The sequence below is a fragment of the Sminthopsis crassicaudata genome, chromosome 3 (assembly GCF_048593235.1).
Source record: "Sminthopsis crassicaudata isolate SCR6 chromosome 3, ASM4859323v1, whole genome shotgun sequence".
In the NCBI taxonomy this organism is placed as follows: Eukaryota; Metazoa; Chordata; class Mammalia; order Dasyuromorphia; family Dasyuridae; genus Sminthopsis; species Sminthopsis crassicaudata.
The window spans coordinates 147,304,789-147,376,877 of record NC_133619.1 but is presented as its reverse complement, the minus strand read 5'-3'; the positions used below and the strand labels follow the sequence as shown (position 1 = coordinate 147,376,877).

At 35.3% G+C, this 72,089-nt stretch overlaps 1 protein-coding gene across 2 annotated transcripts; it reads left to right on the top strand.

Annotated features, from left to right (window-relative positions):
- The first annotated feature begins 28,064 nt into the window (after positions 1–28,064).
- Positions 28,065–68,818, top strand: DCT (dopachrome tautomerase). 2 transcript variants are annotated; one of them, XM_074299356.1, is made up of 8 exons: positions 28,065–28,180; positions 44,888–45,187; positions 50,193–50,293; positions 50,454–50,620; positions 53,420–53,599; positions 57,490–57,625; positions 64,554–64,755; positions 67,417–68,818. In XM_074299356.1, exons 2-8 carry the CDS (start codon positions 45,088–45,090, stop codon positions 67,596–67,598), a joined length of 1,068 nt encoding a protein of 355 aa, XP_074155457.1. In that variant the 5' UTR covers positions 28,065–28,180; positions 44,888–45,087; the 3' UTR covers positions 67,599–68,818. The 2 variants fall into 2 exon arrangements, with proteins under 2 accessions (XP_074155457.1, XP_074155456.1); XM_074299355.1 differs by lacking the exon at positions 28,065–28,180 and adding an exon at positions 32,972–33,569 and having other exon boundaries at positions 67,417–68,816.
- Positions 68,819–72,089: the final 3,271 nt, after the last annotated feature.

Here is a 72,089-nt window from a genome sequence, read left to right as displayed (position 1 = left end):
CAGTTCTATTGTAGTCCTTGCCATGAGAATGGATTAACTTTGTCATTACCCTTTCTCAATTTCAGTCTTTGACCAGAAAAAAGAGGTTAATTGTGTGCCATTTCTCAGGAGAATGAGGTATCAGCATTTTAATTCCTGATATTCTATGAATTGTGGGTAGCTAATTAAAACTTAAAGATTAGAGAAGCTATTTTGGCCAAGAGGCCATTTGTAGGATTGTGAAATGAAGAGAACAAAGGTCTGTCTTTTCTTTTTATTCTTATAGTTTAAATGAAACTTCATGCTAAAAAAAAAGCTTGAAATTGTTTTACATATTGAGTACTCATTGTATTGATTCTAATTTTAATTTTACAGGGAGCATTTATGGTATCAGAAAGAGATAGCTACCTGGGGTTTAACTGTGAAGATTATTAGGAATGTTAAGTAGGAAGATTTAGATTTTTGAAACTTCATTTGCCTTCTGTTGACCTCGAAAAGACCTCATAAAGTCATAAAGGAACCTTTATAGATTCTAATAGATGCTCCTAATTTCTACTTCAGAACTTAACATATAGATAATTCTTTTCCTCTTTCTTAGCTAACTCAGTTTCTCAATGGTTAGATTAATGAATTGGCTGCTTTCCTCATTTCTTTACTAATTGGATGATGGTCTTTCAAGTTGGGCCATTTTTTGGTATAGTAACAGACACATGGAGACTAGGCTTCTCTGTACATTGAAATCATCTATCAATGCTATATTACAATAATACATCAATCTGCATTCACTCAGATTAGAATAATTCTTTCTCTCATATGAATTTTGAATTTATCCTATTTCCTTAAAGGGCACTTGTAGATCTAGTCAGTTAGCAACAAACATTTATTAAGAACCTACTATGTGCCAGGCACTATGATAAGTACTGAGGACCCAGAATGGCCAATCCTGTGCTCACTTTCTCTATTTTTTAAGCTTTTTATTTTATTTAAGCTTTTTATTAAATGCTTATTATGTGCATGTCAAGTACTATAATAAGTGCCGATGATGCAAAGAAAAGTGAAAAGATAGTCAGCTATTTGTGCTGAATCACTGTGGATAACTCCATTTCAAAACCTAGCTTAAAAATTTAAGTGCGTGGCAGTTAGCCTGCATAAAATGGTGGAGTGTACATGTTCCATAATCCTATTTCCTTGGGATTACATGCTCCAATCATTGAAATGGGTCCACCCAATGCTTACTGTCTTGGCATGCTGAATAAACTCCTTTTTGCCTTTCTCTTTCTGAGTTTGCTTATTAATCAGAGCATATCATTTAAAAAAAAAAACAAAAAGGCTTTTTGTTTGTTTATTTCTAACCCGCAAGGAACTCACATCTTAATGACTGAGAAGACATGCAAAAAAAAAAAAAAAATTAAGCATGAAATAAATAGTTTAAATGGAGGGCAATCTCATAGTTAAAACTTGAACCACTGGCACATCTCAAATAATTTTTATTATCTCATGGAATCCATTCTGTCAAATGAATGTCCATATGCTGTTGAGAATCCTTGCTATATGACCTTGCCAGTTTTTTTTTTTTTTTTATATGACAAAAGCCTCCTTTGACTTTCTAAAGAGTTCTGAATTCGTCATGAGGTCCCACAAAGAGGTTCTGGACATGATATTTGTATATTGGATGAGTGAAAGTTTCTGCACATTACACTTTATGAGTGGTCTGAGTACACAGGATACTTTTCCTGGCAATTTTGCATAACTTGGTTTTTAAACAAAATTCTTTTTTTAAATTCTCATTTTAGATAATCTCTCTCTCTCTCTCTCTCTCTCTCTCTCTCTCTCTCTCTCTCTCTCTCTCTCTTTCTCTCTCTCTCTGTCTTTTTTTTTTTTTTGCACAGGGGGGAATGGAATGAAGATGTCCAAGATGATATAAAGATGATGTAATCATTCACAAGAAGATGTGTATTCAAATCCCATGTTTCTACTTATCATATGCAGCCTTTGGCAAATTTTACCTCCCAGAGCATCAATTTTCTTAATTTTAAAAATGAGAGGAAAAGGCCCAGACTAAATGAAGGTCCCCCTTGTAGCTTTAAATCAAATAAAAAAAATCAAATATGTGAGAAATTTTCTGTATCCATCTTCTCTGGAATGGTGGCTCTGTGGACTGAGGCCTTTTATAAAAAAGATGATTGAGTTGAATAGATTGATCAATAAATTCATCAACCAGAAAGTATTTAGTAGGTACCCTACTCATCATATGCTAAACGCAGTGGTAAGTGCTGTAAAAGAGGTTAAAAAAAAACCAGACAGGACAGGATCCTCTCCAAAAGTGTTTGAGGTTTTTTAGTTGGGAAGAACAGATCAATATAGAAAAACACTTTAAAAAATAATTGTGCTAATGGCTTGGTACTAATTGGGAAGGTTTGCTTCTTGTAGGAGACTGGACTTAAGCAGATCCTTGAAACATGAGTATGACTTGAATTGAAGGAGAATAAGGGTTGTATTCCAGGCAAAGGGAATCATTAGAAAAGATTCGGTCTTTTTAGTTTTCTCTCTTTGAATGCAGATGGCATTTTCTAACCCAAGTCTATTGGAATTGTCGTGGATCACTGAGAAGATCTAAGTCTATCATAGTTGATCATCATATAATTTTGCTGTTATTTGGTACAATGTTTTCCTGGTTCTATTCACTTCATTCATAGTCCTTTACATTAAGTTCATGTATGTCCAGGCTTTTCTGAAACCAACCTGTTCATCATTTCTTATAGAACAATAATACTCCATTATTTTCAAATATCACAGCTTATTCAACCATTCCCCAATCAATGATCATCCAGTCATTTTCCTTTTCCTTGCCACTATAAAAAGAGCTGCTACAAACATTTTTGCACATATGAGTTTTTCCCCATTTTTATCATCTCTTTGGGATATAGATTGTAGTGGTACTGCTAGATCAAAGGTATGCACAGTTTTCTAGCCCTTTGGGCATGGTACAACTAACCTTTTATCTCCTCTACACAAAAGATTGCTTGACATTTAGTAGGCACTTAATAAATGCTTATTTACTGGCTTGCACATAGTAGATACTTCATAAATGTTTGCTGAATATTGAAGGAGTGGAGATGAGAATCTATTAATAAACACTGAGGATCCTGAACTAAGAACATTTGTTGCTTCCCTTCTTCTGAAATTCATTTTCTGCTCTTGTATTACTCATGGAGGATAAAAGCAGATGTCTTTGGGAAGAAGTTCTAGCTGCTCCCTGTGATTCAGTTGTAAGGAGATGAAAACAGTGATTTTCAATTGTTTGTCTTCTCTATGAAGCTAATACAGTGTTGCCTGAGGCTGTGTCTGATGCATCTTCCCATGATCTCCATGACTTTTTTATAGTTTACCAAGCAGAACAAGAGTCTAGCCATTGTGGCATCTATCTTAATAAGAAAGAAAAAAAAAGAAGCGAAAACATGGAGGGAGAGAAAGGAAGAGAGTAGGAAGGAAAAAAGGAAGGAAAGAATGAGAAACGATTTTTATCAGTTATGTTCTATATGGCAAGTCCTATGCTAATTGCTGGGGATAGAGATAGAAAACAGTTCTTGCTTTCAAGGAATTCACACTCAAATTGGGAGAGACAATATGTTAAAGAATTTAATTGCAGGGCCAATGGAAAAGCTCAGAAGTTCTAAAAGTACATTAATAGGCAAGATGACAATCCCAAGGGAGATCTGCAGGAGGTAGAGGCAGAGCTGATAATAAGGTTCATTGAAACTTAGGATGAAATGACAGGACATGGTGATTTGTTTTGTGTTCTTCTACATGAATGGAAGGATTGCTTTCTTAGAAGTAACAACTGGCTCCAGGAAGAGTTGGGAGAAACAGACAGGGTGAATAGCCCAATAGAATGAGAGGAAAACTCCTTGTTCCTGTTTCTTTCTATGGTGTGTTGGAGCTAGCTAGAACCAGCATGAGAGAACAGATTATTAAATTTTTGGCATGAGTAATTTACACTTTGGAAACAGGCAAATAGTCCAAATTGGGATTTGATTTCTTATCATGTTGATTTTCCAGATTTAAGAAAGTGAAAGAATAAATGTTAATAATATAGATTTAGTTTTAAAAATTATTTTCATATAATTTTTGCAGAGTTTTTGAATTTTTTTATTTTAAAAACATATGCAAGGATAATTTTTCAACATTGAACCTTGAAAAACCTTGTGTTCCAATTTTCCCCCTTCCTTCTTCCCCCTCCCCTATTAAACATGGTAAAAATATATATTAAATAAAATATAGGCTTACATATTTATACAATTATCTTGCTGCACGAGAAAAATCAAATCAAAAAAAATTTTTAAATGAGAAAGAAAATAAATTTCAAGAAAATCACAACAAAAAGAATGAAAATGCTATGTTGTGATCCACCCTCAGTTCCCACAGTCCTCTCTCTGAGTGTAGATGGCTCTCCTCATCACAAGATCATTGGAACTGAATCATCTCATTGTTGGAAAGAGCCTCATCCATCAGAATTGATCATTGTATAATCTTGTTGTTGCCATGTTCCCTGATCTCCTGGTTCTACTCATTTCACTTAGTAATAGATTTAGTTTAAAAGTGTGTTATGTGAACACTTTTTTTCCTTCTTGGAGAGAGGAAAAACACTTACCAGCAGCCCCTTGGTTATGGTCTTTTTTCCCTACTGACAGTCTTGATGGGATCTAGATAATCTGAAGGGTTGAGTAAAAAGGAAGGATGAGATCTTGTTTCACAATCTTTGCCAGTGATACTGTTTTATTTTGCCTTTAGAAAGATTAGATTGGTAAGCAATGAGGTTCCTAAAGTAGGGGCACTGGATTAAAAAAAAATACTTATTTGTTTCTTTTTTTAAATTACAGTTTAGTTTTTTTCTATTTTGAGCATTTTCTATCTCCTAACTCTCTTCTCTCCCCCCCAAAAAAACTTTTAACATATGCACAATCATGAAAAAAGTAAACATCCATATAGACCATGTCCCAAAAATATGTGTCATATTAATCCATCACCTGTTTATTATGAAGTACGTGATAGTCTTCAATATAGGTCCCAATATCATGAATCATAATTGATCACTGAGTTGATCAGAATTCTTAAATCTTTTAAAATTATTAGTTTTAAAAATGTTGATTAAATAGTTCTCTTGATTTCTAGTGGTTTTTTTTCCCCAAATCTGAAAAATCCTAAAGATCCACTCCACTAATTGATCAGCTTCTCCTCCACCAATTGATTAGCTTCTCCTTCCAATACATCTATCTCATTTGATACTCTACATTGAACATTTAAATTATTTAAATCTGCTAGCTATCTGGATATTCTGTATTTTGGCCACTTACTGCTCTCTAATCACATAAAATCTGTCTTCTCAATGAATGACAAAGTGAACTTGAAACTATAACATTTTGTTGAAAGTTTCATTTTGCAACAACTCTTCTATTTTTTCTTCTACAAATTCGAGGCATATTGGTTTATTTAAGCATGATTTACTTAATCATGAAAATACATAGTGATGAATTTCTCAAAGTAGATATTACAGAGCCAGTAATTCCAAGTATTGCCAGTATTGCCATTATTTCCAAGGAGTTTTCCTTTCATTTTATTAGGCTATTCATCCTGTCTACCTATCTCAGCTCTTCCTGGAGCCAGCTGTTACTGCTAAGAAAGCAAACAGACATTAGTACGTCTGGGCTTTGGAAGATTAGAGCAATAAGATATGCCTCCTACAGCAGGGATTCTTAATGTGAGAATTTTGAATGTTATCTTACTCATTTTGATAATAGATTTTCAATATAATCATTTTCCTTTGTAATCCTGCATATTTGATTTTATGAATTTAAAAACATTGCTTTGAGAAGAGGTTCATAGACTTCACCAGACTGACAAAGGTATCCATGACAAAAAAAAAAAAAAAATCCTACTATAGATAACAGTGCATCTACTATGCCATTGGTAGGGAACCATTTTGTATTCAAATAATTATAAAAAGAACTGAAGTATCATCTGGATACCCTAGACATATGTTTAATCAACTGAAGTTAGACTATGTTAGTCATGTAAAAAACGTGCAAAAACAGGTCTACAGATGGGTCCTTGATCTGTATATATTTTCCATTACTAATGGTTCTGATGAGCAAACTCTTCTCTCATTAATAATGTGAGGACCAGAAGGGAAAACCTGTAGGCTCTTGACTCTATAAACTTAGAGAAGATTAATTAAAACTAAGCTAATGTGTCCTGAGTTTGAAGAGAGAATGGTCACCAAGAGAGAATGGGGAACTTTACCTGTTGTTCAAAAGCAGGGAGTCCTTTGAAATGTTTTGATAAGGATCTACCCAAGAAGCTCTTTTGTAGCCTGGATCAAAGGCCCTTCATCCTTTAGGGTGTGGTGTAAGGCTGAATGAACCATCTGGATCCCAATTTTAGTAAACCAGTGGTGGTTTTAATCAACAAAACAAGCACGTGGGAGAAGAAAGTGTGTGGCATTTATAGCTTGAGGTGCTATACCACAGTCAGTTTGGGGCTTTGAGAGAAGGGTAGGAGGTACAATGTAATAGTCAGCATTAGTTTTTAAGAGAGTTCTTAGTGTCTATTTCAAAGTCCGATTCTTTTTGTACAGCAAAATAACTGTTTGGACATGTATACATATATTGTATTTAATTTATATTTTAACATATTTAACATGTATTGGTCAACCTGCCATCTAGGGAAGGGGGTGGGAGGAAGAGGGGAAAAATTGGAACAAAAGGTTTTACAATTGTCAATGCTGAAAAATTACTCTTGCATATATCTTGTAAATAAAAAGCTATAATTAAAAAAAATAAAAATAAAAAAAATTAAAAAGAGAGTTCTTAGTGTCCTCTTTAGTTTTATAGATGCATAGTAATAATTTCTCTTAAAATCTGGATAGGCAGAATATCTCTGGTTGTTCCTCAAAAGCTCTCTGCATTTTTCTCTTCCTTCCCTATTTATGGTTTATAGTAACTAACTTTGAAATGAATATGAATTAATTAAGTTCTTTAAATTTCACTAGAGGTTTATGCTATTTTGTAGTAAATTTTTGTCATGAATTCTACTTAATTTACCTTTGGATCTTTGTGCTACCTATGATGTTTGTTTAGTTTTCTTCTGTTCTGTTACCAATGTCACCTTATAATGTGCTCTCCACAAACAATTAACAAAGCAACCATACTTTCTGAGAAGCTGAGAAGGCACATGTAACTATTATAGGGATGACATAATTTTTTCTTGTTCTTTTCTTTTTTCTTTTTCTTTTTCTTTTCTTTTCTTTTTTTTTTTTTTAATAATTTTTCCCCTTTTTTTGAAAAAAAAAAACTAAAACAAATACATGCTAAGCAAATTTGGATTATAAAGTTGTAATGACTAGCTTCAGGGGGTAGCAGGATTACGTATTCATTTACCTGATGGCCAAAAAATGGAGAGCATGGAGGTTGTTATGTTGATATTCCTTGAACATGATTCCTCACTCTAGGTATTTTCCTGTCTCTCTGCCTGGAATTCTCTCCCTCCTTATCTTTGCCTCTTACATTCTGTGGCTTACTTTAAGCCTCAGCTAAAATCCTGTCATTTATATGAAGCCTTTTCCAATCCCCTTAAATCTTAACTGACATCTCTCTGAGATTAATCTCAATTTTTCATGTGACAAAGTTGTTTTCATGTTATCTCCCACATTAGACTGTGAACCCCTTTTTTGCTTTTCTTTGTATTTCCTTTCTTTGGCACATAGTAGACACTTAATGGCAATTGACTGACTGACTGTGGTTTGAATCAGTATTTTGTGTGGGATTGATATGTACTCCTAGGGGAAATATATTTGCCAAAGCTTATGTGCAGTTATCATTTCTTCCTTCTCTACCACACACAACATGCTAAGATAGTACTATCTGCAAAAGGTCTGGATTCCCCATTAATGTAATGAGTGGAAAAGGACTGAATTCCCCACTTATTGGAAATGGGGAAAATAATTGTAACTATGTCTTAGGGTTGTGAGATTAAAAGATATTTGTAAATTTATGGTAAATTTTAAGGTAAGGGAATGAGCATTTATTAGGCACTTAATATGTTCCAGACACTGTGCTAAATGCTTTGCAAATATTATCTCATTTGATCCTCATTTGATCCTCACAATAGTACTGAAAGGTAGATGCTCTTCCATTTTACAATTAAGGAAACTGAGGCAGACAGAGGTTAAGTAAATTTGCCCAAGATCACACAAGTAGTGAATGTCTGAGGCTGAATTTGGATCCAGCATTCTATCCACTGTACCACCTAATTGTCTTTATAAAGATGCTAGTTGTTGTTATTATAATTATTGTAATCATGAGTCTGTGATTAATTAATGTCTGATCATAGGAAATAAATTTAGAGGGAATGGAGCTTATAGCACTTATTTCAACGGACATAATTAAAATCTGTTTTTGATAACTGAAACTTGCTACTAAAGGATAGCAAGCTGAGATTCTTCTTGGAAAATAGCTATTCTGGTTCTCCACATTTAAACCTATTCTAAATATTTTAAAGCAAAGAAAATAGTATTCAGATTTGGACAAAGAGATTTGGGTTGTAGATATATAATGTAAAGCAAGCACGATTGTGATAGCCTATAAGTTTCTGTGGATAGAACTAATTTATTAAAAAAAAACTTAGTCATTTTGAGTTTGTTAATTGGGCTTTTCACTATTAGAGTTGTGTTGAAGGCTCCTTTTGCCCCTTTTGTAAAGAAACAAGTTTTCTAAGTAAAGAAGAATGAAAGAGAATCTTTTATACATTCAAAAAATAACTTCCTTTTCATTTTAAGTTTTATTGATGCCGTTAATTCTTAAGTCATTTATGATCTCTCCCTTAGAATGCAAAATCTATCCAACACAGTAGCATATCTGACAGCATATGCAATATAGTATTTCTATAGCTTCCCACTTTTTTACTGAGAGATTGTCATTTGATTCATTGTCAGTTTTTGGAAGTCAATTTTTAATATCATGTTAGTAACTTTTCCAATATTGTTTACATTTACATAATCATAATCAGGTACAAACACACACACATATATATATACACACATATTCACATACACAGATATATGCACATACTTATATACATAAAACATATATACATATGTTCTGGCTCTGCTTACTTCACTCGATAACAGTATATACTTTTTTATGCAAGTATCATAATGCTTCTCTGAATTCCTCATTATTGTCATTTCTTAGAGTGCAATGATATCTGTGGTGCTAGAATTAGAACAAATCTGAGTTCAAATCTAATTTCAGAGAGTATCCGTGTGACCTCTGTTTGCCTCAGTTTCTTTATCTATAAAATGGGGATCATGATTGTACTTATTTCCCAGAGATTTTTGTGAAGATGAAGTGAGATAATAATTGTAAAAGGTTAGCATATAGTGTCTGGTACATAATAAGTACAGTGTTAGCTATTTTTATTATTACATTCATGTACTACAATTTATTTGGTCATTCCCCAATCAATGATATGCACTTTCCAGTTTTCTACATATGAAAACATGAGACCTTTCTTTCTATCTTTGACTTCATTAATTCTTAATTCTTAAGTAATTGGAGAAAGTGGAGGATCAGTTTAGTGGTTTACCTCACAGAATTCTAAATCAACCTACACACATCACTGCTTTTTAATGAACTTTTTTATTTTTGAAAGCTGGACTGAAAAGGTGTCTCCTTGGCAATATTTTGTAAACAGTGGCTCCAATTTACTGTATGTGCTATATATTTAGTTTTCAAATATGTTCTGTAAAAAATATTCTATGAACATATAGTTCAATGTACTATATATTTCAGACTTTCCACTAACTCATATAAGCTGTCTCCTTGTTTAGCTTTAATTACCTTAGAACTCAGAGCTGGAAGGAACTTTAAAGATCTTCTAGTCTAGTTCTCTCATCTTACAAATGAGGACCTTCAGATTCAGAGAAGTCACATAGGTGATAAATAGCAAAACTATTTAGTTTTTATGAACTGCTAGCTAGAAGAGCTGGAGATCTAGCAGAAACTATTGGGATCTGATACATCAGGAGTGAATATCACAGAGATTGAAATCCATCTTTCCTTTTCCTCTGGACTTCTTACTTGTGATATAGGAAGCATATGAAAGCATCATTAGTAGAAGGAAGGTGAAAGCAAGATGACAAGGAAGATGATGAACTGAGTCACAAGAACTGCTCAGTTGGAAAACAACATAATCATGCGCTTCCTCTCCTCCTTTTAATTATGCTATAGTAACAAAGGCCTCTTCTCTCCATTTCCACAGCTGAGCCAATTTCCATTTTGCCCTCATGACCATCACTACTGCCCTGACCTTTTGGGTGAAATGTTCTGGGTTTTCTAATACTCCATCTCCCAACTATCTTTTCTTCTTTTTGTTTCCCCAATAAGGGGGTGGTTGTAACAACTCTTCATGATGCTATTTGGGATTTACTTAACAAAGATACTGTTGTTTGCTATTTCCTTCTCCAATTCATTTTACAGAATAGAAATTGAGGCAAACAGGGTTAAGTGATTTATCTAGAGTCACACAATTAGTAAGTGTCTGAGGCCAGATTTGAACTCAGGAAGTCATAAGAGTCTTCCTGGCTTCCAGCCCAGTGCTTTATCAGCTGTGTCACCTAGCTGCCCTAGCCCTCAAGTCCCTGACTTTTAAACATAAGCCACAGACATTGTTACTGTGGCTGGAGTCCCTTGGATTGAGTCTCTAGGGATGCACCTAGCTTTTTCATTTGCCTGTGTGCCATCGGTTACTTCTCTTTCTTTCTCTTACATCAGACAGTCCCAATGTGATCTTGGGTCAATCACTTAATCTCTTTGGGCCAAAGTTTCTTCAGTTATAAAACAAGAGGTTGGAATTCATAAAGTCTCTGAGATTACCACAACTCTTATCTTTATGATTCCATGACCTCTACTGCTCTAGCTTCTTTATTTTAGGGATTTATAGTATATTTCTGCCTACTTCTACCCCTAGTGAGATTGACTATAGGCATAGTATTCAGGATACATAGGACAAGGGCACATTGGGAAAGAGAAATATATTCATTCAGTTCAATGCTTACTATAGCTCTTGTGGTGAGAGGAGCTAACACCTCCAATTTCTGCATAATTGTAAGCAGATTTCTTAACCTAAGGAAATTTATCCATCTGTAAAATGAGGATCAGAGGTAGTTCCATGTGGTTTAATTTAACCAAAACACCTTATGCAGCAAAATTTTGCTTCCCACTTGCCCAAGAGAATGCTATTATTCTCTGCTATATTGCCATCAACAGCCGATACCTTATGGTTCAGGGATGATTTCCTCCTGTAGTTTTTGTAGCTTATAGAACAAGAGGAGAACTATGCTAAAAGTTTTCATTTCTTTGTGCTAAGCAGGGTTGCTATGAGGAAAGATTTTGGAAATCTTAAAGTGCTATGAGGATATAAGCTATTATTTAGGATACTCATAATACAATGAGGTGCAGAGCATGGAAAACCCTCTGGGGAAAATTTTTTTCTTTTCCCTGGAGTCATTTTCTTAATTAATGTCAACTCTTCAAAGGACAGGTCAGTTCAACAATCTATTTCTCCATTTGTGCTGTTCACAACTCATCTGGATTTTCTCATTCTGTCCAAATTTGTTTGTGTCCTTCCAAAACTACTCTAAGGAGGATTTATTCAATGTGTTGGATATCTGCTGCTATCTTAAAACATCCTTTACCCTCACTGGGGAAGCACTTCAGTAGCCTCTCTGTTATTCCTTGCCTCTAGCTACACCTTTATTTGTGGTCATATATTTCTTTTTTTATTTATATATATTTTTTCAAAACATGCATGGATGATACTGAACCTTTCATAGCCTTGTGTTTCAGATATTCTCCTCACCCCCACTCATGGCAAGTAATTCAATATATGTTAAACATGTTAAAATATATGTTAAATCTAGTATGTATAAACATATTTATACAATTCTTTTGCTGCACAAGAGAAATCAGATCAAAAAAAGAAAGTAGATGAGTAAGAAAACAAAATGCAAGCGAACAACAACAAAAAGAGTAAGAATTTTATTCTGTGATACACATTCAGTTCCTACAATCCTCTCTCTGGGTGTAAATGGCTCTCTTTATCACAAGGTCATTGGAACTGGTATCAATCATCTCATTGTTGGAAAGAGTCACATTCATCAGAATTGATTATTGTATAATATTGATGTTGCTGTGCACAATGAACTCTTGGTTCTGCTCATTTCATTTAACATCAGTTCATGTAAGTCTCTCTAGGCCTTTCTAAAATCATTCTCCTGATCATTTCTTATAAAACAATAATATTTCATAACATTCATATGCCATCATTTATTCAGCCATTCTCCAACTGATGGGCATCCACTCAGTTTCCAGTTTCTTGCCACTGCAAAAAGGTCTGCAACAAACATTTTTGCATATGTGGGTCCCTTTCCTTTCTTTAAAATCTCTTTGAGATACTGGGTCAAAGGGTATGTGCAATCTGTTAACTTTTTGAATATAGTTCCAAATTGCTCTCAATAATGGCTGGGATCCATTCACAGTTCCACCAACAATGTATCAGTGTCCCAGTTTTCCCATATCCCCTCCAACATTCATCCTTATTTTTTCCTGTCCTCTTAGCCAATCTGACAGGTGTGTAGTGGTATCTCAGAGTTGTCTTAATTTGCATCTCTCTGATCAATAGTGATTTAGAGCACCTTCTCATATGATTAGAAATAATTTTAATTTTTTCATCTGGAAATTATCTGTTCATATCCTTTTGTGGTCATACATTTTTTGGATGATCTCTTTTGAGTCTTTTTTCTTTTCTTTCAAATATGTGCCTACAATCTGGGGCAGCTAGATGGTGCAGTGATAGTGCCAGGCTTGGGTTTAGAACGACTCATCTTCCTGAGTTCAAATGTGACTTCAGACAATAGCTGTATGATTCTAGGCAAGTCAGTTAATACCATTTGCCTCAGTTTTCTCATCTGTAAGATGAACTGGAAAAGGAAATGGCTAACCACACCAGTATCTTTCCCAAGAAAACACCAAGTTGGAAATGACTGAAAAATGACTAACAAAATTACAGTTTGAGCAAACTGAAGGAGTTGATATTTATAAGTGAATGGTATGCCTGCAATGAAGAACACACTTAGCTTTTGAAATGTAGGTATAAACTATATATAGCTGGGGTAGGAGCACACACATTCGTTACTCAACCAGTTTGGCATAGGTTTAAAGTCTCTAAAAATCTCTCCAGGTACTTCTTGTTTTCACTATCCTTTCTTGTTAATTCACCCTGCAGCACGTTCAGGCTCAGGCTAAACTCTCAGGTCCCTTGTAAGGTTGGCTCCTTTTCTGTCTCTGTCTCAAACCCACCCCTTTGGCTTCCAGCCCAAACTTGGCTCCTCACCTTAACTATTGACTTAGCTGGTATTCCCTGGGCTTTGCTTACAAATATCTGATTATGTATTTCTTTAGTTCTGAGACTTCTGCTTTTTTTTCTGCTTCAGTGAGTTGAGCCCCCAACCTTCATTTGCACAGCCTTGTGCCCCCTCCCACCATCCCTATCCATTTTTCTCTTTTCCTCAACTCTTTCTAGTCCTTATAGTCGATGCTTCTCTAATGGATGAATTATCCCTAACTCCTCCACTTGCAATCTACTTCTTCCTGGGTTTGGCCAGCTGTCCAAATTTCTCCTTTCACAGAATATTTAAAAGCAGTCTCACCAACCCACCCACCAGGTTCCTTTATTACTCTATTCCATTCTGTGGCCTGAAGTATCTTTTCCCTAATTGGTGATCATCAAGATCCCTTTTAGTCTTGAAAGGTACCTAACACCCTGTCATCCAGGTACTTAATTAACATCTTAAAAAAAATCTTTATTAAACCATTAATCTTGCCCTGGGCTATCTTAGCATAGTGTTTTCCCTTACAGCATTCTAATAGAACAATAGCACATCTGTATTTAATTATAGTTCAACAGAGAAAACCTTGTGATTATTGATATCAAGGGAGGTATATAAAATTATAAACAGAGATATGTATATTTGCCAAAAGTATTTAGAACCATGTGGAGAATGGCCAACATGAAGTCCAACTGAGAGATTCCCTATGGATGGTGAATCCTGCTTGCAGATGTCTTTGTATTAATTGCACGAAGTCTCAGAATACTGCAAATCCTTCTGATGAGGTTTGACACAGGGCAGGGAGTTCTGAGAACCCCCTTCTGGTTAGCACAGGTCCTTTGTAAATGAATTTATTAACCCTAAAAGTTAAACTGACAAAAGAAGTTTATTATTAGAACTAAAAAAGTCAGCTTTTACAGGCTGACTTTCTTAGTGGCAGGTCCTGTCAGAGAAGTAAAGATTTAGCAGAGAAATCTCAACAGAGAGGTAAATAGGGTCCTGTTAGGGAAATTGGTGAGAGAGATAAAGAGGGGCTAATGATGAAAAAGAATTATTTTCAGCGGGCAGAGGGTTGCAGCTATGCCAAGGGGGGAGAGAGGTTCCTTGGCATAGCATGTTAGGTCTTCTGTAAGGGATTGAGCTGAAGGAAGCTTGTTTTATGGACAGCTCTTGGTGGGGGCTGGGAGCAGTTTGAGCTGGAATCAGAATAGAGAATCTTGGAATTGAATGAGTGTCCCTGGACTAATCTTCCACTCAATAGAGTTGCATAGAAATCTTGATCTCCAGTTAGGGCAAAGTAGGAATGGTCCTAGACTCAACTAGTCCCACCAAGATAACAGAATGAAACCACTTTATCTTGATTCCCTGGGGCGGGTCTCTCTGGGGAGAGCTTCTATGAGGGAGTTTACCAAGTTTTTCCCCAAAGTCTGACAGAAAGAGAGAGAGAGAGAGAGAGAGAGAGAGAGAGAGAGAGAGAGAGAGAGAGAGAGAGAGAGAGAGAGAGAGAGAGAGAGAGAGAGAGAGAGAGAGAGAGAGAGAGAGAGAGAGAGAGTGAGAGAGAGAGAGAGAGAGAGAGAGAGAGAGAGAGAGATAGTTTCAAGGCTCCCCTTGTCACTTCTACATGAGATATACAACACATATGCTTGGTGCTGTGAAAAATACTTGGAATACAAAGAAAGGAGGTGGGAAATATTCCCTGCCCTCAAGGAGTTTATGTCTAATAGTGGAAAGAAAACAGGCAAACAACTATGTACAGACAAGACATATGCAGGATAAATTGAAAAAAACCTTAAAGGAAAATATTAAGGAGATTATGGTTCACACTATGGGAAATCAGGAAAAGCTTCTTGAAGAAAGTAGAATCTTTGTTGAGATCTGAAGAAATCTTGGAAGTTAGGATATAGATGAAGAAGGAGAGACATCCACGCTTGGGGGAATAATCAGTGATAATACAGAATTGGGAGATGGAGTGTCTTGTTCAAGGGTCAGTAAGGAGGTCAGTGTCATAGAGTTTTAGAATATGTAGAGAGAAGGAAGAAGTAAGAAGACTGGAAAGATAGGAGAGTTCTGGGTTATGAAGAACTTTAAAAGCCAAACCAGAGAACTTATTTATTTTATATGGGAGGCAATAAGGAGACTGACCTTTATTGAATAGAGAAATGACAGGGGTAAGACCTGTGCTTTGTTAAGATCATTTTGATAGCTGGATGGAGGATGGATTTGAATGGGGAAAACTTGAGACAGGGAGACCGATCAGAAGGCTGTTGCAATAGCCTAGGCATGAGATGATGAAACCTACCCCAGAGTGGTGGTAGTATTACAGGTGAACAGTGAACATAGAAGAAAGATGTTATAAAAGGTAGCATAGATAGAACTTGATAACAGATTGGCTATAAAAGTATGAGGGAGAGTGAGGAGCTGAGGACATCTTGGGTATATGCTTAGATGACTGGAAGAATGGTGATATTCTTTTTTGTTGTTGTTCTATAAGATATAACCATCTTTTTTATTTTATAATTATAAAAATTTTTGACAGTATATATGCATGAGTAATTTTTTTTATAACATTATCCCTTGTATTCATTTTTCCAAATTTTCCCCTCCCTCCCTCTACTCCCTTCCCTTGATGACAGGCAATCCCATACATTTTACATATGTTACAATATAACCTAGATACAATATATGTTTGCAAATCCCATTTTCTTGTTGCACGTTAAGTATTAGATTCCGAAAGTGTAAGTTACCGGTGTAGATAGACAGTAGTGCTAACAATTTACATTCACTTCCCAGTGTTCCTTCTCTGGGTGTAGTTGTTTCTGTCCATCATTGATCAACTGGAAGTGAGTTGGATCTTCTTTATGTTGAAGATTTCCACTTCCATCAGAATACATCTTCATACAACGTTGAAGTGTACAGCGATCTTCTGGTTCTGTTCATTTCACTCAGCATCAGTTGATGTAAGTCTCTCCAGGCCTCTCTGTATTCCTCCTGCTGGTCATTTCTTACAGAGCAATAATATTCCATAACCTTCATATACCATAATTTATCCAACCATTCTCCAATTGATGGACATCCATTCATCTTCCAGTTTCTAGCTACTACAAAAAGAGCTGCCACAAACATTTTGGCACATACAGGTCCCTTTCCCCTCTTTAGTATTTCTTTGGGATATAAGCCCAATAGCAGCAATGCTGGATCAAAGGGTATGCACAGTTTGATAACTTTTTGGTCATAGTTCCAAATTGCTCTCCAAAATGGTTGGATTCTTTCACAACTCCACCAACAATGCATCAGTGTCCCAGTTTTCCCACATCCCCTCCAACATTCATCATTATTTGTTCCAGTCATCTTAGCCAATCTGACAGGTGTGTAGTGGTATCTCAGAGTTGTCTTAATTTGCATTTCTCTGATCAGTAGAGATTTGGAACACTTTCATATGAGTGGATGTAATTTCAATTTCATCATCTGAGAATTGTCTGTTCATATCCTTTGACCATTTATCAATTGGAGAATGGTTTGATTTCTTATAAATTAGGGTCAGTTCTCTCTATATTTTGGAAATGAGACCTTTATCAGAACCTTTAACTGTAAAAATATTTCCCAATTTGTTACTTCCCTTCTAATCTTGTTTGCATTAGTATTGTTTGTACAGAAACTTTTTAGTTTGATGTAATCAAAATATTCTATTTTGTGATCAATAGTGATCTCTAGTTCTCCTCTAGTCATAAATTCCTTCCTCCTCCATAGGTCTGAGAGGTAGACTATTCTCTGTTCCTCTAATCTATTTATGATCTCAGAATGGTGATATTCTTGCCAATAACTGGGAAGTTAGGAAGAGGGAAAGTTTTGAGAATAGATAATGAGTTTTGTTTTGGATAAATTGAGTTTAAAATATCAATGCAATATCCATTTTTAGATGACCATCAAGCAGTTAGAAATATGAGCCTGGAGGCCTAGAGCAAGTAAGAGCTGAATAAGTAGATATAAGAAACATCAACATATAAATGTTAATTGAGCCAATAAGAGCTTATGAGATCACCAAGTAAAGTAGTATATGAGAGGAGAAGAGGGCTTAGGACAAAGCCTTGGGGGACACTCAGGATTAGAAATTATGACCTTGATGAAGTTTCAGCAAAGGAGATTGAAAAGGAATGATCAGAGTGAGGAGAAACAGAAGAGTGTAACATCATAAAAATCTAGAAAAAAGAGAGAAGAGATATCAAAAAGAAGGTGATTGACAGAGTCAAAGCCTGCAGAAAAATCAAGAAGTACAAGGATTAAGAAAAGTGCTTTAGATTTGGCATTTAAAAAATTATTGATGACTTTGAGGAGAGTAATTTCAATTGAATAATGAATTTGAAAACTTGATTTCAGAGAAGCTCCCTTAAATAAAAAAAAGGAAGGTTGGAAGGAAGGAAATTTTACTACATGTTTGTATTAATTTTCAAAAAAGGAGATCCAGCCACTATTCTCTTCCTCATATGTAATTCTGGGCTCAATTCTTCATCCATTTTCAATATACTTGTACAATTGAACAACTCTGTGGGGTGGCCTTTCAAATGAATATTATAAACTCTGCAACTATTCATTTTTTTCTTTCTTCCCTTTTGTTACCAAATTCCATTAAGACCATCTATATTCAGTACTTCCAATTCCTTCCCTTGCACTCTCTTCCTAACTTGACAAGTCTCTTAATTTCTCTCAGCCTAAGTTTTCTCATCTGCAAAATTGGGATAAATGAGGATCAAATGAGACAGCATAAAGCTTATTTCCTGCTTTCAAATGTTATATAAATGCTATCTCCTCTTATTATCATGAGATCAAAACATCATTGATAGTATTTGATTATTCATTCCCCCTCGCTTTGGTTTAGCCCCTAAATTCACCATATTACTCTGGGATAGGAAGCTCATTACTTGCCAATGGGAGATCTAATGAGAACCTACATTGTTTAATCAGGATGCCTTTCAAGCTTAGCCCTTTACACAGCCAGACTGTTTTGTTTGACATGCTTAGAGACTTTCATGATCACCTTTCTCTAAGAAATAACCCTTAAAGAATAAGCAAAGCCTCTCAGAAAAGCAATCTAGCATTGTACTTTTAGTACTTTTAGTTTATGCTTTCAAATCTATTTTCCTTTTCTATTTTACCCAAGCACTTTTGTGCAAAGAACAATTCATAACAGTAAAATTTACATTTGCCAGACAGCTGTCTACTACAATTTGTAAGATCATACTTCTTTTCTACAGCTTATAAAATGAATTGGAAGTTTAGTCTGCCACTTAAAGCTTTTGTTTGTGCATTTGGTCCATTAACAGTAACTGAATTACAGTGTATGGGACTAAATGAAGAGGAGTAATTTACAAAGTGTGTGTCATACACCATGAGATTCTTTTTGACAATAAGTATGAAAAAATTAACTTTGTGTCAAAAAGCTTCTGATGGAAGTAGACAAAATTTTGCAAACTTGTCCTTCCTCCCTCTCTCCCTCTTTTCCTTCCTTCTTTCCTTCCTTCTTTCCTTCTTTATTTCCTTCCTTTTTTCCTTTCTTCCTTCCTTTTTTTTCTCCTTTCCTTCCCTTCCTTCTTCTCTCCTTCTCTCCCCCTTTTCTCCAGAGTACATGCCCAGGATTGTTTCTGTGTCTGTCACATGGGAACTTAGCTGGCTAAATACAGAGAAGCCACACACCAGAAAGTTACTACAGCAATTTATTAAACAGCCAATTACTAATAGGTGGGAACAATTCTACTAAAGAAATAAAAGATCTTTCAATAATTTAAATTTTAAATAGGACCAACAAATTTCCAGGAGGAATAAAGATTGGAAAAAAAGCCTATAGCTTATCTGAGGCCAATTATCAATTAATCATAAAGCTAAGAAATCTCACATATGAACACCTGAGGACCAATATGTCATGATCATATCATGATCATGGCAACTCAGAGGATATCAACATTTCACACCAAATCTGGGTTTTATAAGAATGAACAAATACATAATAATTGAAAGGCATTTACTAAGTGCTTACTGCATGCCAAGAATCTTGTTATAGGAGTAAAAATAGAAAAGTGAAAACACTTTCTGTTTTCAAGGACCTTACTGTCTAATAAGGGGAGACTCTCATATAAGCAAGTAGTGGCTAGGTTTAAATACTAAAGAAATCCATTTATGCAAATCATAGCAAAATAAAAATAAGAGAAGATACACATTGAAGAATATATATTGTACAATGCAAAGTGAAGGTCTGAGAGTGACATGACTCAGTTCAACCAAGAAAGAGAGAAGGGGAGGAAGAGAGAGAGGATAAACAGACAGAAAGAGTCAGAGAAAGAGAAAGAAACATACAGAGTGACACTCATACAGAGACAGAAACAAAGACACAGAGAGACAAAGACAGGCAGGCAGAGAGATAGAGAGACAGATAGAGACAAAAATAGACAGAGATAGAGACAGATAGACACAGGGAGAGAGAGAGACAGGCAGAAATACACAGAGAGAAACAGAGAGACAGAGACAAAGACAGAGAGAGAGAGAGAGAGAGAGAGAGAGAGAGAGAGAGAGAGAGAGAGAGAGAGAGAGACAGAGACAGAGAGAGAGAGAGAGAGAGAGAGAGAGAGAGAGAGAGACAGAGAGACAGAGACAGAGAGAGGGAGGGAGGGAGGGAGGGAGAGAGACAGAGAGAGAGAGACAGAGAGAGTGACAGAGAGAGGGAGGGAGGGAGGGAGGGAGGGAGAGAGACAGAGAGAGAGAGACAGAGAGAGACAGAGAGAGTCAGAGAGACAGAGAGACAGAGACAGGGACAGAAAGAGAGAAAGAAACAGTGAGAGAGACAGAGACAGACAGACAGATAAAGACAAAGAAGATACAGAGAGAGACAGAGACAGACAAACAGAGACAGAGAGGCAGGCAGGCATACAGAGAGACAGAGTCAAAAATAGACAGAGGTAGAGACAGAGTAAGAGAGACAGGGAGAGAGAAATAGTGAGAGAGACAGAGACACAGAGAGAAACAGAGAGACAGAGAGTCCTGGATCATATCCAAAGGGAAACACCCTACAATTTTTTTTTATGTAAGCAGACTAGGAATAGGGACATGATAGAGGCTGTCAGCCCACTTATGTCTTCCCAGAATTTTCTCTTTCAGCAAGTTAAAGTGAGGATTAGCCTCTTCTACCTTCTTTCTTAAAGCTGGGATCCAGAAGCATCCAAAGATGCTCCGCTTGAAGCCTGATAAATCCCAAAGGGGACTGGTGTTTGATGGGAATAATCCCCCAAAGGAATGGTTTTTAAAGATGGCTAAAGTGCATTGGTTGAGAACTGAAGCTTTCTTACCTCTCACCAGTTCTACCCCTTCACTAAAGACAAGGCATTCATCCTCACTAATAAGGAGAGAATCCTATATCAACAGGCTTCGGAATAGGAGTTACATTTATTTGGAAAATTATAGAGATAGTGAGTAGCACCATAGAGGTGTAACTTGACATATTCTGTCTAAGACCAATGGCAGAACTGATTTGATTATGCTTTCAACATTGAAAAAAGGGAAGAGGTATGTGTTTGGTAAGGCAGGTGTTAAGAAAATGGTAGGGAGAAACTGGAAGATGAATGGATGTCCATCCGTTGGAGAATGGTTGGGTAAATTGTGGTATATGAAGGTTATGGAATATTATTGCTCGGTAAGAAATGACCAGCAGGAGGAATATAGAGAGGCCTGGAGAGACTTAGATCGACTGATGCTGAGTGAAATGAGCAGAACCAGAAGATCACTGTACACTTCAACAACAATACTGTATGGGGATGTATTCTGATGGAAGTGGAAATCTTCAACATAAAGAAGATCCAACTCACTTCCAGTTGATCAATGATGGACAGGGGTAGCTGCATCCAGAGAAGAAACACTGGGAGGGGAATGAAAATTGTTAGCACTAATATCTGTCTGCCCAGGTTGCATGTACCTTCGGATTCTAATGTTTATTGTGCAACAAGAAAATGATATTCGCACACATGTATTGTACCTAGACTATATTGTAACACATGTAAAATGTATGGCATTGCCTGTCGTCGGGGGGAGGGAATAGAGGGAGGGGGGGTAATTTGGAAAAATGAATACAAGGGATAATATTATAATATATATATATATATATATATATATATATATATATATATATATATATATAAGAAATCATTGAGGAAAACTAAAAAAAAAAAAAAAAAAAAAAAAAAAGAAAATGGTAGGGGAATGAAGTGATGCTTGTATGGAGCCCACCTGAAATAGTGGGCCAAGTGAAGCCCTTAGTAATCAGTGTGGGAATTTTAGATTTTAAAAAACACGATCTCTCTTCCTGTTTAAAAGATGGGGCTAAGGAATAGAAAATAGGAAGTGAAATTTTACTAGGCTCCATCTTGAAGAAAGTAAAGACTAGTTTATAGCAAGTATGACTAGGAAATTGAAGTTATGGTCAGACACAGAGATCAACTTTGCAAAAACTGTGTATGAATTTGCCATGAGGAATCAGTTTAATTTGCGTGATCAAGGTTTTAAGGCCCATGGGCAGTTCTTATGCATCAGTACTCTTCCTACCCATCTGTGACTATTGGAATGCTATACAGCTGTACTGATGGTTGTAGGGCACAGAAAAGAATAATGATCCATATAATGATCCACATGAGTGAGCACAAATGGACTTACTCTTAAAATACAAAAAAGCAGAATACAGAAGGAAGCATTATCTACAATGAGTCTGAGAAAGATAGGTTGAGGCCAAGTTCTAAAGGGATTTATTTATAAGCTTCACAGAGAAATTTACCTTTGAATCTAAAGTCAATAGAGAACCATATGAGTTTACAGAATAGGGAAGTGATATTGTCATATATATATACCTGATGAAAATAATTTTGGAAACTGTGGAGAATGAATTGAAGTGCAGAGAGAATTAAGGAAGGGAGAACAATTAAAAATAGTCCAGAAACAGGTAATTAGTGTACAAATATGACCTTATAAGAAGAGAATATGTGGAAGATATGGTAGTAAAAGGCATAAAGTTTGACATCTAAATGGATATGTAGCATGGAGAATGGGAGGCAGAGAATAATACTCAAGTTAGGAACCTGAGAGACTGAGAAAAGACCTATGTCCTTGACAAAAATGGAAGAAATGTGGGTAAAGCTTAAGTCCTATGGAATGCTAACTGAATTAGGAACTAGAATTAGAATATAGGTCTCCTAAAAACTTTACTCTTTAAAACTTTACTAATATCATGAACATGATTCCCTATTACCTTCAGGAACAAAAGTACAACCCTTTATTCGGCATTTAAAACTTGTTGGAGGCTAGTTTCTTTCTGCCTCTCTAATCTTCTATCTACTATCTAATCTACTATCCTGTCAGCCTGTGTGGAAATATATTAAAAATTCCTTTTTTAGTAAAACTGAAAATATTAAGAAATAACATTTTATTCTAAAGCCATTTCTATACTCTAGGATAAAGCCTCTTAAAAAGATAGGTGATAGGTTAAAGGGGGAAAATGACTTTTCTTTGGGAAATGGTACCCAATATTTTAAGGAAAATAACTATTATTTTACACTGTTGCCTTCCTCATTCCATTCTGAATTTACCCATCTTAGAGCCATTTCCTCTTTGCTCAACTCCTACATTTTAGGACCTACCTTTATCCATTGAGAAAGGATTGATGAAAGTGAGGAAGTCTTTATGTTTACTCTAGGAATGAGGCGAGAGGTCCAGGTGACTAGGTTGTTCCACAATACTAGAATGCTAAACTAAACTATACTTTTATATATTATGATCTCCATCTTGTTCAAGATTCCTACAAAAGTTACCAGTACTTTTTTTCATCTCATTTCATCTCACTTCAATTCTCAAACTCATTCTTTTTCTTTCTTATCTGCTAGAAATGACTCGAATATAGATGAATATTATACTAAATCAAATTATTTCTGGCAGGTGAGTCAAAAATTACAGAGTACAATATTTGTATTAATATATTTTATTTGATGATTGATCTAATTATAATTCTGTAAATAGAACACTCCTTCCCTAGCTCTGTCTGGCCTTTGTATTAACTGTTTCCCATATCCAGAATGCTGTGCCTTCTCACTTGGTTTCTATTAGAACTCACCTTAAATCTTATCGTCTTCAGGAGATCTTTCCAAGTCTCCCTACCTGCTAGTTAGTGTCTTCTCTTTATTCAGTACATTTCTTGTATCTATCTAGTTATTTACACATTGTCTCTCCCATTGGAATATAAACTTCTTGAGGACAAGGTCTGTTAAATAGCAATAAAAATCTATTTAAAACATTGGTTGTATGATGTTTTTATTTTGCTTAGTGCCTGAAAATTCAAAATTTCATTCAAACTCAGAAAAAAATTATTCCTTCATCAGAGAGATGATAACTGAAGTCTTATAAGGCTATAAGAAATAAAAACACCCACAGTTGTGATATTCAGATGATAATTCAAAACTGTCATTAGAAAGAAATAGTTTTCATAGAAAGGAATAAAGCACACCATTAAAAAGAAGACAAAATAAAATAATTCAGCAAGAATTGTTAGAGTAATCGATAAGGAGGAAAAATAAATAAAGATCTTTTAGAAAATATATTTTACTTTACTAGAATATAATTTCCCAGGAGGATAATGATTGTTTCATTCTATATTTAAGTATCCTCACCATCTATAACAATGCCTGGAACTTAATAGATGCTTAGAAAGTGCTTTTTGATGATTATTGTATTATACTTTTCACTTGTATATATTCAAAAATAAACAAAGCATTAAAAAGCAAACTAGCAAATAGCAGACAAAAAGTAAAACATCTACACAACTGAAAAAAACATCTCATTCTTAGTTTACACCCCTGAAGGTGACTGTTGTGGTTCAGTCAAAGTCTGACTCTCCCTGATCTATATGGACCATTATTTCCATGGGATTTTCTTGGCAAACCTGAAAATGATAAGGTTAAATAAATAAGGTCATTAAAATGGGATTGCTTATGAAGCAATTTCTTTGACATAGACTAGGAATTCTTAACCTTTTGTGTGTGTGTGTGCGTGTGTGTGTGTGTGTGTGTGTGTGTGTGTGCCATGGACCCCTTTGGAAATCTAGTGAAATTTACGGACCTCTTCTCAGAATAATAATTTAAAATAATTGATGGAAATGTTCAATTGCAGTTAGAAGTTAGAGAAATGAAGATGTGATTTCGGTTCCATCCAAGTTCCTCTTGCTGTTTAAATCCCAGCCATAGAGGGACACTAAAAGGGTACTAGTCTCTACTGATTTGAATTAAAATTGCACAAAAGTTGTGAAGAAAGAGGAAAACAATCATATATATTTATGACTAGCAGGAAAAGGAGAACCCAAATCAGCTCTTTTTTTTTTTTTTTTTAATATAACAGAGGGTTCAGGTCCATGTCAAAAATATTTGAGGATGACCTGGAGAAAACTTTCCCTCTATTCTTTCTTTATTCAGACTAATCTCACTTTGCAAGTGAGAACCACTTGCAAACTGATGGGTTTCTATGAAACAACAGCAATGGAAACTCCTTTATTATCAGATGTGATCTGGTAGAACAGATCTGCTGCAGAGGCAGCCTGACTTTGACTTAAGATATAATTCAATCATAACCTCTTTCAAGTCTTCCTGTCTGTAGAGATTCAAGAGTAGAGCAACCCCAAAGCACTTCAGGAAAAAAGCCTAAAGATTTTTCTGGGTCAGGCTAATGATGTTTAGGTTTTGGGGTTCCCTTTAGTAGGGAATCAAATGATAAGGTCTAGATTTAGGGAACCAAAATGAGATTAGGGTTTCTGGTTGTCAGGGAGTTAAATGATAAGGTCTAGTGGCATGTTCAGGGGTCAGGGAACCAAATGGAGCAGGAGTTTGGGGAACTCCCTTCTGGCAGCGCAGAGATTCTCTGTAAAGGAATTTACAAACCCAAAAACCTAGATTGATAAAAGAGGTTTATTATAGAAATTGGCAAGTATGGTTAGAAATCCTGACAGAGAGGCATAAAATCTGGTTAGGGAAATAGGTGAGGGTAAAGAGAGGATGGCACTGGAAAAGAATATTATCCAGTGGGCAGAGGCTCTTTGGCATAGCATGGCATAGCCTGGCATGTTTGGAACCTCTGCCAAGGTTGGCTCTTTTATAATAGGAGCTTTGGCTACAAGCTGAAGGGGGCTAGTGGGTGGAGTTCTACAAGCTGGGTTTCAGCTTGGGCTGGAATTTGAATAGAATTCAATGAGTTTCAGGACTGAACCGACCCCATCTAGATAACAGAATGAAACTGTTTGTCCCTTGGGTGGGGTCCCTCACTGAGGCAGAGTTGAAAGAGATTTTCTACTTCAAGGATTTTTAGAAATTCAGGGTCCCTTTTTCAAGACCAGTTGCTTAATCAGGAAAGGATAATTTTCTGAGTCTGCTATTGACAGCAAGGTTATGTTTGTTTTAAATGAAAAGAATATTGTTGCTTTATAGAAAATTCACTTTAAAATTTAGGGGTGTACTCTGAGCATCACCAATGGCTCTTTTCTATTCTATTATGAAACTTTAAGCACCAGTTTGCTATCTTTTTCAGGAAGATAGGGATTAGGTCTGTGATTTAATTGACATAGAGTTCCTTAAATGAGGAAACTCCCTCAGGCTTCATTCTGGATTCCTCTACTAAGCCCCAGAAACTTGATCCTCTCTCTCTTTGTTTCCTATCTTGGGGTCTCTCTCTTTCATTAGATGGTTCCTCCAAGAACTTAAGGAAGATAAGAAGCTAGTCAGGTATCATTCCTTTCAGATAATTTCCATGTATTGTCTTCCTTCACTAGAATGTAAGCTCCTTAAGAGCAGACACTATATTTCTTTATGCCAGTATTTGTATTCTTACATATAGTACTTAAATAAATGTTTGTTGCTTGAGAACTCCATTCCCCTGCAATTGCTCTGTTGCAATTTAAATCAGAGATTTCAGCTTGCTCATGGTCACTCAATCAGAAGGTGTTACTGGTAGGACTTCAAATCCACCTCTTCCTGGATCCCAGGCCAACTGTCTTTCCACTGTCACATTGATTATCATATTTTCCTTGAAAATATGCAACTTCTTTTAGTTGTTCAGGTTGTATTTGTTTGTTTGGTTCAGAGAGGAGCAGAAAGAGAATTGATTCCTCTGTTCCCATATAAAACTGTGCTGCTACTATGTATATGGGAGAAGAAATACAATGTATTAGAAAAAGAATGTATGTAGATTTGGAGGGCCTGGATTCAAATCCCTGCTCTCTCACTTATTACCTATGTGACCTTCAGCAGTGATTTGACCTACCTGTATTTTGGTTTTCTTAACTATAAAGTAAGGTAGATGAATTAAGAGACCATTAAGGTCTCATTTACCTCTAATATTCAGTTATTCTACTCAGATCATGTCTTTTTCTTTCAAGAGAAGGGGGAAGGGGAGAATGTATTTACCCTGCATGTGCCATTCAATTATTGTAAAATTTTTGAAAAGTCTATAAGACTCAACTGAATTTGTCAGCATGAAGAAAACAAGAGATTGAAAATTTAGAACCAGAAGGCATAGTAGCAGCAGAGCTGGCCTAAAATGCTCACCCACAAAACAGAGATAATGAGGATAAAAGTGACATGAATCTGAAATTTTGAAAAATGTGTTTGATGTTTATCTGGTTGTATAAGAAGGCTTAAGGATGGACTGTCAAAAATTCATGCCAAAGGAAAATAAAAATGACACTATTGAAATAATTGAAGCCACACAGCACATTATAAACACTAGATTCCTCTGAAGAACAATTCATACCACCAAGGAAATAAATACTCTTAAATGTTGAAAGCAAAATTCTTATCTGGATAGATGCCGAGCATTTGGAAAACAATTTGTGGATGTGGAAAAAAAATAATCTCCTTTTCCCATGATGTGGTAGCGGGGAATAGATCAAAGAACATCAGTCAGAGAAGTCCAGCAGGGGGCAAAACAAAGAGGAGGATTTTCATATTAAGAGATGGTGAAAAAGGAATAAGGTAACTTGCTGAATAGCAAAATAAAGGTGTATATATGTTCTCTGAGTTGACAATCAGGGATAGCACTAAGTGATTTATCATATTATTCAAATGCTTAATTTGGTTCCCTACTTTTCTCTTCCCCCTAAATGCTAGCCCTATTTCTGTTCTGTAAGAAGAATAATGCTCCATTTTTTTTTTTTTTGGTCCTTATATATAATTTCACTGGTGAACAGAATTTTGTGTGTAGACACTCTTTGAGTTGATTTATATCAATTTGTGTTAGTCAAGAACAAGGTAGCTAAGCCAAAGCATCCAATCACCTGGAGGAAGTGACAGGAGGCAGCTTGTGCAAAGGGAAGTCAAATCATCACTACCTCCACCTTGACTCTCATGTCCCCTCAGACATCTTGGAGACAGCTCAGGGTCCTGAATCTAAGAGCCGTGGCAATAGCATTGTTCCCCAAATCACCAGACATGGTTCTTACCTAGACCCTCACAATCATCATTAAGGAGAGAGGAATCATTGTGGACAAGAGGTTTACTATCCTCATCACCAGTAGTACCAATTGCTAACCAGTTACTATCAACAAGCAGATAAACAAATAAGCCCCAGGAGTGGTAGCACCCAACAAATTATGGATCCTGGTTGCAGCTCATCCATTACCTCAGAGAAAAGACAGGAGCAAGGACTAACTTTTCTATTTGCTTCCTCACGGCTTAGCACTTAGTGAGCACTTAAGAAGTAAGTTTCATTCATTCATTTCTTTATAATTTATGGTCTTAGAGTAGCCTGAGGATTGAGGAGGTTAAATGATGTCTATTGCCTGGATATTATGTATTAGAGAGAGAACTGGGACCTGCTTCTTCCTAACTCCAAGCACATCCATCATTTGATAATATACTACTTATTGTTTCTCTGTTTTTAATGACGTTGACACTTAATTACAGTCATGTATTCTGACTTAGATGTCCTTGGCTTAATTTAGACATTCCAGATTTCTTCTAAGTTTCCTGCTTTTCTTCTGTGATTTCCCTTTAAGTTTTGACTTATCTAAAAATGATTCCTTGGGATGATTTTGACCACCTACTTGCAGCTTCCACTCATATCTTCTCTCTTATGAAAAGGATTCATAGAATTTTAGAATCCCATTAGCTGGAAGGGACCAAAAATCATCCTCTAGAAGAATACAAGCTTCTGGGGGTTTTTGTATCGTTAGTACCTAACTCATTGTCTAACACATAGTACATACCATGATGTTTGTTAAATTGAATTGATCCCCAAATTTTTCTGAAACATCAATTCCTCCTAAATTATAATGGACAAATGGGCATTCAGATTCTGCCAAAAAAAATCTATTTAGTTAAGAATTTTTTTCTTATACTAAGTTGGAATTCTTCCCTGCCCATTTATTGTAGTTCATTGTAGTTCTATAAAAACAAGATTTTATATTTCCTCCTGAGAATATTTTTCATAAAATTCAGATTATGCCAGGCAAAATACCCATCAAGTGATCCTATAGCCTTTGTTTGAAAACTTTTAGGGGAGAGTGATCTCACCAAATCTCAGACTAACCCATTTCAGGTATGGCCAGCTTTAAGTGTTAGGAAGATTTTTTTGACATCAGGCCTCAACATGGTAATCTAATCAGTGGATCACAATGGTCCAGGCAAGAGAAATGTTCCCAAATCTCCATTCATAGACATATCATTCTGCATCATAGCAGACACTTGCCTGGTTCTGTTCCTTTCTTTCCTAGTCTCTTACTCTACATCTTCAATGTCATAAAGCACCAATTTCATATCTGCTGGAAAGCCTCAAATTGTCTATTTTTACTTAAATGTACAGGCAGGAGTCAGAAGGTGGTCTTTCTGGAGAATAGAAGAATTAGAGTCATAAAATATTACTGCTTTGAAGGAACCTCAAAGATCATCATATTATACTTGTTATCTGGAAAATGAGAATTAGTTAGACGTCTATTTTTACTTAAATGTACAGGCAGGAGTCAGAAGGTTGGATAAAAGCACAGTGAATAGAAAGCAAAAAATGGGGACCAACATTTTAGTCATGTCCCTGGTTCAAATTCCTCAAAAGTAGGAAAACAGAGTTTGGGTTGGCACCCATGTCTCCTTAAGTCACAATTTCTTCTTGATCAAAGGAATATGAGAAATCAGTATCTTATCACAAATGTCCTGTTGCCCATATGCAGCCAAGATAAAATGATCCACACTCACAACTGTTATTTTACTATGTGGAGATGTGAAATACTTTGGTCTTGTTGGGGTCCTCTGCTGCTTGCTTCCCTGCCCATGAAAAAAGTTCTCTTCATTATTCTCACTGAAGTCTCATGGGGTCTAGTCTCTGGGTCAGGACTTAATGTCCTTAAGTACTCATCTTTATTGGGAAAAGTTAGTGCTTTAAGGTACCTAATGCATGTACAGATTAGAATCAAGTATTAGGAAAACCAGTACACCTGTACCCTTATTTCTTTATTTTAATAACAAATAATTAATAACATTAATTAATCAATTAATTTTAAAATATTTTATATTATATAATATATTATATAATTTAATTTAATATTAATTAAATTAATAATAATAATTAATAAATAAAAAATAAGGGACTATGTCCCTTATTTCTTTATTTTAAAAAATCTGATGACTGCTCTTTTTCTGCCTTGACTTCCTCTTCTGCTAATATCTCCATTTCAGTGCTTTGTGTAGATGATTACTCCTTTAAGGACCTTTTCATATGGAACACTTTAGGACCAGAAAAATGAAGCAGAAAAGTACTGTTGTGTAAAGAAAACAAAAAAAAAGCTAACTGTTAAAATATATTTGACACTACTGTAAATAAACATGTTGATACTTGAAAGAAGTGAGGAAAAACCCAAAACTTTGGTTCAATAACAATGGATAAATTTCATATATTAAGAGCCATTGCTTTCAGATGAGATTGGATCAGTTTCAGATAGAATAAATATAAAGACTTAAATCATCTCATGAATGATGTAACATGATGCTTAGTTTTATGTAAATAGTTTGGAGTGTTAAAATAACAGAGAAAGAATTTTTTTTTATAAAAACCCAGAAATAAGTAATAACAAACAAGCAGTGTCAAGAACACAAATTGAGATGGAAGGGCATGTTGATAACTTAAGATTGATAGGATATTAGGTTTTTTCAGCTCAGTTGCACATAATTATTTTATTACTAAAATGATAAAACTAAAAAAGTTTACTCATATAACTTTTTGAAGACTGAGATACAATAAAATAAAGTCTATTGACTTTAGATGGAAGATTGGGCAGGGAGGATTATTACCTTTAGAGTAAAAGGCAAGCCACAGAGACTGAGTAAATCTTTGATTTTAAGGTATATAAAAGATAGGAATCACATGACAGAATAGCAAAGAAGTACTTTTGTGAATATACCAATATAATCAAAGCTTACAGCCCAGTGTTATGAGTTATGGCTTTTCCTCATTTACATGCTTTTCTGCTAAGTTCCTTTAAGTGTATGCCCACTCTTTCCCCAAAGATACTGTTGGTGGGAAAGTATGACCTACGTCATGTGGACACTTGCTTTAATATATGAGTACTTATGATTTTGTTATTTCTTTTGCTTTATTAAGAAAATGGTTATTTATAAGATTTAAAGTGTCATTATTGTGAGTGGCTACTTGTATAAATAGAAACACATCTGCAGAGGCTAAGGAGCTAGACTGATAAGTAGGGAGTATGCAATATTACCATCAACAGGTTTACTCATAAGACTCAAAAAAATTAAGTTATAAGAATGTGGTAGTAGTCCTTTTCTGGGAAATTGGCTCTGTTAATGTGAGAATATGATGATGTCTAAAGGTAAGAGGTGTGAAATGTGGGGATGGCCACTCCATAAACCCTAACGGAATTATATATGCATTTCTGTAAATAAACCAAATAAATGAAGCTATATCAAAATATTAGAGTTCTATGTTTCAGTTGCCTATGGAAGAGGAAACTGAATCTCAGAGAGATGAAGTGATTTTGCTTAAAGATGCAAAAGGAGTTAATCATAGAATCAGAATTCCGATTCAACATATACATTTAGTTTTCCATGCCTTATCCAGTACCATTATCAAACTGTGAGGAAGTGTCTACATCTCTTTCCTTTCATGATTTTAATTGCCTCTATTTCTGAGCCAATAGATCCTTTCCTACATAGCAGGCACACCTTCTTTACCCAACCTGTTACTTTCTTGCTATGCTACCATGATATGTGCATGAGGAATTAAAAGAAAATACTAGACAAAGTCCAAGGAAGAGTCATTTCTAGTTTGGTGTGTGTGTGTGTGTACATGTGCATGTAGGGGGGAAAAGTGAATGAGAATCAGGGTCAGCTTTAGAGAAGACAACTTTTGAGTTGCTGTTTAATGCATGGGTAAGTGTCAGGTGAAGATGGAGGGAGAGCATCTTTGGCAAAGGTAGTGGGTGGAAAGTCACTGATTCCAGAAAATGCTGAACACGTATAAAAGACCACATATCAGCTGTTACAGAGAGATATATGAGGAGTTATGATGAACTGTTCCTAATTCTCTGGCAGGTGGAACATTCTAGTTGCTGATTATCAGCTTTCTCAATATCCTGAAGATGTCCCAGAAGCAGAGAGAGGCCATTACGAGTCTAGACAGATGCTTTGATAATATTTGATTGCTTATTTAAATGAAAGTATCAAAAAATATGTTTCAGTATCTGTCACTCTCCATCACTCACTGACTTCATTATAACTTCGAAAAGGACAATTTTGAGTTGCCAGTGATAGATTAAGATATTCTATTTTACATAAAAGAAAAAAAAATCATCTGCTGAGGAGGTGTGCCAATCAGGAGAATAGCATGCTATTATTCTGCAGGGAAAAGGATTGCTAATCACTGAACAAAGCAGAGCCTTGTACTGCAGTCCTAAATAAATGTTGTTTTATTTCTGAAGCTGCCTGACCCCCTGTAATGATCTTTGGAGCCTGTCAGTAAGCAGTCATAAGGACAGATTTTAGTTAGCTTGCATGCTTGCCCTTAAGCATCCTTTGACGTGGGGCTTACTGCATCTATTGACTCCCCAGGAAGTTGGAGGTCACAGCTTGGCTGAAGCACATGAGTTGCAGATAAAGAAGATGTTTTTACCCCCTTGAACCAGGGCCAGAAACTTTACTAACTTCACTGTGCTCTCCGTGTCATGTGCTCACTATGAGGATTTCTATAACGTTAATCCCACTAATGAGGGCTTCTCCCAGCCATTACATAATCCCCACAAGTCCTGGTGACTTGGCAAAGCACCCCAGTGAAGAGAGCGCGCTTTTTGCTTTTTGAACTGAGTTCAAGATAATTAAAGTCAAGGAGCAGAAAAAGGGAGGGGGGGGGGAAGATGGTAGAAATACCAGCATAATAAGTAGTATGACTGTAGCGCTTTGTAAATTAGCTCAATTAAACAGAGTCTGATTTTTAACGGGGTTAACATGGTAAGAAGTGCAGCCCTCATTAAACTGAACTGCTAGAGGAGTTTCTAATTAAGTCAAAATTATTTCGGTTGTTTCACACTTAAAGCCACATAAAACAGTGTGTGTGCATATGTGTGTGAACATGTGCACACGTGCGTGTCTTGTGGTTTTGCATGTGCTCTTGTAAAGGAGGGGAGGCAAAGAGAAAAAAAGACAAGGGGAGTGTGAGAGAACTGGAAAGAATCTAGGAAGAGAGAAAGTGATAGAAGGAGGTCAAGCTAAAGGGAGAGAGAGGAATTGAGTTTTTAGATTCTGTGAGAAAGAGATTTTCTCCTGATTTGGAGAAATGATCAAGCAGCAGCAGGCTGGCCTGCCACGGTCAGTTATTCTCATTTGTCTGGGCTCCTGTCTCCTCTCTGTGAGCTGGACTCAGTTTCCTCGGGTCTGTATGACTGTGGAAAATCTAGTATCTAAAGAGTGCTGTCCACCTTTGGGTGTGGAATCTGCCAATATATGTGGTATACTAGAGAGCCGAGGACAATGTGCAGAGGTGCTAACAGATGCCAGGCCTTGGAGTGGCCCCTATGTGCTACGGAATCAGGATGATCGTGAGCAGTGGCCTAGGAAATTCTTCAACCGGACATGCAAATGTACAGGTGAGAGGCCCAAATGGGTCAGATCTTCCATCATCGCTGCTGTCTGCTGTATTCCTCCATCTCCCCAGATTGGATACAATCAGGGAGGAGGGGAGAATCTTTAATTTGGAAAAATAATTTATTAGGGAGAAGATATCATTATCAGAGAACATGGGGCTCAGTTTTGAAGAACTAAGCGTATTTGGATTTTTAGTAGTGAAACCAATGGACAGGCTGATTCTGTTCTATAACAAATAAGTTTTAGGAAGGCAGCCCCGTGCAATGGACAAAAAGTCACTTGCTGGCACTTGCTAGCAATTTCACCTTAGGCGAGTCATTTAACTTATCTGATCCTCAGTTTCTTCCTCTGCAAAATGGGGATAATAATTACTATAGGACATGCTTCACAAGATTGTTGTGGAGCTCAAAGGAGATACATGTAAAGCTCTTTGCACACTTTAAAAAGATGTAAACTTCAGCTATTACCAAATAAATGTTAAATAGGGCAAATTGGGCACTCTGACCTCTTGCCAAATGATCATTGGTTTGTTTGTAAGAAGGTGCTAAAAACAAAGCATCAACAAGTCAGGTACAAGTCTCTTCAAGATTTCTAAGGTTCTCTCCTTAGGAAATGTGTTTGTACTTGTTGAGGAGGGAGTGGAGCTTAATTATTAACAGAAGTGACTAGAATCAAAATGTTCTAAATTCTGTCGTCAGCTTTTCTATATGCTTCTAAAATATTTTAAAATTATGTAAAAATACTAAGCAAAAGCTTTATTATGGTTTTAGTTTACCTTCATTTAATTTATATGTTGCCTGTACTCTATAGAGAAAAGGGTTAAGTAATGAAGACTGTGGAGCTTTTCCCTAATTTTTTTAGAAGCATCTTACCAAAATGTCCATTTCTTCACTGATTTACAAAAGTTATTTGCATGTGATTTCCTTGCTAATGGAATTGCTTCCCTTTTAATATCTCTTGATACCTGCTTAATATGGGCAACAAGGTAGTAGTTGTTATGGTATTGATCTTATCCCATTAGTGGTGATGATTATGATACTATTATGATGATGATGAGATAACTAAGACAGTACTTTATGGTTTTTAAGGTGCTTTACATATATTACCTCACTTGATCCTCACAATAACACTTCCAGGTAAGCATTGCTACTATCTATATTTAACAGACAAGGAAACTGAGGCTAATAGATATTTAGAGATATACCCAGAGTCACACAGTTAATAAAATGTCTATTTGACTCCAAGCCCAGTACTCTATCGACAATAGGACCTGGCTGTGAGTAGAACTCTGTTTAATGGCTACATAACTGTTTAATTTTTTCCAGAAGAGTAGTGGTCCCATAAGCATTTTTATTGATGTTTGGAATAGAGAGTCATTTAAGATATGAGTTGTTCAACTCTAGATTTGAAATTGACATTTTTTTCCCATTGTCCTTGCTTTCTCTCTGCCTTATCTTTCAGTTTATCCTTCAATATGACATCCAGCTTTACTCTAGAATTTAAAAAATCCTTATGGCTTTTCCAAGTCTTCTCAAGTTCTCTTCAATAGAGCTCCCCTCCAGTTTTCATTCCCTATGTACAACAGTGATAAACACACAAAAGCCGGAACTACGTTTGAAATACATAGAACACAAGAGCTAACTTAAGAAAAGCACTTGGATGGTGTTCTTAGGGCAATTGGCTTTTTTGAGTATAGAAGGATTACTGGAAAATTGTCATAAGTACTGTGCAGTTGGCTCAAGAATGTGATTAATTTTGTTTTCACCAAATGAATGTTTACTTTCTCCTTTGTAATCTGTCTATATAATAGTCATTTCCCTCACCCTTCTAATTGCTGATACTCAAGTCTCAAGCTATCTTTTATTCAATGACCTGTGTACATGGAGTTCTCAGTGGAATGTGAGCTCCTTGAGGGCAGGGGCAATTAAGTATTTATTCTCAGTGCCTAGCATAGTGCCTTACACATGGAAGATGCTTATTAAATTTTTGTTTGTGTGAATTAATCTCAGTCATATTGTTGATTTTCTAATAAAATAAAAGTATCAATCCTTAATCTACTTTTAAATGTTCACTGTGTTATTTACATTAATAAAGTATTTAAATGTTTATTTTTATTTCTCCATAGCTTTTATTTTTCTCACATCATTTCATCACATTAATTAATAATTAATTACAACTTACAGTTCCTATGATACAGATGAAGGATGCTGACACAAATAATATTATTTAACTAAATGTTAAGTACTTACAACTAATAAACTTTTAGAGTAATGATTTCTAACTTTCAAAAAGGTAGGGAGGAACAACATTGCAAAGGCTAAGAATTTTTGTAATAAACAATATGATTAACGTGTAGGTTTGCCAAAGTTGGAGGTGAGAGGTAGGCATGAGCATCTCTGTGAAGAAAGAGACACAATGACAAGGAAATTTCTAATTAGCAATTATCTTATCTTTATGCTGTAGCTAATGAGCAAACATGTTTCTCATATGGTCAAGGCTCAGTAGAATGGGAAGATCGAGAGTGAACAAATAATTTTAACTTCTAGGTGGTATTATTGACAACCAGCCTAATCTTGTTTACTAATCAAGATCTTGGGAAGTCCCATGCTCATCCTGACAGGTGAACTCCTGATGAAACATTGAAGAGGCACCAAGCTCATTGATTCTCAGTAGGTGACTTTTTATTACCCAATGCCACCTCTTTTAAGTGGCTATACTTGCTTTGTTAGTTCAAAGAAGTGTGGTCAGAGGTGAAAAGTATTTCTCATCATGGTTTCTTTATTCTATCAGACCAGCCTTGGGGTATCACCAATTGGAAACTCCATCTTTGCCTTCTCATCTTTGATTCAAATTTTCAGTTTTGCCACTTTCTCAATCTTTTCCAGTGGGTATCTGAGCTTGGCTGCTTTCTATAGAAAATGAATTGAAAAGCAGAAGAATTACTCTTAGCAGTTCTTAGCTGCTACTTTCTTTTTATAAATATATTTTTATTTATTTCATTAAATATTTTCCAGTTACATTAAAAGCTTTTAAACATTCACTTAAAAAAAACTTGTTACAAATTATTTTTCTCCCTCTCACTCCTTTCCCATTTCTTGAGAAGGCAAGCACTATGATTTAGATTATACATGTGAAGCCACAGCAAATGTTTTCCCATATTATCCACATTGCAAAAAAAAAAATACATACAAAAGCATTTTTCATCATGGATCTATTAAAATTATCTTGAATCATTTTCTTGATCAGAGTTTAGATGCTGCTTTTCAAACGTGTTGTCACCCTTCTATCTGAAGCACTAAGGGCCTTATTGAAAGCTTACATTGTATCCAAGTACTTTCCCAAGAGATAATGTATGATGGAACAAATAAGAGGAGGGATTGACCCCAGACTTTAAAACTACAAAGTCTTTAAGTTGGAAGACATAGAGAATACCAGAGATCATTGGTCCAGTGCCTTATTTTACAGATTAGGAAGTTGGGACTTAAATGATTTACCCAAGATCATAGTATATTCAGTGATATACTTGGTACTTGAATAGAAGACTCCTATTCCAGGTAGCTAGGTAGTACAATGGATAGACCATTGGGCCTAGAAAGAATTACTTTCTTCATTTTAAAAATGAGGACTTTGGGATAGATAGTCTGTAAAGGAGATGCCAGAGTCAGCTCTTACCAACTTTCAAATACATTGTTATATTTTTCAGTTTGAGCATTTATACCTCCAAATCAGGATTTAACCTAGTGTTTTATTGATTGTCTAGACTTGAGGAAATGATGGAGAAAATATTATTAATACAGCTAAAATTTAAAAGTGTGTTTTATGTATATTTGTCCCTGAAAAAGTGGTTGTTAAACATTTTCTAGCACACCCCTCTCTCCAAACTATGTTTTTATACATCTAGGAGGCACCCTGAGCCCTGGAATCAGGAAGACCTGAATCCAGATTTGATCTTCAGACACTTCCTGGTTGTGTAATTTTCGGCAAGTCACTTAATCTTTTTTTCATTTCAGTTTCCTCAACAGTAAATAAAGATAATTATAACACCTATTTCCCAAGGTTTTTGTGACATGGACAAATTACTTAATCTCTATTTATCTCAATTTCCTCACCTAAAAATGGGTATGGTAATAACACTTATTGTTAGAGTTATTGTAAGTATCAAATGAGATAATATTTATAAAGTGGTTTCTTGATAATATATTATGTATTATGTAAATGCTTTTTATTATTATAGTTCTAAAATTCAACAACCAAATGCTTCAGGCAGAGAAAAAGGTAGAATATAATACTAGTAATTTAAAGTCCTAGATTCTGCGATTCTGTTTGTTTACCAGCTTCCTTAGAGATAAACTGAAGAAATGCTATCATATTATGGCTTTCATTGCCAATCAGGGCTGAATTTTAGGACAATCAGGCATTCATATTTAAAAACTTCACCAACAGCCTAGAAATCATGGGAACATTTCAACTGAAACATTTATCTTTGGACTTTTAAAAAAAAGGTGGCTGCCACATAGATTTTGAATGTTTGGTGTTGAATTTCTTGTTTGTGCAAGTGTTTAAGTGCCTCAGCTTTCCAATCTCTAAAATAGGGATAATGATGAAAAATGTCCTTGTAAAATCCTTTTGAGCTATGTAGATGAAAGGTTCTATATAAGTGTAAAGTATTGTTATTATAATAATAGAATCTTTAATTAAAAGGAATAGACCATTTAGAGCTTCTTGTAAAAGCACTAATCGGCTGGTCTTTAAAACCACTTAGTCTAATAGTCTTCTGAGTTTGAGCTGTACATGGCATGTAGGAACACATGCTCTGTTAGGTAGTTCTCACTCTCTTTCTATTTTTACACCAACTCCAAAAGGTAACAAGTTGTAAATCCTCTATGTTGAAGAACATCATAGATGGTGGAGAGATCCATGATCTAACAGCTTCACTTCCCTCCACCTTTACTGCTGCTAACACAAAAACCTTTTTTTTAAAAAAAAAATCTGTTTCTCTTCCTGGAGAACATTTTCAAAAATTTGTGATGCTAATAGGTGTGGAAAATTTATCTCTTCCTAGATGGAAATAAAATATTCATGTTAGAGTAAGTCTAAACTAAAGAAATGACAATTGTTAGGCTTCACTCTTTTATCAGTTCTCTTGTGTGTTCAGTTTTGTAATATCTAAAATGAAAAGGACTAATTTCAACATGTAATATATTTTCTTTGCATTGTATTAAGGAAAAAGTGTGTGTGTTTGTGTGTGTTGACATGACTTTAAAAGCTCCCAAATATATCAAAAGTTCTAGAGTAGAGCAGATAAATGCAAGCCCTCTTTGATAATTACCATCATGTGGTCTTTATTGTTGTTCAATCATATCTGACTCTTTGAGTTTTCCTGGCAAAGATACTGAAGTGGTTTGTCTTATTCTTTTCCAGCTCATTTTACAGATAAGGAAACTGAGGCAAACAGGGTTAAGTGACCTGACCAAATTCATATAGTAGTAAGCATCCAAGGCTAGATTTGAACTCAGAAGATAAGTGCTCTATCCACTGCACCACCTAACTGTGATATTCATTGACTGGGAACTTAAGTACTGATGGTATCATGGAAAAAGTGGGAGCTCTAATACTTAAGGACCTATCTATCCCATGTATGACTTTGGGAAAATCACATAATCTCTATGAATCTCAGTTTTCTCGATTGTAAAATGATACCCCGCGATCTCTTCCAGATCTCTATCTATGATCCTATGAATCTATAGGCAATCCCATTTCAAGGAGGTATTCAAAGAGTGGGCTGAGAATTTGGGTCAATTACCACTAATGTCAATCACAAGGAATGTTAGTTAAGAAACCATTTCATTATTATTAAACTCCAGACATAGCTTATAAATGGCAGAGATTAACAGAAACTTTACATTCAGAGAAAAATTAGTATATTAATGCTTGATATTTCCTGAGTTTCTTTTTGCAATATTTGGAGAGGAAAATTTCTTTGTGTATTTAAAAAGGAAGAGTTTCTCTTCAATCACAGAGACTCTATTGACATATTTGTAAACATCTGCATTAGGAAGAACAACACATTGCGGACTTAGCCAAATGACAACAAATTTAATCATATCACACACAGAAAGCATAAGAGAGACAGAGGCAGAGGCAGAGAGAAAGAGATGAAGGGAGGAGGAGAAAAGAGAGATGGGAGATAGACACACAGAGGAGAGGAGACAGAGAAAGAGAGACAGAAAGAAAGTGATGAAGGAGGAGAAGAGAGGGATGAGGGAGAGACAGACACTTATAGAGGTAGGGAAAGAGAGAAGAGAGAGAGAGAGAGAGAGAGAGAGAGAGAGAGAGAGAGAGAGAGAGAGAGAGAGAGAGAGAGAGAGAGAGAGAGAGAGAGAGAGGGAGGGAGAGGCAGGGAGGGAGGTAGGAAGAAAGGCGAGGAAGGGAAGGGGAGAGGGAGAGAGAGAGAAAGAGAGAAAAGAAAGGAGAAAAGAGGAGAGAGAATCATTTTGTTACTTAATGGTTTTAATGAGAGATACTACTTTAGCAGCTAATTATACAAATATAATAGGAACAATTTAAAAAAGAAGAAATATAATAAGAGGGAGCTTGGTACTCTTGAGAGGACTTTGACCTTGGAATCAGAAAACCCCGTGTTTGAATTGCTACTCTACTACTTATTAGCTATATGGTGCTAAAATTCTCCAAGCACCATTTTTCTTAACTGTAATACTCAAATAGGGAAAAAGGAAGGGAGGAAAGAAGGAATGAAAGAATGGAATATTTATGCTGTGTCAGACACTATGAAAAGCACTTTACAAATATCATTTCATTTGATATGGACTTCTGATTTCATTAATATAAATGTTCTCTTTGATGGAGAAGACCCTATCCTTCCCATCTTTTGACATTTTTGTTCATATCCATACTGAAAGCCTTCCTCCTTTTCTCTTGTACTGGTGAGCTGTTCAGGAATTCTCTTTTGCTCTATCTACAAGATCAGCCCATCTTTTTCCATCATGCATTTCTTTGATGACAGCCTTTACTTTGGTTTTTCTTTGTAGTTCCTCATTTGTTGTGTTACAGATAGGTCACACTCATCAATATACTTCTCCCCTACCCTCTGGGTGATAGTTATTTAAAATTTTTTGGACACTGTAGTACTCCCTGGTAGGGGGTAATAATACTCTAGTGACCTATTTCAGGACCAAATTAGTAACGTGTATAAAGAGCTATAGAAATGCTAATTATTGTTAGTAGGTTGGCAGAAGAAAAGAGATGACATGAATTTGAACAGCTTTGCTCCTATAATGGAGGTGGTGATGGTCATTTGGACAAGATTAGTCAGTGACATGGTTGTCAATCTTGGAACTCATTAAAGAATGATTCCTTTTCTTATTAGTCTTTTATCCTGCCCTGAAAATATTCAAGATTATAGCAAAGTAAAGTTATTGATCTACATAAAAGTTGGCTCACACTACATGGCAAGAATGTGATCCTGAAATGCTTAGCTCCATGGATCTTTTTATCAGCTTGTCCTCCTTTCAAGTCTCCCCACTGAGCTCCTTGGTCTTGAACCTCTTTCTTTCACTTTAAACACAAAAGAACGTACAGAGAATAAAGGGTTAATGCCAAGTGAAATCTGTGCTTCTCGCTCTGCCTCCCCCTGTGGTTTTTGGCCTTCTGAAGCTATAATCCCCTTTCTTTGGCTACACAGAGAGCAGTTTTGCATCTTTCTCTCCCTTATGCTCTGTATTATGTAAAACATCATTCTATTTTCACCTGACAATAACTGAGTTCTAAGACACCTTCTGATACCACCTTAATTTCAGATTAGATTAGTTTGCATTTGATTTTCCTCTACCTTGGCCTTTCTAGTTACGGTTTGCATTATTGTTATTAGTACCTCATTACCCAGAGTGCAGATAAGCAGAGATCTTCCAGTAGCTAATAGGAAAACCTAAGGTGAACTGCACCTCCTGACAATATAGCAGCTAATTCACCTTTACAACCTGCCAGTTTCCATTGATTTTTATCTTAAGTCTTTTGTGAAATAAAGTGGACTTTCTTGACTTCCTGTGTTTCATTCAAATTAGGGGAAACCATCTTTCTCTCCCTTTTTCTTTTTGGTCTCATCTTTGGGTAGCTGTATTTAGTCCTGCTCCCCAGAGAGGAGTAGAAAGGATGGATTTCACTGAAGAGGCTTTTTGCTTGTTTCATCCTAACTTGACAGAAAAGTTCAGGGTTCTTAGAGATTGTTATTGATTTATTGCCAGATAGGAGATGTATATATGTATACATATACACACACAGAGAGGTACACATATGTACATAATCTTTGTTTTACATAAATCTGCATTATAAAAATAAGACTTTATGTAAAGAATTCTGAAAGAAATATACATTAAAAAAAACTCACCTATGTTCCCGTATTATAATGTACTCTTCTCTCTCTCTCTCTCTCTCTCTCTCTCTCTCTCTCTCTCTCTCTCTCTCTCTCTCTCTCTCTCTCTCTCTCTCCCCCTCTCTCCTCTCTCTCCTCTTTCCACTCCTGTTCTTCATCTGGGCCCATGCTTTCCTTCCAAACCCCCCCCAAAATAAACAGTTAAAGAAACCTCCAAAGGAAACAGACTTTGACTACCACTGCTGCTGAATTCAGGCTTGGTTTAAGACTCAGGTGTCTAGAGATTCCTTTGCCCTCATCTTTCATCTAAGCTGGGATAATTCATGTCTGTCTCTAGCCACTTTGTGTTCCTCTCCCAGTTTTTGCTTCTCTACCAGCTTGCTTCTCAGCATCTCTGAACCAAATCCTGGCCCTGGGTTCCCTTCCTTCCTCTTCTTTTTTCCTGTCCCCAAGTCTGAAGGCTAAGATATATTATATAAAAATCTGTGGAAGTCTGTGGAATGGTCCACTTACTTAAAGTGATAATTGGCCACATATATATACATACATATGTATGTATGTAGAAAAATCACACTGTCTAACAGGGTTCTCCTCCCTTGATCTTCCAATCCAATTTAGGTTAACTTTCCCCTTATAAGTTAAGAAATTTAACCGACCCCTGAATTGATTGGCCCGGAGGATTAATCTTGCTGGTGATTCTAGTCATATCAATGTGACAAAGTACAAAGAGGGAGATCATCAATGGCAGAACTCAAAGACATTTCATGTCTTGTTTGTTGACTGAAATTTCTTCCAAGGTTTTCTTCTGTGATTAGATAGTGGAGAGTGACTGGATGTCTCTCTAAATCTATGCATTTAAATGCAATTTCTATTTGGTTCCAAGTTAGGAAGTCTTTAAGGATGTTCAATGATGGAGTTTAAGTTCTCACTAAGTTATACTCTCTTTGACTTTTCATTCTGCCGTAGGAACCTCTTCATTCTACAAGATCTCATCAGCCCTGGCAGTCACATTTCATCAGTATATGCTAGTCCTGTAGCTCCTTTGCTTGGAGTTCTGATTGATGAGATCCTTCAGGAAACTCCATTTAAGGAACATACTCAGGCCAGCCACCTCTCATTTCCCAGCCACCTGGCTACATTCCCTTGGACTTTTCCGTTTTTGACATGGGTGCTGGATACCCTCAAATCCCCTATCAGACCCCTTTTGTGCATTATCTTCCTCCAGGCACTTTAAAGGCATGGGTTGTCTTTTTTTTTTTTTTTTTTTTTTAGTACTATATTAGCACTTAGCACAATGTCTACCACATAATAGGTGCTTCATAAATATTTCTTGATCTTCTATATCATTGGGAAGCCATTCTAGGGAGCTAAGAGGCACAGTGGATATAAAGAAGGACTTGGGATTAAAAAACAAAGAAACCTGAATTCAAATTCTGGCTCAGACATGGGCTAGTTGGATGACTCTATACAAGTCACTTAATCTCTGCTTTAGTTTTCTCATCTATAAAATGGGGATAATAATAGCACCCAACCTAACACATATAAATTACTTCACAAATCTCAAATGATAGATAACATAAACACTAGCTATTCCTCTTATTGGCCAAATCTCTGATCTTCAACCTCTCCCTGTCTATTGAGGACTTTCCCACTGCTTATAAAATATGCCCCATCCTCAAAAACGTCTCACTTCCTTTCTCTATCCCTTTTTAATTCTGGTGCCTTTACTCTACTGATTTTTTTCTCCTGTATATAGCTTATTTGCAACCCATTAGAATTACAGAGGGTAGGAACTATCTTTTGCCTTTTATTTTTCTTTGCATCTCTAGTATTTAGTACAGTATCTGGCACAGAATAGGGTTAATATGCTTATCTACTGACTGACTACAGTAGACAAAAAGCAATGAATACTGTGGCTACAACAACTAGCAAAGACCTTTTCTAGGTCCTAAATAGGTTGCAATCTGTTGGGCAAAATAACCATGGCTCCCTCCCAAAATCCATGATTTTTGCAAGACTGAATGAAAAGTATCTTTGGAGATACTAAGATTAAAAACTGTACTTCCTGTTAAGAGTGTATATTTGACTAGGGTTGGACAAAACATTAAGAGGGCAGTGTGGAATATCACTAGAGTGGCAAGTGTAGCTAGCCACAAGGCCTCTGACTGACATGTTCTTTGCAGGAATAAGTGTAGATTTGATTGCTAGTAGTAAGACAGTGGGGTGAGAGTGGTTTGAAGATTGTAAGAGAGCAGTGAGTGAGTTGGGGTCTGGGGCTTCAGATGGAAAACTCATTAATCACATATTTAGGATCCCAGAGCAGCAGTAAGAGCTGTTCTGGTCTGAGGCAAAATATTGAAAAATAATTTTAAGAACTATACATCAATTCATTTGACTTCTAGAAATAGAGATGTTGAAATCTCAAAGGAGGGTAAGTAAAGAGGGTTAGATTCCTTTTCTCTGTGTGGCAAATATCTTTCCATTTGAGGGAAGAGAAACTCTAGTAACATGGACCACTTCTGAGAATAGAAAATTTGATCTCAAATTCTAATAATTTGGACAAATTGCTTAACAACCTCACTGGGTCTAGTTTCTAAAATTATGACTATATTCATCTGTATAAATGAATATGTAAATAAAGCATACTGGGCATTATATTACAATAAAACACAAATATATAAATAATCATAGTTTGCATTACATTTCAATAGAAATTTATAACAAATTTATATTACACACCCATATATATGTATATATATATACACACACACCTATATATATATATATATATATATATATATATATATATGTGATTTCTCTTTCATTTTAGGATTATATTGAAAAATTGGTCAATAACTAGATTAGGGGAACTATCTGGAAATCTAACTAATTTTTTGGTTAATTTTTTTTTTTTTTCTTTTCTAAATCTAGACAACTTTTCTGGCTACAACTGTGGAGAATGCAAATTTGGCTGGACAGGTCCCAAATGCAATCAAAAGAAGCCGCCAGTTGTTCGGAAGAATATCCATTCTTTGACTCCTCTAGAGAGAGAACAATTCTTGGATGCCTTGGACCTTGCAAAGAACACCTTCCACTCTGACTACGTCATTACTACTCAGCATTGGCTGGGCATGTTGGGGCCTAATAGAACCCAGCCACAAATTGCCAACTGTAGTATTTATAACTTCTTTGTGTGGTTACATTATTACTCTGTCAGAGATACACTATTAGGTTGGTTTTCCCCCCTTTTGTTCAAAGTATATCATTAAAAGTAGAGCAAAAAAGGAATGATTTATTTTAGTAAGTGGGTTTATAAAAGAGGAGAGCAAATTGTTTATGAATGTGTCATAGCTTATCTATATAATGTCTATAGCAGGTTGAGCTTATTATATAACTAATAATAGTAAGTAGCTTTTAAAGTTTTCAAAGTACTTTATAAACATATTTCACTTGAGCTTCATAATAATCATGAAAATAAAGAATTAAAGGGTCATAGAAATATATTTAGTGATTTTATGGCACCTTAGGGGCTTTATAGTTCACTCTCTTTATTTTACAGAAGAAAAACAAATTGGGGCTGAGAGATTACATGATTTGGCTATGGTCACACAGATAGAGGAGTGTTTTGTTATATGTTTAACAAATAGTTCTTCAGAAAAAAAAAAGAGTTCTCACAACATATTTTTAAGTTTAATCCAAATTATTTCACATTTTTTCCATAGTTTTCTTAACTCTAGAGTAGGAATGAGCCAATTGTGAACCAGAGAACAAATCTAGCCTGCCACCTCCCATAAATGGTTTTTACATTTTAAAATGCAATAAAACTTTATTTAAAATTTAAAAACCATTCTAAGTTGAGAGTTCCACCGAAATCTGTGATTTACTGACTTATAGTCTAAACAAAACAATAAATAAAGCCCTGCTTTGTAGAAAGTCAGTAAGAGTTGACTCTAGAGCAGCAGGGTTGAATTTGAACCCAACTGCTCTGAAATTTAGAGAACCTGAATTCAAATCTTAACTCTGAGTCCCATTACCTGTGCAACTTCTTTTTTTCAGATAAGGAGACTGAGATTCAAAAACAGATGAGTTACTTATGGTCTCAAAGCCTCTATGATGTGGGGTTTTGAACTCAGGTCATTTTGACCCTGAATCTAGGCTAGTAAACCAGGCTGGAAAACTGTGCTAGTAATTGCTTTAATTTAGTTTTGCTTTTTTTCCTTTCTCCTTGGTTATGTTGGTTCATTTTCTCAACTTTACAGCATGGTGCCATTAATCCTCAAAGCCAAGAACTAATGTAGTGGAGACTAATTTAGTTTGGCTCAAGAAAAAGAAAAAAGGAAAAAAAAAACACCACACATTCTTAAATATGTGCACAGAAAAGCTCTGTGAACTTTTCTTCAAATTAGGGGACTTAATTAAAAATATGCCTATACAAGTAAAAATCCTTTGTGCAAAGCTAGGACTTTCATGTTTAAAACTATGTTTGAGTTTACATCTTTGTGAACACTTTTCCCATAATCACCAGGTCCACCAGATATCCATAGGGTATTTTTCTTATATTTTTTTCTTATATTACTAAAATCTTGGATGATGGTTTTTGACAAAAACCAGTGGATTTTGGCATTACAGTTACTTTGGTCCTTACTATCCCTGTGAACTCCTTTAGGGCAGAATTCTGAGAAAATGCCTAAGAAAACTGGGCCCTGCCTGGCCTTCCTTCCAGCTTCATTATTTAGCTTTGCCTGAGACCAAACCTTGAAGTCAGGGTTTGAGTGGAATTTGAAGGATGGAAGGATGTGTTCTTTGTTCTGTGCGTCAAGATAGGTTAGTTTTATTTGAACTTCATCTCTATGGAATGTCACAAAGGCTAGTCATAGCTTGCATAGGGTTTGAATATATTCCTGAACCTACATCAATGTAAACTGAATACTTTGTTTCTTAAACGACCCTTTGATAGGATGACATAATGACATAATGGAGAGAGCACTGAACTCAGAGGTTCTAAATTCAAATTTCAGTTTTGCCATTAACTTTCTCCCTTGTGGAAGGTAGGTGACAAAGCAGATAGAGAAGCAGATTTGTAGTCAGGAAGAGCTGAATTCAAATCCAGCCACAGACACTAACAGTATTTTTTTTATTTTTTAATTTTTTATATTTTTTATATTTGCCAAGAAAACTTCAAGTGGAATCATAAAGAACCAAACAACTGAAATGATTGAACAACTACTACTGCTATCTGTTTGATCTTGGCCAATTCTTTAGAATTCAGTTTTCTCATCTATAGTGAAAGGCTTCTAAGATCTCTTCTAACTCTAAATGTGTGATAGTGGGATCCTCTAAATTATTACAAGCCTTTTAAAAAAGCAGAGAACAATAGATCTAGAGTTGGATGACAGCTCTCAATAAATATTTAGCTAAGCCATCCAGTTCCAGCCCTTCCTTTTATAGTTGAAGAAAGTCATGCAGTCAATAAGTATCACAAAAGACTTGAACCCAGATTCTTTGACATCATATGCTCTGTCTACTGTATCTAGGATGACACAGAATATGATGATGGTTTTTAGAAGTGAGGAATATTTTTCCTTCTATTCATTCCCTACACTATTACTAGATTTCCCTTCAGCCTTTTTCTTGGAGACTTTCTTCCTTGATTATGATTGAGGATCATGAAACCAAACCTCAGAGAAAGTAGATATTCTTGCAATGCATGTAGGATATGGATGTGGTGTGTGTGTGTGTGTGTGTGTGTGTGTGTTTAAATAAGCCTTCATAGTTTTAATATCATTATCATAATGTATTTGAAGAAAGTAAGAAGAAGAAGAAAGGAGTTTCTAGTGATCTCCAAGTAATCAATTTATACCTTGTATGTTCTATGTTCACTTTTTTGGAAGTATTTATAGGCATTCTGTCAACTCCCTTTCCTTTCAGCAAATAATTTTAAAAATTAATTATTAACTTAATATTTTTCCCAATTACATTCAAAACATTTTTTTACATTTGTTTTTAGATTTTTGAATTCTAGATTCTCTCTTATCCTCACCCACAGTTAAGAAACCATGTGTGAAATTATACAAAGCATTTCCATAAAATTCAAGTTGTGAAAGAAAACATAGATCTTTTACCCTAATGAAAATAAAAACCTCAAGAAAAATTAAGTTAAAAGTAAGAGAGAGGTAAAAAAATAGAGAATGCTTTGATCTATATTCAAACACAATCAGTTTATTCTCTGAGTTTGGATAGAATTTTTCATCATAAGTCCTTCAGAGTAGTTGTGAACAATTGTACTACTGAGAATGACAAAGTCATTTACAGCTGGTCAACCCAGAACATTTCTACTACTTTGTATATAGTATATTTCACTTGTTCATGGAGGACTTTCCAGGTTGCTGTTTTTTTTTTCCCTGAAAGCATCCTGCTTATCATTTTGCAGAGAACAATAGTATTCCATCAGAGAAACTTGCTTCAAAAAAATTGTTTTTACTATTACTATTGCTAATTGTACTTGCCCTCATTTATTCTCTCTTTCCTTTCACCCTATCTCTCCTCAAAAGTGTTTTGCTACTGAGCATTCCCTCCCCCAATATGACCTCTCTTTTATCACCCTCCCCCTTCTCATATCACTATTTTCCTGCAGGATAAGATAGATTGCCATGCTCCTATTGAGTATGTATGTTATTTCCCATCTGAGCAATTCTGATGAGAATAAGGTTCACTCACTTAGCCTCTTCTCCTCTTCTTACCCTCCCCTGTAAAACTTTTTTTCTTGCCTCTTTTTTTTGCAGCAGATAATTTTCAGCAAATAATTAATATGCATCCACTACGGACAAGGCATCAGGGATACATAGCTCAAAAAACGATACTTTCCTTGCCCCTTGAACAAAGAAGTAAAATACAAATAATAACAAAGATATTAAAATAAGAGTAAAAGAAAAGGAAAATTCAAAGTGTTATGAAAAAGCTGAGAAAAGATTGATTACTTCTTATTGTTGTTGCTATTGTTGAGTCATTTTTCAACTGTCTGACTCTGTGATCCCATTTGGAGGTTTTATGGTAAAGATACTGGAATGGTTTGGCATTTCCTTCTCCAATTCATTTTTGAAAATGAGGAAAGGAGGTAAACAGGATTAATTGATTTGGCAAAGGCACAGTTAGTGTCTAAAACTAGATTTGAACTCAAAACAAGGAATCTTTGTTACTCTATTTCTGGCAGTGTGTCACTATGTCACTTAGCTGCCCAAATTACATCTAGCTGCAACATTAGGAACTTCAAGGAGAAGTTATTACCGAATTAGACCTTAAAGGAAGGGAAAATTTTAACAGGTAGATATAGTTAACAGTCCATTTTAGTCATGGGCCATATGTTGAACAAAAATCCAAGGGAAAACACAGATTAAAAATGGGGATTGTAGATCATCCTAGGATTGTAGCTCTATATCTAAAAGAAATCTCAGATGACTTTAGACTCGAATACTGGAACTCAGAAAGTTTAAACAGATTGTAACATGGAGTTTGGATTTGAATCCAGGTTCTGTAACAGACTAGCACCCCTCTTATTTCCCTAGAATGTTGAATCAACCTGCATAATTAACATATGGAATTAAGTATCCTTGATGACTATGATAAAATAAACACATTCTGAGAGAGGAAAATGAAGGTGGAACTGATGATTTGGTAGGTGTCAAGCAACCTCAAATATCTTCACTTTATGTGAAATATCTTACATATTAAAATTATCAGATTGGTTCGAATTTCTTTGTCTTGTCCCAAAAGTGATAGTATTTTCTCTCCTCAAATAATCACATATCTATTTTTCTGTTTACATATTGTATCTTATCCAATAGGATATAAGCTCCTTGAGGGCAAAGACTGTTTCATTTGCTCCTTATACATAGAGGGTGCCTTCATTGCTTGTTGAATTTGGATTGAATTATATGCTTTTGTACACATAGGCACTCTACATAATATCTGATCTCATTAATATGGCTTTAGATTAGGGGATAACAAACTATCATGCATAGACCAAATCCAGTCTTCTGCCCATTTTTGTACTGCCCATGAACATTTAATAATTTTGTTATGAATTTGGTTTGTTTGTTAACCTCTGCTGAAGAGAAATTCCAGAGAAATAAGTTCCCCCTATCCCCCACAATATTACAAACCACAATGTCAGAGAGTCAGTGTCTTCTTCATGTTCCATTTATAAATATCTTTCTTACTGAATTTGTAATTGTTTCAGGACCAGGGAGACCATTTAAAGCCATAGATTTCTCTCACCAAGGACCTGCATTCCTTACCTGGCACAGATATCATTTATTGTTACTGGAAAGAGATCTCCAGGTCAGTCAAAATTCTTATACTTCCTTGATTTCAAAGTTGCTTGCTTGTTAATGCTGGTCCTTTGAACTTTGCATACATATTAGTATCAACTTTTTTCTGAGGAAAGCTAAATTGGCAGTGTGAAGTGGTAATCAAATACTTTTCTTCTTCTTGATTTTAGAGACTCATTGGCAATGAGTCCTTTGCATTACCTTACTGGGACTTTGCCACAGGAAAGAGTGAATGTGATGTCTGTACAGATGAGTTGTTTGGTGCACCAAGACCGGAAGATTCAACCTTGATTAGTCAGAATTCAAGATTCTCCCGCTGGGAAACTGTGTGTGGAAGGTAATGAAGCATGTATTTGGGATGAAAATATAAGGTTATTTTCCCCTCATATGCCTTGATGAGTCATATGTTAAAAGTAATTTTCAATGCCTATTTTTAATGCCTTTTAATGTAAATTTAAAGGATATCATGGAAGAATTATTGTGGGGCACAAGAGTCCTGGAGTTCCGTTTCCCTCTTTAGGTACAGACAAGAGATTTGACATGGTACAATCCTGGCGGAGTCTGGCCTCTTTAATGAGAGGAGCTGGGCTCCCTTTTCTCACAGTCTTTATTTATCTAAATTCTACCCTATTACTGTGAAGAATGATTTATTATAGTTACGATTAGGCTTGCATTTCTGTTTCCTTGAAAGGGTTGAGGTGAAAGGTACCTAGTGTACCATACAAATTAAGCAGGCAAAAAGTTATTCTAAAAAGAAAAAGGAATGCTAAAATGCAAGACTATCAGAAGCAATACATTGACTATAAGATGTAAACTGAACAATCAGTAGTGCTGGTTATTGTTTTATCTTGAATTCATTTAAACATGAAGCAATTTGTTGATGAGCTATTTTTCCATTTTACCTCTTTACTGGCTAAACGACTTTGGGTAGGCATGGGCCAAACCTATTGTTAGTGACCATCTTCTCCAAAAGCATTGGGATGACTGGGAAATCCCTGTTCTAGTACCACAAATTATGAGTTTGACTCTCATAATGTTATGATTGAGACAGTCCACCTTTTTCTTATCCATTACTGGAAATCTTAGTGTTTTATACCAGCTAATGAATTGAAGAGAGACATAGCTGAAGGCTTTCTCCTTTTTTAATTGGCACAGTCCTCATTCCCTATCTTCCTAGCCTGCCAAGGAGAAGGGGGAAAGACCAAGAGGTGTGCAATTCCAAAAGACCAAGTCTTTTCAGAACTGGACCATCACATGTCTAGGAAATTCACCATCTCTAAAACACTGTAATGTATCAACCTATGAGAGTTCCCAGATGCTTTTTGGGGGGAGGTCTACCTTGGATAGATCCTTCCTATGATATTCTTGATAAGCCAATTCAACTTCCTTGACAAAAGTATCTTTAAAAATTACATTCTAGTGTGACTAAAATTTATGTAGCACAAACATCTTTAGCAAAGATGTACCTGAACAAAATATAAATTGAACTTGTTAGGTTGTTAGGAGACCTTTAATACTTCAAAATATTGGTGATAGCCCTTTAAGCTTTAAATATGCAATCATATAACACCATGGAGGGGTATTCCCTTTACCAATTCTGATTGCAATCCTTGGATGCTTTAGTAGTATCTCTTTGAGTTGTGAGTTTCAAAAACATTAATTATCTGGTAGCCAAATAGGGGATGATCCTCTTTGACCTTAGTAAATCTGGTTCTTGAAGGGCATATAAACCCATCACTGAGCTTGGATCAGTAGACTTGTCAAGACTATCATAGTCTTTAGAAAATTAGAGTCATTCCCATACCTAAAATCCAAGAAGAACACTTTTCAATGAGACAATTCAATTCAGTCAATTTATTAAGCACTTACAAAGTCTAAATCAAAGTTCTGAGCCCTAGAAGAGGTGCAAAATGAGATGAGCTATAATCTCTGTATTCATGGGGCATATAGTTTAGAGAGGAGGATAACACATATACACAAATAAGAATAATACATTAGAGTACATTAAGAATAGGACAAAAATTTTTATGCAAGGGATTGTTTTGGATTATTATATTGTTAAGGAATTCCCTCCAAACCCAGTATCCTGCTTCCCTTTTTATCTTGGCTGTGTTGATTTTGTTTATGCAAAACCTTTTAGTAGTCAAAACTATCCATTTTATATTCTATAATTCTATCTCTTGTTCACAAATTATTCCCTTATACATATATCTGACAGATAAAATATTTCATGTTCTCTTAATTTGTTTATAATGTCACCCTAAATTATGTACTCATTTTGACCTTATCCTGGTATACAGTGTGAGATGTTGTTCTATACCTAATTTCTGCCAAAGATGACCAAAAAAAAAAAAAAAAAAAAGAAAATGGCAAATGTTGTTGGGGACTGAGGAAGAATGGACACATTAATGCAGTGTTGATAATAACTGTGAATCAGTATAGCATTCTGGAAAGCAATTTAGAACTCTTTCTAAATATATTTATGTATGTAAGCTGTATATACAACTTGACCTAGTAATACCACTACTAGGCTTATACCTCAAAGAGATCAAAGAAAGAGAAAAAAGACCTATATATTAAAAAAAAATTCATTTATACACCTCTATGTTGAAGTGGTAAAAAGTGGAAAACTGATAGGGATGCCTATCAAATTGGGGAATTGCTGAATAAATTGTTATATGAATATAATGGTATATTATTAAACTGTAAGACATGATAAAAATATGGTTTCAGAGAAATCTTGTAGTATTTGTATGAATGCAGAAGTAAAATGAGTAGAACAAAGACAGCAATTTATATAACATATTAAAGACAACCTCCCTAAACATCTGTGTCAGATGGATAAATGCAATGATTATCTATGATTCCAGAGCAACAACAATAGCAACAATTATTATGTAACTCTGCCTCAAATGTCATTTCTGGATCTTCAGCTGCTTTTTGGGGGGAGAAGGGGCTGATTCTACCATAGAAGAGGATTATTTTTGTCTCTAGGTATCAAGATCACAGGTAATAAACTTTTATTGTGAAAAAAGCTCACAAGTGATTTTTCTTTCCCTCAACCCAGCCCTAGTTTTTGGTCTTTCCTATAACTTAACATTTCTATGACTTCTAACCTATTTTTAAATTATCATAGCTTGGATGACTACAATCGCCGGGTCACTCTGTGTAATGGGACAAACGAAGGTCTGCTGAGAAGGAATGAAGTAGGAAACACTAAAAGGCAGTTGCCCACCATAGAAGATGTACAAGCCTGCCTTTCTCTTGAGACGTTCGACAATCCTCCTTTTTTCTGGAATTCTAACTTCAGTTTTAGGTTTGTGCTCTGACTTTTACTAGAATGGTATTTTATATTATCTGGATATTTTCATTCCTGTGGTTGTTAGAAATAGCATTTAAGGGATTAAAGTTAAACAAAGGTTAGAAAAAATTTAATATTGGATTGCATGAGGGTGTTTGCAATGCTGAGTGGCAGGGCTAGTTGAGAAGAGAAAATAATGTAGCCCTTTAATCAGTGATATGAAAGCCATCATTTAGAAGTACATTGATCTTCTATCTTTGGGATTAGAGTTTTAGCTTCTTTCTTGATAGACTGTCTGAAATAATTTTTATCATGTCCTACTCATTTATAGGTAAGGTATTAAGGGTCAGGGTACTCCCATCTAGGACAGGTATTTATAAACTTTGGGCATTTGTCCAGAGGTCATTCTATTTTAAGTGTAAATGAGTAAAATATTTTACCTATCCTAAGTCTATGTTGGAATTTGATTAATCAAACAAGTCTTTTAGAATAAATTTCATTCAAGCTACAATATATCTGTCACTAGTCATGTAATATTCAGAGATGAATTCATTTTTTCCCCAATGACAGAAAAGCTGATGAATCAGTAGAATGATATATGTGAATATTAAAAGTAAGACAAAAAAAGAAAGTAGCTAGAAATGTGGATTGTAGATGGGGTTTGAAGGTATCCATTTTCATCATTCATTTATCCAGCAAACATTTATTAAGCATTACTTATCTGAATAAGATATACATGGTTTTCTTAAAAAATAGGGTTCCTGCCCTCTTAAAGCTTACAGTCTAGTAGGCAAGAATACTATAGATGCTGGTTTCTCTGCTTCCTTGTACTTAGATACTCTGGTCCAAAGGATAATATAAACTACCATTTAAACACTTAAAAGTGTAGGTATTTGCTAGAGGTAGAGCTGGGGCTAAGAGCCTGGGATGACATTGAGGAAAGACGGAAGAGTAAGAACAAGTCTAAGGCTAGGTGTTGGTGTCATAGACAGGAAATGTCATGATTTTTATCTTTGAGAATTTATAATCTAAAGGGTGGATATGTAATATAGTCAGTAAGCCAGTCCACTAACATTTATCATTAATTAACAATCCTGCCTAATTATGTTTCAGACACTGCTAGGCATTTGGAATACAAAGAAAAGCAAAACAAAGACAAAAACACACTTTCTCCCCAATGTGCTTGCTTCCCCCCAAACAACATTCCTATTCTTTCTCTTTCTAGTTGCTCTCATTATATTGGAGGAGGCAACAAGCAAACAATTATATACAAATAATGATGTACATAGGATAAATTGGAGATGGTCTCAGAAGGAAGAGACTTAGATTAAGGAAGTCTGGGAAAGGTTTCTTGCAGAAAATGAAACTTTAATTGAGACTTGAAGGAAGCCAGGGAAGCCAAAAGGTGGATCTAAGGCAGTAGAAAATCCTAGACATGGAGGAAAGTCAGCAAAAATGCCTTGAGTGAGAAGATGGAGTATTTTGCACTATGGACTAGTAAGATTAGTTTCATTGAATTCCAGAATATATGAAGGAGTATAGGAAGACTGGAAAAATAAGGAATCATGATATGAAGAGCATTAAAAGCCAAACAGAGTACTTGATATTTGATTGTGGGGATAAATAGGGAACTATTGGAGTTTATTGTTGGATTGACACAATTAGATCTAGGCTTAAGGAAGTCCATTTTAGACTTGAGTACAAAGGGTTAAGGCAGGGAGCTCAACAAGAAGGATACCAAAGTAGTCCAAGTGTGAGATGATGAGAACCTACAACAGGGTGGTTGAAGTGTCTGATGAGAGAAGTAGGTTATATATGAAAGATGTTAATATGGTGTAAAGGTTGATTATGATAAAGGAAAGAAAGGAATCAATGTGGTGTATAGAAATCTGGTCCTGAAGTCACTAAGACATAGGTCTTACATATATTAACTTTGGATGTCTCATTTAATCTTACAGCATCCAAGGAACTTTCAAAGACTAGAAGTTGCAGAATAGTTGCTGAGATGCATTGATAAAAGGAGTTTTCTTAGAATTAAGTCCACAGGTGTGGATTGTTCTACCCCATTCTTCCTCTAGGTTCCATCTCTTTTATCAAATCCTTCCAGGGCATTCATATGTAAAATAAACATGAGAGTCAATGTCCACATATTTTTCCAAGGAGAGAATGTAGCCAAAATCTCTAAGCAAGTTTGAAAAAAAAAGGAGCAGCCAAGTAGTACAGTGATTAGAAGTCAGGAAGACCCGATTCAAATCCAGACTTAGACATTTAGCTGTGTGACTCTAGGCAAGGCACTTAAACCCAATTCCCCTCCCTCCACCCTCAACAACAAAAGGAATTTGAGAAAAAAAAAAAAAAAAAGAATTGCTTTCAGTTTAGGAGAACATGTAAAGTGAATCATGGAAGACCTTATGGATGAGGTGACACCTGAGCTGGAAATTAAATAAAGAGAAGTATTTGATTTTGTGGAGATAAGGAGGTAGGGAAATGCCAGACAGGGGAATGGACTATAAAAATGGATTGGGTTCATCTGTTTTTTTTTCCATGCTGAAAATAGGTCCTCCTAGTAGGATTTCTGTTCAAATAAGAAGGTACAGAATTGAGCAATGACTAGGAAAGAGTGAAAGATGACTCAAATTTTGGATCTAGGTGGCTGAGAAGATAAAATATATTTTAATATATTTAACATCCATTAGACTACTTGCCCTCTAGGGGAGGGGAAAATTTGGAACAGAAGATTTTGCAAGGGTCACTGTTGAAAAATTACCCAAACATATGGTATATGTTTTGTAAATAAAAAGCTTTGATAAAAGAAAAAAACAAAGTAAACAACAGTAAAGAATATTTTTCTCATTTAAAAAAATAATACAGATATTCATTTGAATTTTTAAAAAGTGATTAATAAAGTTGGGAGAGAGGGAATAATTTGCTGAGGTGAGGAAGATGTCTTTGAGCTTCAATTTTTTTCATCTGTAATTTCCTCTCCTTACACCAAGGAATTCATTCCCTCCAGCAATCTCTCCCCACTTTCCCCAATGCAAGAAAGCTTTATTTTACATTCTTGCAAGAAAGGGTGCCTATGTTAGTAGGCACACTTTTGAAACTCCAAAGGCAGCATTTTATTTCCTATCCTGAAGAGCAAGTCCCTCCCCTGATTCTTCATTAATTGGATGTTACAGAAGTTACTGGACATGAATCTCCACCCCTCATTACATAGCCAGTCCTGCCCTCAAGGATCTTCTAATCTAGAAGAGGGAAGATAACCAAGGAGGACTTAGGACAAAGAACCAAAAATTCTTGTCAAATTTCCGGTCACCACCCCTGATTAATAAAAATCAGTCCCTGCCCTCAGGGAGTTTATTTATTTATTTTTTTGAGGAAGATAAACTTGATTATTCTTGATGTCCTACAGGGTTTCAATTTTCTAATTTGTTTCATTTCAACAATTTAATTTTCTGTGGAAACTAAATGAAGGAATTCACTTTTTAAAAAATGAGGACTAATGACAATCCTATTAAATATGCTAATTACATATGACTCTTCTCCCCCTCCCTCAATTTAGTAGAATAAAACTATTTGGGGAGTACAAAAAATCTTTTGAAAAACCTATGGATATGATGGGATAACTAGGTGGTACAGTGGAGAACTAACTGTAGAACCAGAAAGACTCATTTCCCTGAGTTCATATCTTACCTCAGACAATTACTAGCTATGTGACTTGGGAAAAGTTACTTAACTGTTTGCCTCAGTTTTTTCATAATTAAAATGATCTAAAGAAAGCAATGACAAATCACTACAATATCTTTGCTATGAAAACCTTAAATGGGGTCATGAAAAGTGAGACACAATTGAAACAACTGAATAGCAACAACATTGACATCATATTTCATATTTGTTTTGTGCAGGAATGCCCTGGAAGGATTTGATAAAGCAGATGGAACTTTTGATTCAACAGCAACAAACTTTCATAACCTGGTTCATGCTTTCCTGAATGGCACTAGTGCTTTGCCCCATTCTGCTGCAAATGACCCCATTTTTGTGGTATATCTTTTTTTTTTTTTTTTTTTTTTAAAGATTTATAGGAAATAAAAATTCTGCAAAGGTAAATTTTTCTTTTCCTTGAGAATAAAAAAAAAATTAAATCAAGATTTGGTAGGTAAGTATTGCTTAATCTAAGAGCTACTTTTTGGTTCATGTCAACGTGTACAAGTATTAGCATTGTTCTAAGCAGAGGCTGCTCTAATTGAAATATCTCAATGTCTTTGCCTCAGTAGAGGGCATTTTGATAGTTATACTGTAAATTTTAGGTTATAAAAAAATTATCCTTATTTTGCGATTTATTTGATTTTGAAAAAGTGTTCAGTAGGAAAATGTTCTGAGATAAACTTATTAGTTGGCCTAAGGTTCCATAAATATGTAATTCCAATGATCTTCAGTCCAAAACAGCTAATCAATACAAAGCACAGTGAGAAGCATTCGATGACATAAAAATTAGTAGTTTCAATAGTGAGCCTTGATTATATCTCTGCCTTGTAGATATTTATTTAACTCTTCATAAATTATTTTCAGACTATCTGTCTTCATGGCTGCATATCTTTGGCAGATAGTTTCAAAGCAATAATGAAAATAAATTCCACCTCTGATCTTTTTCTTAGACTATTGTTATAAGACTATTTTTTTGCCCAGATATGTCCAGACTACATCTTAGCAACAACTGTCCCATTTTCCCTCTTTCGTATTTCACCAGAGTGTTTATATTGAAAAATAGCATATTGGTATAGTAGAGTCAGACTCAAAAGTCAAAAAAGTTCTAGGTTTAAGTCCTTTGACACATTATACTCTCCGTGACTCTTAATGTCCCAGGAGATTCCCCATGGCTGTAATGGAAGAACCATTGCCAACCAACTTTGTAAGAGGGGGTTTTCTTTCTAGGAATTCATGATAAAATTAAATAAATAAAAAAAATCAAAATTGAAGTTTTCTGTGGGAATGGGGGTGTGTGTATGTGTGTACATGTGTGCATGCAAGCATGTGTGTACTGCATGCACATGTGGGGGGGTGTATGTGTGTACATGTGTGCGTGCAAGCATGTGTGTACTGCATGCACATGTGTGTATGTGGGGGTGTATGTGTGGGTAAAATGTCCTCTCAGGAACCTATATTTTGTCCAGGACTTTTAGTGCTACTATGGAGGTGGAGGGGCACTACCATGATGGTAAAACATCCAGGGACACTAGGGAGTAAACACTTCCTCTCCCCAGTATATACTACAGTAGCACTGAAGGGCAAAGTCCATTTCCCAGTTGGTTCCTTTTACTTGGTTCAGGTACGGGGGGTAATCTAGGAATTCCTCCATTTAGTCAAGGACCTCTTGAAGTCTCCATGGTCTCTGAACCATATGATTGTCTGGAGTTAGAGAGACACAAATAGGTGAAAATAGAGGGCATTGATAGTACAATCCAACAACTTAGAAACTCCATGGCATTTAACAACTAGTTAACAAGAATAATTAGTTAAAATAGGATGTTACTAGATAAAATTGATTCTCTTAGGAATCATATCGCAGAGGAGTTTTCTTCTAAGTCAGTTCTGGTCTCCTACCTTCAGAGTGACCTCCTCAGTTGTGAATTCATGGTGTCTCAGGGGTTATAGAATTTTTAGTTCTGCATTTTACATGTTTCCATAGAGGGACTCTATGTATATTCAGTCTAACTTCTAAGTAAAGAATCCTAGTATATCCAATTAATTTCTTTTTGTTTGTTCTTCCAGCTCTTATTCTCTCATCTAGCTATACTGGAGATTTTTAAAAAAGCATCGTCCAAATATATACAAGGTTAAGTGAAGTGATCATGAAGAAGGGCAAAGTGGATAGGGCATTGGAATTGATATCAGATAGATCTGAGTCCCTAGAGAATCAACTAAAAAACTATTAGAAGCAATCCACAACTTCAGCAAAATTGCAGGATACAAAATAAATCCACATAAATTATCAGCATTCTTATACATCACTAACAGAATCCAACAGCAAGAGATACAAAGAGAAATTCCATTTAAAATAACTGCAGATACTATAAAATATTTGGGAATCTATCTGCCAAGGGAGGGTCAGGAACTATATGAGCAAAACTACAAAACACTTTCTGCACAAATAAAGTGAGATCTAACCAATTGGAAAAATATCACGTGCTTATAGATAGGTTGAGCAAATATAATAAAGATGACAATACTCCCTAAACTAATCTATTTACTTAGTGCTGTATCAATCAACTCCCACGAATCTATTTTACTGACCTAGAAAAAATAGCAACAAAATTCATTTGGAAGAACAAAAGATCAAGAATTTCAAAGGAATTAATTAAGAGAAAAGCAAATGAATGTGACCTAGCTGTGCTAGATCTAAAACTATATTATAAAGCAGCAATCATCAAAACCATTTGGTACTGGCTAAGAAACAGAGAGGTTGATCAGTGGAATAGATTAGGTTCACAGAACAAAATAGTCAATGACTATAGCAATCTAGTATTTGACAAACCCAAAGGCCCCATCTTTTGGGATAAGAATTCATTATTTGAAAAGAAACTGCTGGGAAAATTGGAAACTAGCATGGCAGAAAGTAGGCATAGACTCACACCTAACATTATATACCAAGATAAGGTTGAAATGGATTCATGATCTAGACATAAAGAATAATATTATAAACAAATTAGAAGAACTTAGGACAGTTTACCTCACAGATTTGTGGAGGAGGAAGGAATTTGTGACCAAAGAATAATTAGAGATCATTATTGATCACAAAATAGATAATTTTGATTATATTAAGTTCAAAACTTTTTGTACAAACAAAACTAATACAGACAAGACTAGAAGGGAAGCAATAAACTGGGAAAAACATTTTTACAGTCAAAGGTTCTGATAAAGGCCTCATTTCCAAAATATATAGAGAATTAACTCAAATTTATTAGAAATCAAGCCATTCCATTCTCCAATTGATAAATGATCAAAAATATGAATAAACAATTTTCAGATGAAGAAATTGAAACTTTCTAGCCACATGAAAAGGTGCTCCAAATCACTATTGATCAGAGAAATGCAAATTAAGACAACTCTGAGATACCACTACACATCTCTCAGATTGGCTAAGATGACAGGAAAAGATAATGAAGAATGTTGGAGGTGATGTGGGAAAACTGGGATACTGATACATTGTTGGTGGAATTGTAAACAGATACAACCATTCTGGAGAGCAATTTGGAACTATGCTCAAAAAGTTATCAAATTGTGCATGTGCTTTGCTCCAGCAGTGTTTCAACTAGGATTATATCTCAAAGAGATCTTAAAGAAGGGAAAGGGACCCACATGTGCAAAAATATTTGTGGCAGCCCTCTTTGTGATGGCTAAAAACTTGAAACTGAAGGAATGCCCATCAATTGAAGAATGGCTGAATAAATTATAGTATATGAATGCTATGGAATACTATTGTTCTGTAAGAAACGAGCAGCAGGATGATTTCAGAGAGGCTTGGAGAGACTTACATGAACTGATGCTAAGTCAAATGAGCAGAACCAGGAGATCATTATACATGGCAATAACAAGACTATATGATGATCAATTCTGATGGATGTGGCTCTCTTCAACATTGAGATGATTCAAACCAGTTCCACTTCTTCGGTGATGAAGAGAGCCATTTTTACCCAGAGAGAGAACCATGGGAACAGAGTATACAACACAACATAACATTCTCACTTTCTGTTATTATTTGTTTGCATTTTGTTTCTTTTCTCACTTTTTATTTTTCTTCCTTTTTGATATGTTTTGTGCAGCAAAATATCTGTATAAATATGTATACATATATTGGATTTAACATGTATTTCAACATATTTAACATGTATTGGACTACCTAGGGGAGGTAGTGGGGGAAAGGAGAGGAAAATTTAGAACAAAAAGGATTTGCAAGGGTTGGTGTTGGAAAAATTACCCATGAATATGCTTTGTAAATTAAAAGCTTTAATAATAATAATAATAATAAAAGATTGATCCAGGTTCAGAACTCCCCCCATCTACTTACTAGCTATTTGAGTTCCCTAACAACTCTCAGTCTCATTTTTCTCATCTGTCAAATGAAGGAGCTGGACTTAGCAACCTCTAAGCTAACTTCTAGCTCTTACTCTATGATTTTATGAATCAATTAACCTCAACATCCTATTTGATAGGAAGGATTCAGGACCAGTCCAGTTTAACTCTTATCAGAGAAGTAAATTGTAAAGGGGTTTTAATAATTGTTTAAGGAGATTTTATGAAGTCTCAACAAAGTCCTCCTCAGTGGAAGCCATGAGTACAATGCAAGGAAAATTCTAATATACTTACAAATTCTCCCTTTTTGGAGGGGAGAAATTGAGCTACAAGTCATTATGTTTATCTAAATTTTAATATGTAGTGGCTGTGACAATTTAATCTATCTCCTATTTATCTGCTTTGTTAGAAGAACCAATTGCTAGCAAATGTAAGTCAGACTCTTGCTTTTAATTTCTTTCAGTTTGCCCCCAGCTATAGCTTTCTCTTCAGCAGTTTGTGAGCTTATGTAAAGGACTGGAGATTGTGTAGACTAAAGGACTGAGAGTTTACTCAGATATTTACCTCAGTTAACAATTATTACAATTAACCTCAATGTAGCTACATTTCAACTTATAATTCTTTGTAAACTTATTCCCCCAATTAAAAAAACAATTGGGGCTCACCATATGTGGAAGTAGGAATGAAAATATTAAGGAAGACCCTACAGGCTGTCCTAAATTCTGCCATTTGCTTGGCAACCAAACATAATGTATTGGGGAAGAATCAACTGGAAAAACCAGAGTTGGGCTACATAAACAGCTTTAACCCATAAAATCTCTCCCTTATAAGATAACTTTAGAGAGCAATTTGAGACAGTGTCATTTTACAGGGGAGACATGTGAAAGACATCTGAATAATAGTTGATTAGGTAATAAATTCATAGTAGGATGAATTGCATAATATAAATAATTTAATGATTATATTGGAAAATTCTTATGCAGTGCTCCTAGAAATTGGGGTTATCTAGGTAGAAAATTCACTTCTACAATTTTAAAATATGGAGTGATCAGAGTTGCTACATTTGAAGACAGAAGTTTTGGGTTCAATTTCATACTCCAAAACTGACTAGCAAATAGAAAGGGCATTAAAAATGTAGCTGTCCTTGACTTTTTGTCTCAGAATTATCATTGTTGAGTTTTGGGTGCTCTCTGGGTCTAAGTTTTCAAGCATTTGGCAGCGCAGTTCAGCATAAAAGACTCTCTCAGGAATAATATATTCAACACAGGGAAGCTATATAAAAATACAAAAGGAAAAGTACCAGATCATACTATATGTACTCTAATCGGTTTTCTAATTGAGCTGCTCAGGGGACTCCTCCTCATTCAATAAACTCCAATAGTTTCCTATTACCTCCAGAATCAAATGTATTCCATCTTTCAACTTGAGATATTTTAGGATTAAACTCCCTCCTCAGCAGTACCTTTGGCTTCCTTGGACTTCCTTTAAGTCTCAAGTAAAATCCCATCTTCTGCAAGAAGATCCCAGTCCTCCTTAATCTCAGTGCCTTCTTTCTGAGATCACTTTCAATTTGTTCTTTATATATCTTGTTTATAGATAGTTGTTTGCATGTCATCTTTTTTATTAGATTGTACAGCCCTTGAGAGTAGGGACTGATTTTTGCCTTTTTTTATATTTCCAGTGCTTAGCACAGTACCTGAAACATAGTAGCAATGTAATAAATGTCTACTTACTAAGAATCTCTCAACTTTCTTACTCTGTCTCCTAAAACCAATAATAATGTCCGGCATTTATATATCTGAAAAAAAATCTAAAAATCTAAAAAAATTTCTTTATAAATATTATCTCATTTTATCCCAACAACAACCCTGGGAAAGAGGTGTATATCTGTATTTTGCTATGAGAAAATTGAAGCAGGCAGAGGTGAATTGACTTGCCCAGGGTTACACAGCTATTAAATGTCTGGGATTAGATTTGAATCTATGTTTCCTAGATTTTAGGTCCTATATTCAATCCATTGAGCCATCTAGCTGTCTGATATCACAAAATGGAACATTCTGTAGCTTCCGCATAATGGTTTAGCCAGGACACCAGTTTCAATAGCACATCTCTACCAGCTTTGTTATCTTGCCCACAAATGAGCTCAGAACAGGAGAGAAATAGGTATCCTCATCAGAGTAATTGGCCATCTTTCCTAGTTGATGCTTTCCTGCAATCACAGACTGAAAAGTCATGTGATAAAGTGAAAAGAGTATAGTAAAGTCAGAAGGCCTGGATTTGAATCCTGACTTTGCTGCTTACTCTTTGTGTGACATTAGGAAACTCTATTTTATCCTCCTAGGTCCTCATCTGCAAACTAAGGGATTGGATCAGATGACCTATAGCTCTAAATCATAATTCTATGAATAACAGTTCTGCCTCCCTGGATGTGTTGACAATAAAGTATAACCTTTTTAGGTTTGGCCAAAGGATTACAAAAGATTTCATATTTATATCATAAAAATGAACTGTTTAAGCAAGTTTCAGGTAAGAAAACATAGAAAAGTCATGGGAAGAATATTTTGCATATACTTAAATGTTAGCACTCTTGGTATGATCATTTTAAATGGTTTATGAGAATTTTTAAAAATCCCATTCCAACTTTCCATCTACTCTGAATTTTTCTTATGTATGTATATGTATGTATGTACATGTATTTTCTTGCTCATGAGAAGGCACACATTTTGAGGAAAGTGACTTTTTTTCATTTTCTTTGCACAATATATAGCACAGTGCCTAGAATGTAGTAAGTACTTAATAAATGCTTATTGATTGTTTAATTGGTTAACTTTATTTTTAAAAAGCTTAAAATAGATTTGGAAAAATCTAGCTCTGAATGTTGTATTGAATTTCATTGCAGGTTCTTCATTCCTTTACTGATGCCATTTTTGATGAGTGGATGAAACGCTTCAATCCAACTATCAACTCTTGGCCTTCAGAGCTGGCACCCATTGGTCACAATCGGATGCACAATATGGTCCCTTTCTTTCCTCCTGTGACAAATGAGGAGTTCTTCTTAACTGCAGACCAACTTGGCTATGATTATGCTATTAGCTTGCCAGGTAACCACTATAACTGGTTCATTATCTGAAGCAACTTATTTTCTTTCTTGTCTCTCAAATAGATGAAGAATTATAAATAAGACATTCAGTCTTGGCTATTCTCTTGATTTTATTTTCAAGTATTTTGAAATGAAGTTTTAAAATCCTGCATGAGGTAGGTTGAGTGACTGATCTTACTATGTGATTTATATTGTGATTATGCTTAAGTAAAGCTATACAACTGTTTACTTTTGTGACTAAACTAACTGTATAGTTTTTCAGTTTCAAAGGGAAAAAATAGTCAAATTGGGTGATTCTATTGATCAATCAATTAAATGAAAATGCTTAATGGACTGGCATAAGGTACACATGGTCCTAGAGTGTCTTAAAGATAAAATTCACAGAGCATCTAACCAATCTATCACTGAAGGAAAGGGAAAGTAAAACACTATAAATAGTCAAGAATAATAAAGCAGATATTTATAGACAATATACTTATTTGTATTTTCTTTAGTCTAACCTATTTACTCTTCATTTTTGACCTAATAGAAAGTCAGAGAATCAATTTCTTCTCTTACTTCTGCTACTCTGGCTCAGTGTCAACACAAGTCATCAGTTCCTGCTTTTGGCTCTAGCCTTTGCTGTAGCTTACTATAAGTATAAATTCCATTTTAAATCCCGACCACTTTCTCATGGTGTATGTCTCCTGAGACAGAAAGTGAACTCTATTTTATATTTTATTTTGTCTATCTCCTTTCCTGTATTAAAACTAAGAGGAGCTTTTTTGAACAGTGAGGTGAAACAGTGGATACATCACTGAGTCTATAGACAAGAAGATCTGAGTTCAAATTATGTCTCAGACACTTATTAGTTATGACTCTGGACAAATCACTTAGCCCTATTTATCTCAGTTTCCTCATCTGTAAAATGAACTGGAAAAGGAAATGGCAAACCACTCCAGTATCTTTGTCAAGAAAACTCAATGTGGAGTTATAAAGGTAGATATATTCCTGAAAGGACTGAACAACAATATGATCGGGGAGATGTGCTCAGTCTGCCTTAGTCTTCATTCTAACATAAGCCAATCTGTTGATTATCTAAAATGAGGCACAGAATTGAGCTTTGAAGGATCCAATATGCCCTTAAGAAATTTATACTGAGCTGAGGAGATAAGACTTAAATGCATAAATTGTGAAATAGCATTAAGCAATATGTAATTATGTATCACATAATATAATGCTACATGAATTCAAAGAAGGGAGTCATCAAGTAATTTAGGAAAGTTTCACAGAAGAAGTGGGCCTTGGAGATTAGATAGAATTTAGAAAAGTTGAGGAGGGAAGAAAAAAAACCTTTTAATCTGGAGAAAAAGCATAAATAAAAGTATAAATAGAAGAAAGATTAATTTTAAAGATTCATCATGAGGACTAATGGCAATTGGATAATGAATAAGGGTTCAATTATTAAAGGCTTAAAGAATTAGGAAGAAGAGTCTGGGGTTTATGTCGTAGGCAATGGAAAGTCAGTATGTTCTTAAAGAGGATGGATGATGAGATTAAACTACTATTTTAGGAAGGTTAATTTATCAGCAGGATGGCACTTGCTCTAGCAAGTACTGGTCTTGGAGTCAGAGAACTGGGTTCAACTTTCAGTTTTGAGATGAAATTTGCCATTCTGAACAAAACACTGATCCTCTATGAATCTCAGTTTTCTTGTTTATAAAATGAATATGATATACTATCTCATAGAATTGTTGTGAGGATTCTATAATCATCAAATGAAATGATGATGATGATGTGTGTGTATAATCTATAAAAGTACTTTGTAAATCTTAAAACACTATACATATATATGGATATGTACATATATGTCAATATTTATAGAAATAATAACATTGGTAGGGAGAGACACTAACTCAGAGTTGAAAAGCTAGGTTGAGGTAGTGGGGAAAAGGTTTAATCTGGGGTTAGAACACCTGCGTGCAAATCTCAGTTTAGCCTCTTACTACTTGGGTAATTTTAGGGCAAGTACCTTAACTTTTTTGGATATCAATTTCCTCTTCCATAAGATGGAGTTTAACTATATGGCCTCTTTCATTTCTAATAAATCTAGGTTATCATGAAGTAGTCTTATGCAAGAAGGTATTGAATTAAGTTGTTGTTGGGAATGCAAAGGAAAGGAACCACCCAATCTTGGTGGTCATCTAGCTCAATACTCTTATTTGAGGAAATTAAAGTTCAGAAAGTTTTCAATAAGTTGTATATAATTTAATTGCGATTTCATATGAAATCATCTTAAAAAATTATGTTATATTATGGAATTGCTTGGAATTGCATTATGGAATTATAATTATAATTATATATTACATATATAATTATATATTCTGTATATTATAGAAATTCCACAAATTAAAAAAAAACAACAAAGGCAGAAATGAAATATAAAAAAACAGGTTCAAATCTTTTGGTCTTCTGACCTACTATGTAATATATTAAATATATTAAAGATAACTTTTTACTCTTCCAAAAAAAAAAAAAAAGAAAAAAAATATAATACTTTGGTACTACCATGTCACAGAATTACTAAAGATACATGTCAAAAGTGGTTTATTTCTTTTCTTTCTTGAGATATTTAACTGCTACAAGTCTTTGACCTAATCCAGACCTTCATTCTTTGTTTCAGCTTCATCAGCTGTAAAAACGACCCAGGGCTGGACTTTACTCCTGTTAGTTATTGGGACAGGCCTGGTAGCTTTAGTGGCCTTTTTTGTGCTATTAGTTCTCCTTCAGTATAGAAGACAGAAGAAAGGATTTTCACCCCTGATAGAGACCAGATACAGCAGGAAATACACAGAAGAAGCCTAGCACTAAAAAAGACTTGTTTTTCAACTAAGTCTCAGAAGAAAGAACCTGGTCAAATTGTGAGGAATTAGCTTGGTTACTGGTTCTGTTCTGACTTTGATATTAAAAGATTGTTTCCCAGGGAGCTAATTGAATTGTTCTTTTTTTCACTGAACGTGTTCTTGGCATAGGTCTTCTTAATGTGGCAATGCTCCAAAACATAGGAGCTGCTTAGCTATTCTTTGAATAAACTCAGCTAGAGTACTTGTGTTACTAAATTAAGATAGAGTTTGCGATTTTTATCTCAAGACAATAATTCCCCACACATCTTAATCTTCACCATCACCTGATAGCAGTAAGATACAACCAAAGAAGAGAAAGTCATTTAGAATTTGAAAACCATAGAATTTTAGAGATAGAAGTTATATTAATAAATTAATTCTTATGCGATCTAATTCCTCTATAATCCTCATATTGTGCCCACTTATAAATGGGCTTCTGTTTAGCAAAAATGACTTGGAAGATCTTTCCTCAAGTTTATTCTTCTCAAAAGGACTTGTATTTGATCTTACATGAAAATTAAAATAAAATTTCAACTCAGATCTTCAAATTGCTGTTACCCATTTTATTTTCTCTGTGCAAATAAAGGAAAGAAGTTATAATCTCAAGCACACAAAGATAGACGCAAATATAATATTTAACCTGACAGTTGGGTTTTCACTAATTAATGTTTTTATCTTTGATTTATTTGTATCAGAAAAATTTCCTGATATATTTTCTACAGTTTTGAGTTCTTCAATGTAAGAAAGAAAAATGTGAGCAAATCTAATCAACAAAAGCAAAAATATTTACAATATAACTCTGCTCCCAATAATCGCCTGTCTTTCTAATTCCATTTTTTAAAAACTGGGATCAAGATTGGTTATTGAAATTAAGCTGAATCCAACAGAATTTTCATTTTTTTGATTTACATTAATATAGCCATTGTAGTTTTGTTTTCCTAATTAATCTTTCTTTGCTCTGTATTATTTCATATATCTTCTACAGCTTCTCATATTGTAAAATAATTTTTTGTTTTGTTTGGGAAAGAAATATATTTAACAAGGATTCTATTTCTTCTCTAATGTGCTTCCTCTGTTCCTCTTCCCTGCCTCTCTTTTCTCTGTCTCTCCTAAATGACCTTCATCCATAGGATATATAGTTGAATGATTGACACATTCACTGCTTTATTGAAAATAAAATTTTACATAATTCATATGAGTAGGACACATGTATGTACTTCTGTGCATTATGTACTTGTACATTGTGATTTCTAAATAGTTTACATTCTTTAAAAAAATTCAACAGTATTTTATTTTCCAAAGATAGTTTTCAACATTTGTTTTGGTAAGACTTTGTGTTCCAATTTCTTTTCCTTCCCTCCCCAAGACAGCAAGTAATCTGATATAGGTTAAATATGTGATGTTCTTTTAAACATATTTCCATTAAATAGTCTACTTTATTGATTTCATAGCAGATAGCAATATTCAATATTTGGATTTTATAGTGATAAATGCTTCATAAATAAATACATAATGAAAATCTTGATGTTCTTCCAGTCAGTCAAGGGGAATAGCCTTGAACAGACCATTTGTATCCCAGGGTTCTGATAACTGGGAAAACTCTGACCATTTCTTTTTTCTTTTGGCCTTGTATTTAAAAATCATTATAGATAATGCAAAAGGATAATTGCTCAAACTCACAAATTAAGCCATTTTCTTAAAGTTGAAAAGTAATATGAAAGATGATAGTAATGAGATAGATCTTTGGCTTCCTTCAAGACTTAGTTCAAGAGCTAGTTCCTATGAGGGTGATGTAATATAGCTTCTAGGGGAGACAGCAATAATTTTGAGATCCCCTGACTTTAGGGGGCTTCTGTTCTAATAATAAGTCAGTGATTCTAAATCTTCTGGCTTTGGAGTCTGCCTCAGGGAATTCCCCTACTCAATCTAAGAATAACAATTTGTGTGATTCTGAATAAACTACTCCTCAGTTCTTTGCTAGCTGTCAGATAGCTTCTGGCCTCAGCATAGTGTCAGGGACCAAACCCCTGAGACAACAGTGATAATCTGTTGGTCAGTGAGAATCAAATTGAAGAAACCACTCCTTGGTTCTAACTCTAGTCCATAAAATTAGCATATCTATAACTTGAAAAGCTAGATAAATGGGTCTCTTTGCTCCTGTTTCTTTGCTAAATTCTTTTGGAACTTAGGCCACTTCAATTGTCATAACAATTACAATAAACTTCTCCCCTTGACCAGGAAATAGGTTCAAGCCTGCAAATTCTTTTGAGACGCCTCACAACACTGGTCTGTGTGGGGTGGTCCCTTTTTCAACCTCAACAAGGGAAGATGTCTTTCCCTTCTCAAATTATTTTATATTTACTTATCTATTTATATATAGTATCTCTCAGTGGATATAAACTTCTTAAAGATAGAACTCCTTTCTTTCCCTCATTCCTTCCTTTGTTCCTTCACTTCTTCTTCCTTCCTTCCTTTTTTTTTTCTCCCTAGTGTCAAGAATAGTGCCTTGCATTTAATAGACTTTTAATAAAATTTTTGTTGAATCAAACTAAATAGATAAATCACAATTCTTAGTCAATCTAGCTTAAATCATTTCATATGGCATGAGATCCTAATAGTAAAGTATTTAACTTGCATGGTCAGGTTACTTAGTAATTAATATGTCAAGAAGACTAAAGATGAAAGAAGGAAAAGACTATTAAATTTATCACAATTATCTCTATCTTTCACATGCTGCTTAATGAAAAAGTCAATCACAGATTCATGGTTATATATCAAGCAGGAAGTTCAAAGATTATGTAGTCCATTGCTCAGTTGTTATTGTTGTTCATCCTTCATTCTCCACTCACTTTTTAAAAAATATATTTTTGTAATTGTCCAATTGAGTTTTTAAGTGAGTTTTTTTCTTCTATGGAATTTTTTTCCATTCCATCAATTTTATTTTTTAGAGAGCTGTTTTCTTTTTCCAGATCACTAATTTTATTTCTCAATGATTTGATCTCTTTATCCACTCTGGATGACTTCTCCAGACTCTCTTACCTAGCTTCCCTTTCCTTTTCCCATTTCTCTTCTAGTTCTCTTGTGAGAGCCTTTTTGATTTCCTCTATGAGACTCTTGTGTATTGAGGAGCAGATCATATACTCCTTTGGGGATTCCTCTGGAGACAGTCTGTTTTTAGTCTCCTCAGGGTTTGAAGTCTGCTCTCTATCCATACAGAAGCTGTCAATGGTTAGAGCCCTTTTAATTTTTTTGTTCATTTTGTCAGAGCAGAATCAAAGCAAACAAACTGACAAGAGAAACACTTGGTCTGTTTCTGGGGGAGGGGAATGGGGCTGGATGGTGTTACCAGGCTTCCTCTACAGACTGTGGGAGACAGCAGCAAGGCACTAGCAGGACAGCCATCGCTGTCCATGCTCTGAGGCTCTAGAACGAGCTGAGTCACTCCAGGTGGGGGTGGGGGTGCCAGGTCCCGAGAGATGCTAGCTTTCTAGGGTTTTATTCTTTACTTCCTGTTTACACCTTCTCTGCTGATCTTGGCTTGCTGCCAAGACAGAATATCCACACTGGGGTAAAGGTCATTCCACAGAAGAGGCAGAAATTGCACCCTGCACCCCTCCCCCTCCAGTCTGAGCAGTGTGAGCTGCCTGCCTCGCTCTCGATGCTTGGCCTCAGCCTGCGCCCAGTCTGTTCGTCCCCTCCCTGAGCAAAAACAGACCTTTTCTGGTGAATTTCAAGAATGTCTTTGGTTGATGATTATTTGTGGGGCTTTTTTTTGGGTCAAACATTAATTCCTTGTCATGAAGTAAATTCTGAGAGAAAACGTGGAGCTTAAGCAGCTGTGTGCCTCCTCTCTGCCATCTTGGCCAGAAGTTTCATCATCCTTCATTCTCGACAAGGACCAATGACATCAGGAGGATGATGTCTTGACTTACAAGTGAACTGGATTTCAGTGAGACAGAACTATGCAGTCATCACTCTCACTTTCTCCTCCTGAGTCATTAGAACCCAGTGGAAAAACATAGATGAAGATGACTGGCAATGACCCTAGATACAATGGGAGACCTTGACTTTTTAAAGCTGAGGTCTTTCCCATATTTGTTTGTCTGAGGCAATGCTCATCCAGTAAGTGAAGACCAGATAAGAACTGAGGCAAAAGATGGCTTAGTTTGCCTTCATAAAAAAAGAAAAGAAATCAATCTTGGAGGAGCTCAGAGTTTCTGGCCAGAACAGGAACAATTACTATTTCCATTTTGAGTCATCAAAACCCAAACAATGAGCACACAAAGCTTGGGCTTGAACCTATTATTGGTCAATCAGTGAAAGCCAGAGTGATTTGGGTTTAAAAGTAGTCAAGTATCTCCATTTGAATCACAGTGTACTTTATCAAAGCCTAATTTTTCAGAGCTATATTTAAAGAAATCATAAATGAAAACTACATGAGACAAAAAAAGTT

Bases quoted from the DNA above. Each gene is read 5' to 3' on its own strand.
- DCT (XM_074299355.1), top strand. From the start codon at position 33,260: ATGATCAAGCAGCAGCAGGCTGGCCTGCCACGGTCAGTTATTCTCATT. The intron at 53,600-57,489 runs GTTTGTGCTCTG...TGTTTTGTGCAG, and splicing joins AATTCTAACTTCAGTTTTAG to GAATGCCCTGGAAGGATTTG. The intron at 64,756-67,416 runs GTAACCACTATA...TCTTTGTTTCAG, and splicing joins TTATGCTATTAGCTTGCCAG to CTTCATCAGCTGTAAAAACG.